Source organism: Rhinolophus ferrumequinum, chromosome 9 (assembly GCF_004115265.2).
Source record: "Rhinolophus ferrumequinum isolate MPI-CBG mRhiFer1 chromosome 9, mRhiFer1_v1.p, whole genome shotgun sequence".
Lineage (NCBI taxonomy): Eukaryota > Metazoa > Chordata > Mammalia > Chiroptera > Rhinolophidae > Rhinolophus > Rhinolophus ferrumequinum.
In genome coordinates, this window is record NC_046292.1 from 15333577 (window position 1) to 15403202 (window position 69626).

The 69626-nt window shown below is 54.0% G+C and overlaps 3 protein-coding genes across 4 annotated transcripts in view; all 3 read left to right on the top strand.

The window, feature by feature from the left end:
* Positions 1-833: 833 nt before the first annotated feature.
* Positions 834-35863, top strand: EPHA8 (EPH receptor A8). The gene is made up of 17 exons (XM_033115912.1): positions 834-946; positions 6205-6269; positions 12128-12791; positions 19841-19996; positions 22290-22625; positions 27266-27390; positions 27471-27633; positions 28093-28186; positions 29408-29475; positions 30307-30471; positions 30663-30848; positions 31147-31208; positions 31744-31953; positions 32760-32909; positions 33000-33190; positions 33486-33659; positions 33809-35863. Exons 1-17 carry the CDS (start codon positions 853-855, stop codon positions 33921-33923), a joined length of 3018 nt encoding a protein of 1005 aa, XP_032971803.1. The 5' UTR covers positions 834-852; the 3' UTR covers positions 33924-35863.
* A 26002-nt stretch (positions 35864-61865) lies between these two features.
* On the top strand, positions 61866-64912 carry C1QA (complement C1q A chain). The gene is made up of 3 exons (XM_033113212.1): positions 61866-62018; positions 62922-63091; positions 64159-64912. The coding sequence occupies exons 2-3, from the start codon at positions 62929-62931 to the stop codon at positions 64731-64733; spliced, it is 738 nt and encodes a 245-aa protein (XP_032969103.1). The 5' UTR covers positions 61866-62018; positions 62922-62928; the 3' UTR covers positions 64734-64912.
* A 3494-nt stretch (positions 64913-68406) lies between these two features.
* C1QC (complement C1q C chain) overlaps positions 68407-69626 on the top strand; it is a 4547-nt gene continuing 3327 nt past the window's right edge. Inside the window, exons 1-2 of one of the 2 annotated variants that reach the window (XM_033115952.1) lie at positions 68407-68542; positions 68822-69015. In XM_033115952.1, the coding sequence (XP_032971843.1) occupies positions 68835-69015 (181 nt within the window). In that variant the 5' untranslated portion in view covers positions 68407-68542; positions 68822-68834. The remainder of the gene's footprint in view (positions 68543-68821; positions 69016-69626) is intronic. The other variant, XM_033115953.1, reaches the window with a different exon arrangement.

The following is a 69626-nucleotide window of genomic DNA, read 5'->3' on the forward strand; positions in this document are numbered from 1 at the left end:
ACCATCATCCAAGAACAGCTGCCGTTACCAGCCACCTGGCTGTGTGCCTGGCAATATGCTGGGCGCTTTACTTGGGTCCTTGAATAAAATTCTCACAACAGCCCTGGGACATAGATACTATTATCCCTGTGTTACAGACATGGAAATTGAGGCTCAGAGAGGTTAAGAAACTTGCCCAAAGCAACACAGCCAGGATTTAACCGCTTATGACCACCCACTCTAAGGGGTGGTCCACCCTTTAACCGCTTATGACCACCCTTCACGCCCCCACCCCACTCCTTCATGCCGTCATGAGAGTGGGGGAGGGGCGAGAGTTTTTCCTAAAAGTGCTTCTAAGTTTGTCTCTGAGCGAGGCACTTTGGGTGGGCGCGTGCGTCTGAGGGTCATGAGTGTAAGAGTGAGGGTGGACTCCCCCGGTGGGTCTGCGTGTCCCGGTGTCGCGGGGTCGTCCTGACTGTGGCTCCAGGCGCGGTGGCTCTGAGTACACGTGCGGACTTAGGGTGCCGGGCGCGCACAGCTCCGGAAGGTGCGGGCGGGTGAGTGCGAGCGTGCGCACGTGCAGCGGCGCTGTCCACGGCCCCGGTGTCCGTGGTGCGGGCGCCGTGTGCCCCCCTCCCCCCGCTTCGGTGCTGATTGGCTCGGCGCCGTGACGGGCCAGCCCCCGCCCGGGGCGGCGGCGGCGACGGCGGCGGGCGCGGGTGCCCGCGTGTGCGCTGTGAGCCGGCGTGTGCGCCGGTGTGTGCGCCCGGCCTCCGGGTGTACGGGAGAGCCAGGGAGCGCGCCGACGCGCGGCCGCCGCCGCCGAGCCCGAGGGTGCGCGGCGCCCCCGCCCGCCCGCCCGGCCGGCCGGCCATGGCCCCCGTCCGGGGCCACCTGCCCCTCGCGTTCTGGGTTGTCGCGGCCGCAGCGGCGGCAGCCACCTGCGTGTCCGCGGCGCGCGGCGAAGGTGAGCGGCGGCGGGGCGGGGGCGGTGGCAGCGGCCGGGGGGCCGGGGGCGCGATGTGCGCTGCCCGAGGCTCAACTTCCTTCCCCTCGACCCTGAGTGCCAAAGGGGTTGGGATCCTTGGGCCTGGGGGGACAGGGATGGCACCGCGGGAGAGACTCGGGGTCAAGGGACTGAGCAATGGAGATGGGGACAGGACTGGAAGGCAGAGACCCGAGGGCTTGAGGAAGAGGGACAGAGGCACGGGGATTGGGGAACGGGGACAGGGCTGAGGGATTTGGAACTGGGGACAGAGAACTGAAGATCATACCCTGGGGTTGAGGGGACAGGATAAGGGACAGAAGACAAGAGAAGAGGTATAGAGGAGAGAGGAGACAGAGGGCAGGGGATAGGGTGGGGACGGAGAACAGAGTGACAGAGGGACCCAAGGATACAGGATGACATTCAGAGAGCTGAAGGAAAGAGGGGCAGGGATGGCGGCCAGAGATGGGGACCAAGAACTGAGAAATGAGAATCAGAGAGAACAGGACAGGGTTTGGGGGAAGACAGGACTGGGGGGTAGGGAGTGAGTCTTGGAAGTGGCTGGGGGTGTGGGGGAGAAGGAAGGACAGCAGTCAGGGAGTGACAACTGGTGGGGAGCCAGCTTTGGTGGGCAGGAAGGGGCAGCCTTGGGAGAAAGGGCCAGTCAGGAGAGGGCTGAGGGACTGGCAGAGGAACTGAGGCAAGCAAGGCCTAAAGAGCAGGGTCTTGTCCAGGGCCAAGATCCGGGGGAAGGAGGCAGGAGCAAGGGTTGTGAACTGAACAGTCAGGACGGAAAGAGTCTGGGAGGTGACCACCTGGTGGTGGGAGGGGGCTCTCATCAGACTCTCCAACACCCAGGGTCTCAGACCTACACACAGGACGCTGTCCTGCGTTCTGCTCCCTGCCCCAGCCCCGACCCTGGACTTTCTTGCTGCCCAGAGGAAGCCGACCTGGTGCTCTGTGCAGGGTCCCCTGCTGACGTCCTGGGTCCAGAGCTGGTCTCACCCTGGAAGAATGAACTTCCAGATAGGAGGGAGCTCCAGAGCTGGTGTTCCTCATCCACGCTCAGATATACCAGAGATCCACTCCACACACATGAACAGCTCATAGAGATACAGCTGAAGCTCACAGGCACACATGGACACTCATTGGGATTCACACACGTAGACCCAGGCCTATAGAGACTCACATGCACACACAGCCCCCCTTCCGCCCGCTGTCAGATGCACAGATATGCAGATAGTACACGTGTACACACACATACGTGTGCAGACGCATGCACTTGAAAATATGCACATCCTTGGGCAGACACCGCATATAAGGAGACCTCAAACCTGCATTCATGCCCACAGAAGTGGGTGTGCACAGAATAAACGCACATAGACATAGATAAACTCATAGTCTCCAATGAATCAAGGGCCTCACAGGGAGCAGGGACCATAGCAGGGAACCAGAGAGGTGAGATGGCACGCGTGTGGGTAATGAGGAAGTGCAGGTTCCTGGACACCAGAAGGGGGAAGAGGGAGAGTATGGGAAAGGGCACGAGAGGCCTGGGGGCTCCCGGAGCTGCTGCCTGAGAAGACAGATTTCTCAGGGTTGGAAGGAAGAGGCAGCTTCTTCCCCCAGCAGGCGTCTGAGGGCACCCACATCAAGGCTGTGGCCTTCCGGCAGAGCACCATCAATTCCTTGATGCAACTCTGTTCTCGGAGAGGAGCCAGCACCCTCCAGAATCACAAGCTGGCAAACACCAGAGCCCCCTGGGGAGGGGACTTTGGGGAGGACAGACCATTGGTCTGGGAAAGAGAACTTATCAGGATGGGCAACAGTTGGGGAAGAGGCAAGATCCACAGAGAGACAGGCGGGGAAGTCAGTGCAGGATGGAGGGAGGCACTGTCCCAGGGCCCGTCTGCACCGATCCGGTCAATGCAGCAGGGTACCTATAGCCCGGCATGGGTGACCCACGCAGGTGGGACAGCCATTGGTGGAGACCTAGGGCATGGGTTCCATGTGGGACAACTAGGAGTCCCTTCCAGCATTGACCCTGGTCTGGCGCAAAGCCAGGACCAGCCAGGGAAGACTTTTGGAACTTGAGGAGGGGCCTCTATTTATAGCTGGGGTCCTGCAAAGACGACAGTGCCCCAGGCTGGCCAGGTGCCCCTAGACCAGGTCCCTCCCAGGGGGAGGGCCCTCCAACTGCAGAGATTGCCCACCCCACCTCCCTCTCCCCACTGCAGCAGCCCCACGAGACTCGCAGCCTTTATCACTCTTTGGGGTGATCTCAGGGGCATTCACGTCCCGGCTGACATCCCCTGGCCACCCTGAATTCTCCAGCCTCACCATCATGCGCTGTGTCCTCAGGGAATGTAAATCAATTTAAGTATTAGTCTCAGCGAAATGGAATGGGGGCAGGTGATGATGCTGGAGAAAAAAAGAAATTGCACAGTGCCTTCCACAGTCGAACAGGAGAGGCTTAGGAATTATCTGTGCTGCTCAGAGCAAGAGAGGGACCCTTTTGATGCCCTAGAACAGCTGGGAGAGGTAGGCCAGAAGGGATGCCTATGGACAGCTCGCAGATGAGGAAACTGAGGCACAGAGGGTTCAAGTGATTTGCTTCATTGAAAGCCCTGAGAGACCATCTAGTCCAACCCTTACATTTGCAAGTGGGGAGACAGGCCCATAGAGGGGAATTGACGTCACAGATGTGACACAGACCCACAGTCCGGCAGTGCAAGAGGCAGGAGAGAGCCCAGCCCTGGTGACCAGAAGGTTCTGAATCTGCACAGGGACTCAGGCCCAGGCAGGACAAGCCTAATGCTGGAATTCTCTCCAGCCCTCATCAAACCTCCTGTAGGCCTGGAGTTTCCCCATGAGAGAGACACTGTCATTCCCACCCCCTCCCCCAACACACACACACACAGGAAAGGACATGAGGTAAGGAACGGGAGGGGGGGGATAGAGTGAGAGGAGAGGAAAGGAGGGACAGAGAGGGGTCTGGAAGGAATTGGAACAAGCAGCCCTGGAATCCTATAGTTCTTCCTGAATCCGATAAAATTGACTTTTGACTTATCTCTGGTTTATCTGAGCCCCCTGGCTCGCTGATCAAAAATTCACTGCAAATGTGGGGGAGCTTCCCAGGGGAGGGAAGGGCCTGGAAAGGGGGGGTCTGCAGGCGGCTGCCCCTAGAGTCAGGGTGATTCAGGGGGAGGAGTCCAAGTGGGATGTTCACCCAGATGCCCCTGGCAGAGGGGTGGGTCTGAGCTGCATGGAGAATGGGCCCTTCTGCTCTGAGACCCTGTCTGGGATGTGGGTTGGTGTGGGGGAGCCCACAGGTCCCCTTCCCCACCCTGTCCCCAAACGGGTCTGGGGGAAACCGCAGTGTGGCCCCCTCCCCCTCCCACCAGGCAGCAGGAGAGAGCTGCCTGACCCAGTTTTCTCTCCATTGCCTGAGAGGGAGGGAGGGAGGCGGGAAGGCTTCTCTGCCTGGCATGGGGCGGGCTCTGGGAGAGGAGATCCCTTTGCGGACACTGGCTCCATCCCCTGATCCTCCCTGGCCTCTGGGGACCCAGAGAGGAGCACAGAGCCCCCTCCCTGGTTCTGCAAACCCTCTCTCTAGCTGGCCTCCTCCTCCCTGACAATGGGGTGGGGACGGTGAGAGGAAGAGGAAATCAGCAAATAAGAGCATCCTCATTCCAACATTTCCTGAGGACACTTGTCTCCATCTTTGAGGGGCAGGCACAGAGCAATGCAAATCTCAGGCAGAAGGATGCCAGCCTTCCTTCTGGAAAGTTCCAGAAGGGCCCAAGCTTTAAACCTCTGTGACCTGCCCAAGCCTGCGGGTTAGTTGGAAGCCTGTGATTGCTGGCTGGGGGAGGGAGGTACATGGAAGAGAGAGTGAAATGGGAAGCTGTGGGACTATAGAGCCAAAAGCTCTCACACAACTCTCATTAGATACAGCAAAGGAAGCAGGGGACCAGAGAGGTGAAGGGACTTACCCAAGGACACACAGCAGTTAGAGACAAAGCAGGGACTGAACCTTGGATTTCTTAACAGTTTAGGGTACCTATATCACTGTAAAGTGAGTGGGTGGGTCTGAGGTACAAGGAGAGAGGCAGGAGGGGCAGGACTTAGGGAAAGGGAACTAGCCTTGGTAAGGCATTGACTCCAGGCTTTACCCTCACCCACCCTTAGATATTATTATCCCCGTTTTACAGGTGAGGAAATTGAGGTTCAGAAAAGTGAAGGTCATTTCTCTGCTAAGGAGCTGTATTGAGATATGAGCCCAGAGATGTCTGACTCCAATGGCAGGCTCTGTTTTCTACTGTGAGGGTCTGGCTTAGAATAGTCTTGCTTTCTAAGTCTCCTTCCCCACCATAGGCCCAGGCTGCCAGGGCTGGTGGCATTGTTTATTGTTGCCACAGCAGGTGCTCTGAATGCCCTCCCTGCCGGGTACAACTGTGGGACTCCGGGGGCATTCCTGAACTTCCCCAAGGCTCAGTGTTTTCATCCATAAAGTGGAGATAAGAATGAACACCTTTCGCGTTTGTTGTGCAGGTCACAGATGGGGCATCTCAAACTCTTCCTGTGGAACTCAGCACATAGTAGGTGCTCACCAAGAGGCAGCTCTTTCTCTTCTAAATCCCTCCATGCCAAATGTGCACAGAGGCCCTACTAGGTGCCAGGCATCTCCTGGGGAGGTGCATTGGTGATGGTAAAGGTGCCAGTCCTCTGCGGGGAGGTCTGACCTCCCAGTGTGAATGCCATCATGTCCCATGAGTAGGACAAGGGTCAGGTCATCTTCACAATCCCCTGTGAGACAGGAACCACTGTCACCCCCATTATTCTAGAGAGAAGGAAAGTGAGGTCAGAAGCGGATGGGACTTGCTCAGGGACACACAGCTCCTAAGTGGCAGAGCTGGGTTGTGATGCAGGCCTCCCAGACGACTGAGTGCATCTCTCTATCCCACTGCACCCGCACTCGGAGCAGCCGGGCACTCGGAGCAGCTTGTGTTCTGGGAGTTGAGGAGATGGTGTTTTGGCCAAGATGGTGGAGGATGTCTTCAGGGAAAACAGAGAAGTTGAACTGAGCTTTGATGGACAAGGGAAGTGAGAAAGGACACAAAGATCTGGAGCTCACCTGTTGGGGGCCGAGAGCTGACCAGTGTGGCTGGGTCAGGCTGCTCTTGAGCAACTAGGGAAGGCGGTCCCAGGCGTCTGATGTGCTCTTATCTCTTGTTTTGCAGTGAACTTGCTGGACACGTCAGCCATCCACGGGGACTGGGGCTGGCTCACGTATCCAGCTCACGGGGTAAGTGATGGGCAGTGGGGCCAGCGTCAGCCCTTTGTGAGCAGAGAGAGGTTGCAACTCACCGAGGAAGCAGAGGCCCAGAGAGGTGAAGGGACTTACCCAAGGACACACAGCAGTTAGAGATGCCACTGCTGATTTCTTAATAGTTGAGTGCTAACAGAGCCTTGGAATTACAGAACCAGCCCTGGAGCTGGGCTCCCAATTCTTCATGTCTGAGGCCCTAGATGTGGGACCCTCATGTCTGTGTCCTGGGCCTACGCATTCAGGATCTGCCATGGCGAGACCTAGGATAGCCTAAGACACATCAGTGTCAAGGAACAGGGCCAGGAAGGGCCACATCCAGCCTTTCACCACTTCAGGATTGGTCCCCTCCCTTACAACTGCCCTACCCTCACCAGGGGATGCCCGGAGCCGCAAAGCCCCCACTTGGTTCCCTTTTCCATCAGAACCACCTGGGTGGCGTTGCCAACGCCCACTGTGGCCAAGCCCCCAGGCCCATCTGGCCTCCGTGGTGATCCTGGGCTCAGCCCATCAGGTCCCTGTGGGTCATGTGCTCATGGGTGACAACCCCCACCCTCCTGGGGAGTGGGCGTGGCAGCTCCTGGTCCCTCCACTTCTCTTACCCAAATCACTTCTCTTACCCAAATCACGCAAGCCCGTGAGCCTAGTGGGATCCTGGCTCTGCCATCGACAAGCTGGGTGGCCCTGGGTCACCGCTTCACCTCCCTGAGTCTCAGTTTCCCGGTCTAGAAAGGGATGAACATATGACGACCTGGTGGGGTTTGCTGCGAGGGGAAGGGGAAATGACGCAGCCTTGGCACTGTGCCTGGCACACAGTCACCCTCACTAAGTGTATTATTGTCATTATTGTGGTTATTAGTGTGCGTTGTGGCTATATCTCACGTAAATTTCCTCCCACAAATGTGCTCAGAAACACACACATTCCCGCCGTCGACACGAGCACGTCATGTGCACACGACTTCTTCCATGAATCCTGCAGCTTCCGTGGCTCTGGGGACAGAGGGATAATATTAATAATGAAAATGACACTAAGTTCGTATTTGTGAAGGGAGTGTTTCTGTGCTTTGCGGGAGGGTTTTCATCCAGGCTGTTTGTGCCTGTGGCTGAGGTCAGGACAGAGCCTTGCTCTTCTCTCCAGGTAGCCTTGTCCCCAGCTAGCAGGAAGCTGAGTCCAATGTCATCAGCCCCTCGCACCAGGCTTCAGGGAACTGGAGGGGCAAGCCCTGGGGGCCTGAGAACCAGAAGGGAAGCCCTCCCCTGCCTGAGGACATCTCGGGGTGTCCCTTTACCTCTCTGGGCCTCTCCCTGTGTGTACCCCAGATGGCTACCTTGCAGGGGACGAGTATGAGTGAGAAAGCCTGCTCTGCCAGTGGGAGGGGGCTGATCCATGAGGAGGCGACTGGCAGGGTCAGCATTTCCCCTGAGACCCAGCAGCTAGGAAGGAGTGGGCCTGGCCCCACATTGGCCCTAGGTGTCTTTGTCCCTTTGTCCCACTCAGATCTTAGTACTTGGTTTCTGGGGTAACGAGGAGTGATAAGGATTGTAAGCCGGCCAGGGACATGACCAAACTTGTGTTTTGGACGATCGTCCTGGTAATCGAAGGTTCTTTTGTTTGCAGCACTCTGTAAAGCATGGCTCAGAGTTATCTCATTTCATTTGGGGGTTAGAACAAATAAAAACTTATTCTCATAGCTCTTAACAATTCATTTAATCCCCACTAGCAATCCTGCAAGTAGGTACAGCCGCCCCATTTCACAGGTGAGGAAGCTGAGGCCCAGCAGTAGGAGATAATGTGCCCACCCCAGGCAGGCTCCACGTGCTGGACTGAAACTCAGATCTCTGAGCCCAGAGCCCGCGTTGAGTCCCTTCTGCCCTCTTTGGTCTCTGTCCTCATTGTGACAGGGTGGGAGATAACCCTGCATTGTCCACTGAGCCAGGGACCACCTCCGTCTGTATGAGGCCTGGAGATCAGGCTTATCTAGAGACGGAAGAAGGCTGGGTGAGACCCCGGGTTCCCGGACTCTAGACCTTGAACCTGTGCCAGGCTAGCAGCTGAAACATGCAGCTGCTCTTATGCAAGGGTTCTGGGGAGCGGCCTGGGACTCTTTGGTTAAATAAGCTTTCCAGGGGATTCTCTCCCAGGGTGGGGAGCCTTGGGAGATAGTACTTGAGGGTCTGTCCACCTCTCTGGTCCTTGTACCCTGTATCCAAGGGTCATCCAGGGCTGTTTCCAGCATCAGCAAAGTTATCAGATTGTCAGGCAGGCTAAGAGCCTAAAGGCTAAGGTGCTGGGTCTGGATGCACCAGTGCTCTGCCATCTCTAATCTTGACTCAGGCAAGTGCCTTACCTTGCCTCGACCTCCTCGTTTATAACATGGGGACGGTCACAACCTGCTCCGTGCAGTTGTCCCCTATGAGATGATGGATGAAAAGGACAGTTTACCAGTGAGAAACTGGAAGTTCTGAGAGGTTAAGCATCTCTGCTAAGGTCCGGGGAAGTCTGGCCTCAGACCCCATGCTTTTAACCAGGCTGTGCCTGTCTCTTTGCATCCCTCCCTCCGCACACTGGTATATGCGCCACCTCTGGTGAATTAACAGCTGCCTTACATGAGAGGACACATTCCTTTCTATTGTCTCATTTGACCCTCACCACCCGCTGGTGTAGATGGAACATCAGGCTTTATCTACATGGGTTTACGTGTGAGAAGCCCAAGGCTCAAAGACGGGATGGGATACACCCAGGGCTGCACAGCTGGTTCACTGCATTCTGCTCCAGGAAGAAGACAGTTCCAGAGCAATGGTGGGGGTTGAGGGAAGAGTGTGCCAGGGGCTCGAGAGGCAGCTGGGGTGGGAGGGGTACCCGGCACGAGGTGGGTTACCCCAGGTAGAGAACAGGGCTGATTCTACCTTTGCACCAGCCTCCGGGAATTTGTGCCACTGTGGGCGTCCGCAGTAGCCCTGGGGCTGGCAGGGCTGGGTCAGGCCGTTGGCACTGGTGGGGCAGCTGGAGCAGACTCAGATAGAGCTGATTAATTTATCTCAGTGCCTGGCAGGAAACAGACCGGCAGCAGCCGGCTGGCTCTTTGGTGCTCCATTAATTGCGACAATGCCTTTAACCCCAGATGTGACACAGCACTGCCCAGAGGCCCCAGCTGCAGTGTGGGGGTGCAGGGCGGGGGTCCTCTTGGGGTGGGGTTGCAGGAGGCATGATCTCTTTCAGGTGAAGCGGGCACACCCTGCACGTCTTCCCTGGTGGTCCCAGAGGCAGGCACAGATGGGCTGGGAAGATGCTGCCAGCTCAGCATCATGTCAGTCCCGTTCCTCAGGTGCCTTCCTGTGCCAGACCCAAGCTAAGCACTTTGCAGACTCCTTCTTCCTTTATACTCGGAAGCCTTGCTGGAGTCGGCCTGTCTGAGTCCCATTTTACAGATGAGGGTGCTGAGGGTCTAGCTGACCAAGATGAGATGAGACAGGGGCTTTTGTCAGGCAGGAAACTTGAGATGCTTATGGGTCCCCACTCTAGCACTTGTGGAACAGCTCAGAACTCCATGGATTCTCAGAGCATCACAAGGAGTGGTCTTTACCGTCCTCCCACCCCTGCTTAAGTAATAGGATCTGGTTCAAGGACAATTGCACCTAGAGGCCCAAGAGAGAAGACCAAGCAAGGCGCTGCATCTCTGGTGGAGCCGGGACAGGGACCCAGAGCCTGTCCCCTCCATCTTCCCTCAGCCCCCAGCCCTTCCTCAGGGCCCTCAGGAGTCCACTGAATTCAGCCCAACAATGACTGCTCCTGGCCAACAAGCCTTCTGCAGCTGAGGAAGCTAGGGCCCAGAGAGGAGCTGCGATTCGCCCAAGGTCTCACAGCAGCGCCAGCTCATTTCTTCTAGCTCATTTCTCAACACTGCATCTTCAACATGACTCTTCTGTGTCCAAACTGGACTGTTTGGTGCTTGCTGAACATGGCTTACAGTTGCCTGTCTCTTGGGGCCCTTTCCTCCCAGCCCTGCCAGAGGTTCCTTCCTGCTTCAATTTCACAGGAAGTTTTGCCTGCGCCCTGGATGCCCGCTCCCTTTGGCATGGCACCCTGCACCACCTTGTCTGTGAGCTGGACTGTGAAGAATTTGAGGGCGGGACATATTTATGGTGTATTTCTGTCTTTAAGTTGTGGTACAATACACATAACATAAAATTTACCATCTTAACTATTAAAATTTTTCAGTGTGCAGTTTAGTGGTATTAAGTACGTTCACATTGTTGTGTGACCACCATCACCACCATCCGTCTCCAGAAACGTTTCCATTTTCCCAGATTGAAACTTCTATACCCATTAAAATGTAATTCCCCATTTTCCTCTCCCCCCAACCCCTGGCAACCACCGTTCTACTTTCTGTCTCAGTGAATTTGACTGCTCTAAGGACCTCATATGAGTGCAATCATGCCGTCTTTGTCCTTTTGTATCTGGTTTATTTCACTTTGTGTAATGTCCTCAGGGTTCATCCATGTTGTAGCATGTGTTGGTATTTCATTCTTTTTTAAGGCTGAATATTATGCTGTTGTGTGGATAGAGCACATTTTGTTTATCCATTCATCTGTTGATGGACACTTGTGTTTCCACCTTTTGGCTGCTATGCGTGTGGGTGTGCAGATATCTCTGAGTCCCTGCTTTCATTTCTTTTTTTTGAGTGTACACCCATAAGTGGAATTGCTGAACCATATGGTAATTCTATGTTTAATTTTGGAGGAGCTGCCATACTGTTTTCCACAGTGGCTGCACCATTTTACATCCCCACCAGCGGCGTGTGAAGGTCCCAGTTTCTCCACATCCTCACCAACACTTGTTTTTTTCTGTTGTTTTGATAAGAGCTAATGGTGTAAAGTGGTATCTGATTGTGCTTTTGATTTCCCTGATGATTAGTGAGGTTGATCATTTCCATGTGCTATTTAGCCATCTGTATATCTTCGGAGAAATGTCTATTCAGCCCTTTGCCCGTTTTTAAATAAGGTTGTTTGTATTTTGGTTGTTGAGTTGTAGGAGTTCTTTACATATTCTGGATATCAATCTCTTATCAGATACGTGATTAGCACATGTTTTCTTCCATTCCATCTGTTGTCATTTCCTCTGTTGATAGTATCTGGTGTATTTCTGAATCTGATACCTGGCCAGCACCTGGCACAGAAGCAAATCACATTCAACTTTCCCACATCGTGGTACTCTCTTGAATGGGACTCCAGCCCTAGGTGGAGGCCAGAGGGACCATCATGCACAGTAGGGCAGAAAGAATCCGTCTATCAACCACTGAACTAGCACCGATTCAGGGGGTGCTGCTGAAGGATGTGAGGTGGGGTGCAACAGGGTCACGTTTGTGCATTAGATTCCTCTGACTGCTGATAATGGAAACTGGACCAGTAGGCTCGCTGACTTCCCCAGTACGTCCCCCGACTCGGGGAATGACAGGAGAAGCCACATATAATAGAAACAAGGTCAGAGCTTTGTAGCTTTGGCACAAGTTCCCGTCCTGGCTCCATCACTTACTAGTTATGTGACCTCAGGCTTGTGGTTCAGATGTCTGAGCCTCTATTTGCTCATCCATAAACAGGCAAACAAATAACCCTTCCCCAGAAGGATGTGGCACTCTGTGAGAGCACATCTGTCGGGTGCCTGGCATCTGGCAGCTGTGATAATCCACTAGACGGTCAGTTCCTCCAGGCTGGAGAATGTTCCATCTTCTACCCCAGGATGCCCCCAGAACAGTGCATGTTGCATGTGGTCAGGGTAACTGGCAAAGAGGGCGTGGAGCTGCCTCTCATTTCAGCTGCCTGTGCTCTCTCTGCCGCAGTGGGACTCCATCAACGAAGTGGACGAGTCCTTCCGGCCCATCCACACGTACCAGGTGTGCAACGTCATGAGCCCCAACCAGAACAACTGGCTGCGCACCAGCTGGGTGCCCCGCGACGGCGCCCGGCGCGTCTACGCCGAGATCAAGTTCACCCTGCGTGACTGTAACAGCATGCCTGGCGTGCTGGGCACCTGTAAGGAGACCTTCAACCTCTACTACCTGGAGTCGGACCGCGACCTGGGTGCCAGCACACAGGAAAGCCAGTTCCTCAAAATTGACACCATTGCGGCCGATGAGAGCTTCACGGGCGCTGACCTGGGCGTGCGACGCCTGAAGCTCAACACGGAAGTGCGTGGTGTGGGCCCCCTCAGCAAGCGCGGCTTCTATCTGGCCTTCCAGGACATTGGGGCCTGCCTCGCCATCCTGTCCCTCCGCATCTACTACAAGAAGTGCCCCACCATGGTGCGCAACCTGGCCGCCTTCTCGGAGGCGGTGACGGGGGCCGACTCATCGTCGCTGGTGGAGGTGCGCGGCCAGTGTGTGCGGCACTCAGAGGAGCGGGACACGCCCAAGATGTACTGCAGTGCCGAGGGCGAGTGGCTGGTGCCCATTGGCAAGTGTGTGTGCAGCGCTGGCTATGAGGAGCGGCGGGATGCCTGTGTGGGTGAGCGCACCACGCGGGGGCGGGCTGGCAGGAGGGCAGGTCTGGGCAGAGCTGCCAGGCTGTGTGTGGGGCGGTGTCATCGTCGCAGGTGTCTGGGGGGTGGTGCACACAGCACCTGGGAACCTCCACTGTTCCAGTGTCAGCAAATACTCCAGGCCACCTGTGTGTGTGTGTTGGGGTGCCAGGAAGGAAACACACTACAGCCAGGTGGTACGCCCTGGGGGCATTGTGGAGAGGTACACTTACGGGCAGCTGTGCGAGTGAGTGTACTACTGGATACATACCAGTAGTGTGTTAGGGAACAACACTGTGAGCTAACTTAGGTCGGCATCGTTCTAAGCACTTCTCACATGTTAACTCATTCAATCCCCACAACTACCCTATGGAATAGAAACTGCTACTCTTCTGGTTTTATAGACCAGGAGACTGAGGCACAGAGAGGCAGAGCAACTTGCCCAAGGTCACACAGCTAGGAAGTGGCAGAGCTATGATGTGAACCCGGAAGTCTGGCTACAGAGTCCACGCTCTAAACCACTAAGCCTCTAACCTATGCATGGAGGGAAGTGGCACCAGGCCATGGGTGAGTGAACGCAGTACGGGGCCATCATGAAGGTGTGCAGGCAGGATCTGAAGCAGGCTGTGTTTGTTCAGGGGAACTTATGTAGGGACCTGTGGGAGAGGACAGCCGAAGCACCTGTTCCCATGGGTGTAATTCTAGGGTTCCCAGGTCAGAGGCCGGGAGCAGGGCCCAGACCTCAGGCTGTGTGCATGTGTGTGTGATCAGCAGACCGCCATGTGGGGCAGCGCGGCTGAGCACTGGGAGAGCTGGCGTGGACAGACAGCTGGTGCCCCAGCTGTTCCTGGTCTCAGCCTGGTTGCCCTCTGCCCTTCCTTGGCCTCCCTGGGGGCTGGATACATGGCAGCGCAGCCACTCAGCACAGTGAAGCCTGCTGTTAGGGCTGCTGGTTCTCCCGGGGGAGGAGGATGTTCCAATGCAGGGATGAGAGAGACGAGGGCCTGTCCGCTGACAGCCTTAGTGAAAACTGGGGCGGGGGCCTGTCAAGCACTCAGAATAGCCTTCTAGCCCTTTGCTGCTACCCCAGAGGCCTCAAAGCCCCAGGTAGTGGGCACATCAGGCCCCCTCAGCACCATTCCTCTGCCCCGAGCAGGCAGGAAAGGACCCTTGGTGCTTACAGGACGGAGCAGGGCACAGGCTGACAATTTCAGGTGATGCACAAGCTCATTCTCTGGGACAGGACCTTCCATCCAGCTTCTAGGCCCTTTCTGGCCCCTCTCTGAGGCTCCCTGGTTTCCTTCAGAAATCTGTCTTCACATTCCTAACTTCTATGAGTCTTTACCTCTCCTGAACCCGAAACCCCAAAGCACCTTCATTTACCTGTTTCTGGATTTGTCCTACCCTCTGTGGCCTAGTGTGCCAGGCTCCCCTGGTCTCCAGCCTCTCCTGGTTCTTATCACAGACATCCCTGTACTTCTCAGCTCCCTGCTGGGCAATAAAAATAACAGACATCCCTATTGCCTTTACGGCTTGCAAAGGGATTCCTCACATATCGGTTCATTTGCTCATTGGAGCAAGGCAGGTATTATAATTCCATTTTACAGATGGGGAAACTGAGGCTCGGGAGGTAGTGTTGCCTGCTGAGCTCTCTTAGCTGGTGAGAGGTGGAGCCGGGACCTGAGTCAGTTCTGTTTTGCTCTGAGCCAGACATAGGCTTTTAACCTATCCTTGGCCCACCCCTACTGCATTCCCTGGCCGAGCTGGCTCCTAACATCTCCTCATTCTGATGGGGATAATCAAGTGCCTTAGCGACGACTTTTCAAGTGTTTTCCATGTGCCAGGCACTTTAATAAGTGCTTCTTACGCGTCATGTTAGTTACTTGTTCTGTGTCCCAGGCACTGGGGATATAAGCCCAGGGAGTTCACATAGTTTCTCATCCTTACAATAGTCCTCTAAGCTCGGCATCATATCCCCATCTTACAGATGCAAGAAACTGAGCCCCCTCAACCGAAGTCACAGAGTAGAGATCTGACCCCAGGTTGTCTCACTCCAGAGCCCTGAACTGCTTCCTCTATTCACAAAACGCCCTGCTGCGCCCCGCTGCCCTCCTCCCTGGGTAACGTTCAGACAGTAACTGGTACACAGGCTGGTGGATATCTGCTCAAGGTCAGTTGCTGCCCCCAACTCTGGATTTAGCCAGTGAGCACAAGTGACTCACTTGCTTATCCAGAGTGCATTGAGACACTTGTCTGTAGGAGGGAGACTGGTCCTCCTGACTTCAGGGTTGGGGCTTCACTCAGGGTCTTGGGAACTGTCCCAGCCTCCTTGTTTGACAGAGGTGGGAAGTGGAGCTCAGAGAGGGAATGTGTCTTGCCCAAGGTCCCATAGCATGTCAAGGGCAGGGTTCTTGGTGGAAACGCCAACGCCTGGACGACGGAATCTCCTGGGGCTGGGCGAGAGCAAGGCTACTCCCATTTCCTGGCACTGCTGGCATATTAATAAAAAATAATAAACGCGAAAGCAGGGTTAGGGAATTGCAGCATATTTTGAATTTTATGTCTAAATCACAACATCAGTTTGCCAGTTGTAAGATAATTACAGGTTTTATAAAAAATATGAATTCGTAGTACACTGTAGGCAGGGAGGTTCAAGGACAGAATGCCAGTTTTCAGTCGCACGAGGAGAGACTTTTCTCAGCCCTGTCAGTGGGTTTCTCTGATTGTCTGTGTAACCTCCCTTGAGGAAGCAGCACAAGTCCAATACTGAAGTCCACCAATGGGAGGCCCAGGCCAGCATCCCCCATTCCCACCCACTCTTTGGGTAGCTTGAGAGTGGGGAGGATGGGGGCCAACCAGGAGCTGGGGACAGATGGGGGTGCCTTTCTTGGGCTGCTTGAGGGTGGGTCCTCTCGAAGCTGCAGCCCCCCACTACCCAACCTGAGTGGACCTCCTGGGTTCATGGAGCCCACAGCCCTCTCCGTTGGACAGTTCTCTCTGAGAAAACAGTTGAGGAGAGAAAGGGCTAGGACAGGGGTCCTGACTGACTCAGCCCTGAGCAACCCCCACCCCTCCTTCTAGTGCTAGAAGGGATCCCGGGCTTGGGCCTGCCGTGGAGGCCAGGCCCACAGTGACAGCCACCTCCCAGTCTCCTAGTTCCCTCTCACTGTTTCTGCCCTCGCAGTGCCTCTCAGAAGTGGCTGAGCAGCCCTCGATTTTACAGAGAAGACCATAGAGCCCAGGGAAAGGGACCTTCCCGGTCACAGGGCTCTTTAGAGGCCTTACTGAGACTGTCCTCAGGCCTCAGAAACCCACAGAAGAATGTCAGAGCCACGTAGAACTGGTCCAGTTTACCAGGGGGGAAATGGAGGCCCAGAGAGGTGAAGTGACTGGCCCGAGGGCACCCAGCTAGGAGTGGTTGATTGAATCCCAAATCTCTCAACTCCCGGACCAGAAGCGCCCCAGGCCTCACAGCTCCTGACCCAGTGACCTCCCCGACCCCTGGCAGCACACCCCTCTCCCCACTGCAGAGAGAATGAGGACCGCAGAACATCACCCAAGGGAGCAGTAGCCATCCTTCCTATCACCTGGACACAGAACATAAATCACCCTCCACGGCCCTAATCATCTTTCTATAAATATCGGAGCCTCACTTTGGAGGGGGAGCATGAATGGCAAGCTCTTTTGCCTCCTGACTGTGTTTAAAATCTGATTTAGAATTAATTTCCTTTGGTCGTCCACTGGCGGACACCTTATTTGTCAAACCTCAAGCTCTTCACAGGGCGAGAGGAGAGAGGTAGCTGGGGCCTCGGGCAGCTGCCGGCCTGACAGACGGCCTGGGCAAGGTGCCCTCGGCAGGGGCAGGAGCCCCTCCTGGCCCAGTGCCCGACACGGGGCCCACGCAATCTCCGGAAGCACCCTGGGTTGATAGGCAGGGCCAGGCCACAGCCCAGAGCTGCTCCATCTGTCTCGGCCATTAATTCCCGGCTCTGCCTCCAGGTCTCTGGGCTCTCCGAGGCCTGGTGATTAGTATTCTTATTAAAGATTATTTTATTTCATTGTGCGGATTAATCTGGCCTTGACACGTTGGAGCCATATGGGTATTAGTGGAGCATGTGAGAAACGCCCACGGGTGAGCGGCAGAACGGCAGGGCCATCTCGAAGCCCCAGACAGGTGTTGAGAGGCTTGTGGGGGAAAGGCCCCCCGCTCCCGAGGCTCCCCCAGCTAGGTTTGCATTCTGGCTCGGGGAACCTAGGGCAAGACACTCAAGCTCTCTGAGCCTCTGTTTCCTTTCTGTCAAACAGATGTATTAATGAAGACACATAGAATTGTAATACTAAATGCCACGCACCGTCCTGGCATGAATTCATGTATATTCACTCACACCATCCTCACAACAGCCCTAGGAGCTCCCATTTTACAGAGGAGGAAGCTGAGGCCCAGCAACTTGCTGTGTCACTCAACCGAGGTGAAGCAGTTAGACAGGAGGGACCCGTGCAGCCTGCTCCCACGGTTCTGCTCATAACTGACAGGGACGAGATGAACTCTGAACGGTGGGGGACAGGGTGAATGAGTGCTGTCATGTTGTGCTTCGTTAGTGCCACACATCACACCAGGATGTCACCTCACGTGTCCTGGTCGGCCCCTCACTGCTCTGAAAGCTCCTCTAGAGCAGGACCAGCTCCTGTTTAGCTCAGGTCTATAGAAGCTCCGTAAATTTGGGTGAAGGAATAAATGAGGGACGGAATAAGCAATCAGCCCCTGAGACGCTAACCGAGGTGGATCCGATAATTAGAGTGAGGCTTACTGTCATTCAGTTCAAGAACAGATTCATGAATATTTGCTGATAAAGTGCCAAGCTGGCTTTCCGGGGTCAGAAGGAAGCTCTTAGGCTGTGCCCAGGACGGACCTCCTGGGGGGCTTCTGGGAAAAAGAGATGAGATCACTGTGTGTCAAAAAGGAGCCCCCACAACTCCCAGCTCCTGGCCCCCAGTCAGGCCTGAGCCCTCCTGGGGTCTCCCCAGTGGGGGAGGGAAGTGTCTCAAAACCGAGGCACGTTTTCCTCGACTCCCCGACCTAGAAGCCCCTTCTGGCTCCACGGCCTCTGAGTCTCAGAAGCAATTTAAGGATTTCTCCCAGTTTTAGGTTTTCTCTCAAGTTAGAAATTTACAAATTTAACCTGATTTTAGCTATTATAATACATACAATTTAAAAAAAAATATGACAGGATGTCTTTTCTAATGAAGCGTCTCTGAAGCATTGAGTTTTCCAGAACAAGACTTTAGTGGAGAGAGACGCCAGGGAGCTTCTTGATGGTCTCCGTTGCACAGGAGTTCAGTTCCACGGGTGGGGCTGGGAGCTGCCCAGCTGGGTGGCATTTGTTCCCCCTGACCCCCTGGGGCCTCCGCCCAGAGCAGATAATGGTGGGATTAGCTCACTTTGAAAACTCCCACCTGCATTGGCAACTTCTGGGCCAGACACTAGGAACTTGGAGATGAATGTGGCAGCCCTGGGCCTTGATTAGCAAGGGTCTGCCCACAAGGACCTTCTGGTCGAGGAGGAGGGTCAGACACGCAGGGAAATAAGTACGGCCATAGTGTCACAGGGGATGAGACTGAGCAAGGACTGCGGAAGTAGGGAAGGGGGTGTTCGCTTCTGGGGGAGGAGGGTTGAGTACATGCGGAGAGATCCAGAAAAGCTTCATCGTAAGGATGGTTAACATGAATCTTAAAAAGAGTTCTACAGGTTGACCAAGGAGAAAAGGCTCCCAGGAAGAAGGCATAGCACGTGAAAAGGCCCCAAGGAGGGAACAACCTGCCGAGTATGGAATGACAAAGCCTGAGGCTGGGGAGTGGGCCGGGGTTGTGAAGAAGGCTGCAGGGAGGGCTTTGAATGCCAGGCTGCATTGTTTAGGCCACGGGGAGCCCCTGGGGATTTGAACTGACAGTGACAGAAGTGTCGCTTTAGGGAGCTCCTCAGCCTAGAGTATTCCCCACTCCCTGCACAGCTGACTTGTTCTTGTCCCTTAGGCCACAGGTCAATATCCTGTCCTCAAGGGGGAGGTAGCTCCTCCCACCATCTGCACTTTGCCAAATCATCCTCTTTGTTTCCTCCTTGGAAATGATCACAGCCTGTTACCTGTGTGTCTCTCCACCCGCACCCCCCATCCCCAAATGCCACTCCTTGAGAGCAGAGACCACGTGGGTCTTGTTTGTTGGTGGCTGTCTCTGGCACCCAGATGAGTGCCTGGCACAGAGCAGGCAGGCACTCATAGCTACAGGTGGAATGAATGGTGATCACGCAGTCAGCTGGGCTTGGGGAGGAAGGGCTGGAGGCCGGCTATGGAGGCTGCCGCGGTCATCCAGGTGAGAAATGAGGCAGAGGCTGGAGAGCGGGCCAGAGGCCAGACAAGTTAGTCCCAGCCACGGTGACGGTGGTGCGAGGTCTGGGAGGGGAGGGGCCTGCAATTCCTGGATGGTCAGTGTCGCAGGGGGAGCTTATAAAACACAGACTCCCAATCCCCACCCCCCAGCATACACACACACACACACTGTTCTTCTAACTTATCACATGAGTCTCTTTTCCAGTCACATTTCCACCCACTCTCGTTCACTGTCCAGTTTTCATGTCCCACCCAAGTGACATCCCTGGGGATGTGGCTCCCCTTTGATTCTTAGCCTCTTGGCCCCTGTCCCCAAGGCTGGTGTCTTACTCAAGACCAGTGTCCTGTGAGACAGGGCCTTGGCAGGAGGGACTGTTGGAGGAGGGGCTCTTCGACTCTGAGGCTCAGACTCAAGTGTCACAATCCCAGCCTTAGTTCTGCCCTCAACTTGCTGTGCAACCCTGAGTAAGTCACAGGTCCTCTCTGTGCTTCAGTCCCTCCCTCTGCAAATGAAGGTAGGACTAGGTGATGCTGAAGGTCTGTCCATTGGGGGATCCCCACCTCTCAGGAATCCCTGGTCAGAGTGAGAGCTGTCCCCAGGGCCCACCATGGTGGCCCAGCTGGCTTACCTACAGCCACCTTCTCTTCCACAGCTTGTGATCTGGGCTTCTACAAGTCAGCTCCTGGGGACCAGCTCTGTGCCCGCTGCCCTCCTCATAGCCACTCTGTAGCCCCTGCAGCCCAGACCTGCCGCTGTGACCCCAGCTACTACCGTGCAGCACTGGACCCACCCTCTGCAGCCTGCACCCGTGAGTACCTCCCCTGGACCCCAGAGCCTTCGAGACTAGGCCAAGATCCTGTGCTCGGTGCCACAGCTCTCTGTGGGTAAGGCAGGGACAGGTGGCTCTCTTGGGCCAAGGGCAGTCTGGGGAAGAAGGTGATTCTGAGCCCTCAGTGGTCGCCTTGACCTCCCACCTCTTGTCATATGTCACCTGCCATCTCTCCGGGGAAATGTCTCCTTCTCCCTTGGTCTTGCCTCTCTGAAGGGCAAACAGGAACTGGATTCACGCCCTTCTAAGCCCTGGGTGGCTTTGGTCATCTCATGTCCCAGTGGTGGGTGGGGCCAGTGTCCTGGGGCTGGGGTAGACAAGCCAGGAGGTTTGCCCATGAGGCAAGGGGGGTGTCAGAGGAGCACCCCCCATCACCATCATCCTTGGTGAACTGGTTGGGGGTTGGGAGTCTGTGGTTGCAGCTGCTGAATGCTGGGAACGGCTTTAGTGTGTGCTGTGTGTGTGTATGAGTGTGTATAGAGTGCGTGTGGCTGCCTGCTTCGATGACAGCACGTGTGTCTGTCTGTGTGTGCCCTGGGATGCTTAAGGCAATTGTGTGACTTGTGTGCCTGTGTCAGCAGCTGCTCCTTCAGAAGATGCCTGCATGGTGTCTGTAGGCCTGAGTGTGAGTGTGCAAGTATTAGTGCCCACATATATAAGGATTTCCGGGGCATGTGTACACGTGTGTGTGTATGTGTATGCACATCTGAGTACCTGTAGGGGACTCCTACGTCCCCGTAGAGCTTGAACGAACATGCCTTGTGAGCTCTGTGTGAGCACACCTGGCGCTGCCTGGTGTGTGCCTGGAGCAGGTGTTGTACATGCGTGCCCTGGTTACCTGAGGAGACTCCAAAGGAGTCTGCGCTGAGCCTGCAGGCCTGCGTGACTGTCTTGGCTTTCTGCTGACAATGGCTCCTCCATTGCCTCCTGTCCCCTGGCCTGAAGGGGACTTACACCCTCCCACCCCAGCTGGGGAGGGGCTGCAGCCAGCTCAGCCCACCCCCTTTGCTAACCCTTGGCTCTTGTGGTGGGGTGAGGGGTACTTCACACAGTTCTGACTGATTTTGCCCCAGAATTTACCCCAGCCGGCTCCCCATCTGCCCCTCCCCCACCTCCATCACCACCCAGCCCCAGGCGCCCTGCACACGCACCTGGCAAGTGAGGGTCCAAGTGTATTCACACACTCACACTCACACTCACACTCCCTCTCTCCCTCTACTGTTCCGCCCAGACCTGTGCATTTCCTCATGTGGGACTCGCCAGGGCAGAAAGGATAGCTGAGTGACATGTTGACAACTGTGGGCTCCTCGACACTTGCACTCAGCTGGCTGGACTCTGGTTTTTCTCCAAGTTCACAATTCAGGTTCTAGAAATCTTAAGACTGTAAAAGACTGGGCTTTTAGTATTCCATACCCGTCAGATTCTAAGATTCACTACCGTGTTTCCCCGAAAATAAGACCAAACCAGGAAAGAAGCCCTAGCATGATTTTTCAGGACATCCCCTGAACATAAGCCCTCATGTGTCTTTTGGAGCAAAACTTAGTATAAGACCCGGTCTTATTTTCGGGGAAACACGGTATGATTCTGAGATTCTACAATTCTATTTTCTTAAGATGTAAGATTGCCTCCCTGGGACTCAGAGTTGGAATTCTGAGGCCCAAGCGTCTCCACACCCCCCCTCCCCCCACCCCAGGCCCTCCTGGCTCGAATCCCCACCCCCAGGGGCCTACCCAAGTCCCATCCCTTTCTCCAAAGTCCTTGTGCTGCCCAGACTGGGGCTAACATCTGGGGGGAGGAAGGGGCTAGGGACACCCCGCTGGGCTTCCGGGTTCCTTTATTCTCCTCCACCCGGGAGCTCAATGGCATTTACATGAAAGGGGTTAGGAATAGAAGGGGTTAAGGAATAGAGTGGGGGACACAAATGACTGGGGCGTTGCCCCCCCAGAGGGGCTGCTATGGGCACCTCCCAGGGCTGTGCAGCCTCTCCCTGTCTCTGGATGAAAACGCTGGGACGCATAAACCCCAGGATCTCTGTGTCCTGCAGGAGGAAAGGGGGCTTAGCGTTCTGTGCCCAGATTCTGACACTGTGGTCCTAGTCCAGTGGCAGAGACACTTGCCTCTGCCCTTGAGGCGCTTGCAGAGGATAGAGTAGGTGTGACCTTATCCTTAGGGAGCCCCAAATATATCATGGAAGAGCCCTGGCCTGGTGAGAGGAGACTGGACCAGCCCAAATAAATACCCTCCACCCCACCTGTCATTCCCCGCTGCCCAGGGCCACCGTCAGCACCAGTGAATCTGATCTCCAGCGTGAATGGAACCTCCGTGACCCTGGAGTGGGCCCCGCCACTGGACCCGGGCGGCCGCAGCGACATCACGTACAATGCCGTGTGCCGCCGCTGCCCCTGGGCGTTGGGTCACTGCGAGTCCTGTGGGAGTGGCACCCGCTTTGTGCCCCAGCAGACGAGCCTGGTGCAGGCCAGCCTGCTGGTGGCCAACCTGCTGGCCCACATGAACTACTCCTTCTGGATCGAGGCTGTCAACGGCGTGTCAGACCTGAGCCCCGAACCCCGCCGGGTGGCAGTCGTCAACATCACCACGAACCAGGCAGGTAGGCGGAGACGCTCCGTGCCCCAGCTTCCCCTGCCCCTTGCCCTCTCGGGCTCAGAGCACTGCCGCAGGCTTGCTGGGGCCCTTTGGGCTAGTGCCTGTCTCTCTGGCCCTGCCCTCTCCACCAGGACCTAAGGCTCCCGGATCCCTTAGAAAAGTGCAACAAGACCTATGATCCGGAAAGCAAAGAGGCAGGCAGTTGTGGCCAGGATAGACCTGGGTTCCAGAACTTTCCCTCTCTGCCTCTGGGTCCTCCCGGGTGCACCAGAGTTAATAGTACCTGCCTCAGGTACTGTGATGAGGCTTAAATGAAGGAAAAGAAAATGCTTAGCCCAGCACCTGGCTCATGGTCCATACTCAATAAATGTCATTAAAAAAATGAAATCACTCTGATTATTACTTTCCAGAACAGCTGCCACTGCTGCCTGGGATGGAATTGGTCTCACTGGTTTGGGCAACAGCCAGCCATTTATCTATCTATTTCTAGCCAGTTGTTGGGCTAAATTTAGCCCTGGCACCTCTTTCTTCCCAAATTCTGGTGGGTCGGGCCTGTCGAGTGGTAGCCTGACCCAAGGGCCCTCGGAGGCAGCTCCTCTGTTAACAGCTACCCTAGTACATGCCCTGGACCCCTACATCTCCTCACCCTGTCTCCTCCCCACACCAGTGTGCCCAGCAGACACTATTCCCACCATGGCACAGAGGAGGAAACTAAGGTGCAGAGTGCCACCCAGTGTCACCACATAGGAAGTGGCAGAGTCAGAATTCGAACCCATGTCTGTCTCAATTCCAAGTGAAACAGGCCTCCCTTTTCTGAGCCCAGGGCACCCCCACCCTAATGCCACAGCTTCATCCATTCAAGAGACTCTTTCATTCGACCAGTATTTATAGAGCACCACTGTGTCAAGCTCTGTGCTCAGTGCTGGTGACGCAATGAGGAACAGACTTCTGTGCCCGGCGCTTGGGGCCCTGACTTAACCACTTGTTGCTAGGGCAACTGACACAGGTGGCTGGCTGGTCAGCGTGGAGGGTGAAGCAGAGAACCCAGCAGCATTCCAGCACCGTTCAATACGCTCCGTCATTAAAAAGGAAAACCTCCCCTGACCTCACGCTTCCTTCCAGCCCCTGGACCATCTCTCTTCACATGAGAATTTTGTGAAAGGGCTTCTGGGCGGCCTCATCTGCACCCTGTCCTCTGTGGGCCTCTTCCAGCAACTGCAGTCAGGCGTGTTGCCCCACTGGTGTACAGAAACTCAACACCCCCAGGTGGCGTGGGCACTTCTCTCTCTGTTCTTCTTTCCCCCTTCTTGGAAGGGACACTTTTCTCTTGCCTTCCATGCCCTGGCCCACCCCCCGTTTTCTGTCTCCATCTCTGCCAGCCCCTCATCTCTAAACAACCTCCAAAAGCGGGAGGACCCTGGGCTCTTGTTTACCCAGATCCATCTTTTCGGAGTGACCTTCTCAAGGCCCACAACTGGGATTCCACTTTCAGGCTGACATCCCCAAATTTATGTCACCGGCGCAGCCGTCTCCCCTGAGGTCCAGTTGCCCACTCCCATCTCCACTCAGATGTGTTTTAGACAACCCCCCCAAACCTGCACCTCCCACAGACCCTCCATTTTAGGACTTGACACCACCACTTACGGGGTTGCTCAAGCCCCAAACCCTTGATTCCCTCAGGCCACAGCGACCCATCCCCCAGCCAGTCCCCTTGGGTCTCCATTCAGCACGACTCTCTCTACACTCGGTCTCCCCACCCGCACCGTCTGTCTTGGTCTGCTCAGGCTGCCATGACAAAATACCATAGACTGGGGGCCTTAAACCACAGACATTTATTGCTCAAGTTCTAGAGGCTGGAAGTCCATGATCAAGGTGCTGGCCGATTTGGGTCGTTCCTGGTGAGAACCCTCATCCTGGTTTGTAGATAGCTGCCTTCTGGCTGTGTCCTCGCGTGGCAGGGAGGGAGGGAGAGAGACAGAGAGACAGAGAGACAGAGAGAGAGAGAGAGAGAGAGAGAGAGATCTGGTGTGTTTTCTTATAAAGGTACTAATCCCACCATGAAGGCCCCACCTTCCTGACCTCATCTAAAACTAGTCACCTCCTAAGGTCCCAGCTACAGGTACTATCATGTTGGGGTTAGGGCTTCAGTATATGAATTTGGAGGCGTGGGGGTCGGAGGACACAATTACATCCATAGCACCATCCATGTGTTGCCTGGACGACCACAGGCGCCCCGTCTTACCTTGCCCCATAATTGGTCCTCACGTCACATCCTGAATGAGCTTTAAACATGTAGGTGAGGGTTCCCTCTTCTCCACAAACTCTCCAACGCTCATTTCTTGTCTTACTGCTAATAGCCATATCGACAGGTGTGACACGGTATCTCATTGTGGTTTTCATTTGTATCGCCCTAATAACTAGTGACGTTGAGCATTTTTTCATACACCTGTTGGCCATCTGTATACCTTCCTTGGAGAAGTGTCTTCAGATCCTTTGCCCATTTTTTAATCAGATTGTTTTGTTGCGTTGTATGAGTTCTTTAAATAGATTGGATTTGAGCCCCTTGTTGGAGATATTGTTTACAAATACCTTCTCCCATTCAGTTGGCTGCCTAAATTTATATAAGGTTGTTAACCAATGTTACCCCAATACATTTAATTTAAAAAAGAAAAAAACCATAGGTGAGATCAGTTCATATGGAAGCCCTTTAATATTTCAGCCTGAGCTCACATAAAATTCAACACCCCCAGGGCCCCCGGACCCACGTGAGCCACCCTTGGCTGCCTCTCTAGCCTCGCCCCGTCCACTCTCGCCTGGCACACCCCCTTCCAGCCACACGGGCCTCCGGTCCCCATCCTTGAACACACCAAGCCCTTCCCCTCCCTGGGCCTGGGCCTGGCATCTACATCACAGTGACATGCTCCTGTCTGGGATGTTCCCGTGGCGGGTACCTTCCATCCCCAGCTCAAATGGCATCCCCGCCTCAGGGAGGCCCACCCCGGCCGCCCCAGCTAACATGGCCCAGGTCCTTCCGGCCCTTGTGGCGGGGCCTCTCCATTACAGCGCCCCCTTCATGTCTTTCACGGTACTTCACCAACCTGTAATTACACATTGATTTGTTGTCTCATGTACTTTCTGCCTTCCTAAACTATCAGCTCCTGGAGAGCTGTCTTGGTCACTGCAGTGTCCCCAGGTCCTAGCCCGGTGCCTGGCCTGTGGTAGGCATTCAGGAATCCCTAGGGGCATGATTGAGTGGACGCCCACAGCGCTGGGGTGGGGGTCTGGGACGGACAAGAGCCCCAAACCAATGGTCAAGCTTTGCCCTCAAAGACCACTTGCCCCTCCCCCTCCCTCCACTTCTCCACAACCCCCCCCTTTCCCTGGAGCCCCCACTGATTCCCCAGTCGATTTCCCTCCCACCTCGGAACCTCTGTGCCTGTCCCACGCATGCCTGTTATTCTGGCTCCCTGTGTGTCCCTTGCATCTGAGCCTCACCTCCTCCTGGCAGGCGGTGCCTGCTGGCTGAGCTGCCCTCTGGATGCGGAAGCTGCAGCCACGAGACAGTCAGGGTCCCAGCCAGCAAGAGTCCCCGGCTGTGGTGTCTCCCCTGTGTCACACCCTCCCACTTGACTCTGGAATTGCTTCTTCATGTTTTTATCTCAGAGTCATCCACAACATTTTGGGGGCACTGCTATGTGTGGTCCCTGCTTTCATGGAGCTCCCAGGAGAGCTGAGAAGATAGGATGTCCAGCTATGAGACAAGAGCTGGCCGTGGGGCAGGTGGGGGCCACGCGAGGTGCGGGGTGGGGGGTGAGCAGAGGGCAAGGAGGAGGCCTTCAGTGGAGGCAGGGAGGAGAGGGCTGCAGTCCTGCGGGGGGGGGGGGGCCCTGTTTGGCCGCGGCTGAGTCTCTGATACTTCCCAGCAGGGCCACCTCTGGGCTAAGTGCGCTGAGCACAGGAGGGAGGGAGGGAAAGTGGGGGTGAAGGAATGGGTGAATCTGTCGATGAGAAGGGCAAATGGGTGACCTCGTGTGACTGGGAATCCTTGAGCTGAATGGGCCAGGCTCAGGTCATGCACCTTCCTATAGTCTCCAGAGCTACCCCAGTTACACCTCCACGCCCCGCAGTGAAGGTGCAGGTTCCTTCCACTCATCCCCTTCCTTCCTCTCCTTTCCTTTCCTCCAAGCACTCCTTCGAGCGGCTCCATAGCAGGCTGGGGCGGGAGACGTGGAGATAAGAGACATTGGGTCATGGGGCCCCAGGGTGGACAAGAGTGGCCGCTTGCTGGGCTGGGGGGTCCTGCATTCACAGTGGAGGGGCCGGCCAGAGAGGAGGAAAAGGAGGCAGTGAGGCCTGGGGCCATCAGGCCTTGTCTGGGTTAAGCCCACCCCGGCCTCCCAGACCAGAGGCAGGCAGTGCAGACGCCGGATGACTGACCAGGGCTGCAGCCTGTGATTTGCCAGGAGGATCAGAGGGGCTGGCTCTCCTGAGGCAGAGGCAGGACAGCGGGGACTCCCAGGCAAGCCGGAGAGATAGGATGTCTCCAAGCTGAGCATGGCGCAAGCAGGGCCTGGGAAGGGGTGGGACAGAGGCCGGATTATCACCCATCCGCCCGTCTGACAGCGGCCGGCCTCCCTCCCCTAGCCCCATCCCAGGTGCTGGTGATCCGCCAGGAGCGGGCAGGGCAGACGAGCGTCTCGCTGCTGTGGCAGGAGCCTGAACAGCCCAATGGCATCATCCTGGAGTACGAGATCAAATACTACGAGAAGGTACCACACCTCAAGCAGGGAGGCAGGGGTAGGGGAACCAGGCAGGGGTGCCCTAGGCTGACTGCCCTTCCTGTGGACAGGACAAGGAGATGCAGAGCTACTCCACCCTCAAGGCTGTCACCACCAGGGCCACCGTCTCGGGCCTCAAGCCGGGCACCCGCTATGTGTTCCAGGTCCGAGCCCGCACCTCGGCAGGCTGCGGCCGATTCAGCCAGGCCATGGAGGTGGAGACTGGGAAACCCCGTGAGTGCAGGGAGCGGGGAGGGCAAGGGAGCCGGGCCAGGCCCTGGTGGTCAGTGGAAGGGCACTAGCGTGTGCTGAGCTGGTGCCTGTGCTGGGTCGGTATCTTTACAGCTGACCGAAACGCGAGGCTCAGAGAAGGAAAGTGACTTGCCCAAGGAGACTGAGCTCATAACAGCCCATAAACACTGACTTTTACTGAACACCAGTGTCACTTGCAGGTGTCCTGAGGCCCTTTGTTAGCAGGATAATTTGATTGTTTTCCCAGAGACCCTCTAGTGAGTCAGCATTATCCACACCCCCGCTTTACAGACAGGGACGACGAGCGTCAGAGCAGTCAGGTGAATTGCCCAAGGTTACCCAGGAAAGCAGGAGTCATTCTGTGCCCTGTCCCCAGTATCATCCTGCCCCCAGCCTCAGGACACTGGTTCTCACAGTGTAGTCCCTGCTGTCCCCCTGCAGGGCCCCGCTATGACACGCGGACCATCGTCTGGATCTGCCTGACACTCATCACCGGACTGGTCATGCTTCTCCTTCTGCTCATCTGCAAGAAGAGGTGGGTGGCATGGCCCCAGCCACCTAAGCCGCTCTCTGGCACGCTGGGCCTCCTGCCTGGCCCAGCCCTGTGCTTGGGGCTGGGCTCACTTACAGATGCACCTGTTCTTCTTTACTCCTCCTCGGAAGGGACACTTTTCTGTTGCCTTCCATGCCTCGGCCTGCCCCCCATTTTCCATCCACCTGTCTGGATTGTCCTCCATCTCTGGCAGCCCCTCCTCTCTGAACAATTTCTAAAGGCTGGGGGACCCTGGGCTCGTCCTAGACCCTCCTCTCTTTCCTGTTTACCCAGGTCCATCTTTTTGAGTGACCTTCTCAAGGCCCATGGCTTTGAATTCCACTTTCATGCTGACATCCCCAAACTTATGCCACCAGCGCAGACGTCTCCCCTGAGGTCTAGCTTCCCACTCTTATCTCCACTCTCCGCATGTCTTTTAGACAACACCCCCAAACCTGCACCTCTCACAGGTCCCCATCTTAAGACATGACACCATCATTCATGGGGTTACTCAAGCCTCAAACCCAAGCTGTCACCTTTGACTCTCTCATGCCACATGCATGCACCAGCCAGTCCCACTGGGTCTGTCTGCAACACACCACCTCCATCTCATTTCATCCTAACGACACCCCGGTGACATAGCGATCCCGCCCTCATTTTGCAGGTGAGTAAATTGGTGATCAGAGAGGCTAGGCCACTTGCCAAATAGATGCCAGAACTGGGACTCGAACCCAGGTCTGTCAAAGCGAAACACCATGTTCTTAGTCACTCTCCCCTCTCCCACTCCATTTCAGAGGACGTGGAAATGGGACACTGTGCTTACGTGGACTTAGGATCCCAGACAGCAAGAACCAGAAAGATCATCCAATAGATGGAGAAACTGAGGCCCAGGGAAGGGTAGGGGCTTACCAAGGTCACACAGCAGAGGCGTCAGAAGCCTCACCTCTCAACCCTTCCCCCAGGGGCAGTTTCATATAAAATGGGGCTAATAACCCATAGACTTTGCTGTGAGGGCCAAGGGACTCAGGTGTGTAAATTGTAAAGTATTTCTGAATGTTAAGGATGTCACAGTTCAGCTGGGTCCAGAGCCTGAGGGGGGCAGAGGCTGACTTGACAGGGAGGGGAAGAGGAGTACAGGGGAGCAGTCCTTACTTGTCCCTGAATGGAGTCAGAGCTGGAGCAGGGAGGTCTGGCCTCAGGCAGAGCCTTGCCCGTCTTCCACAGGCACTGTGGCTACAGCAAGGCCTTCCAGGACTCAGACGAGGAGAAGATGCACTATCAGAATGGACAGGGTGAGTGCAGGGCCCCAGGGGTCTGAGGGCAAAAACGGGGAGGTCATGGTGGGACCCAGTGCTGGTCTGGGGGTGGCACGAGTAGGAAGGAGAAAGGTGCCCGCAGAAAAGACCAGAGCCCCAGAGAGAGACAGCAGGGTGTCACAGAGATCCCCAAAGGCACAGAAAGGCTATTTACCTTTCTTGGGTCACAGATCCCACGGAACATGCTGGAGACTTTCTCCAGGGAAATGCACAGATGTGTGCCCTCGTACACAATTTTGCATGTAATTTCAGGAGCGGTTATATGCTCTTAGACAAGAACCCCTGTTACAGAGAGCTTTTTCAGGACCCTGAAGAGACCCCAGAAAACAAGGCAAAACTGAGAATGCCCACCTCCACGCCCCATTTCTGTGCCCGTTTAGACCTTCATATCAATCATGGTACTGATTCCCCTTGAGTCTGAATGCAGCCTCAGAATCCTTCTTAACACAGTCATCTAGAGAACCACTTTCAAAGTTGGCATTTACGGTGAAATCTTTTTTTTGTCACATTCGTACCCCAGAACAATTGAGAAAGATCTTAGGGACTCTAGAAGTGACCCCAGAAAATGACAGACATGCTCCAAACTCACTGGAGACCCCAAAGCCCCCTAGAGACTCCAGAGCTACTCCATAGACACCATGCTTTCATTTGGCGAGCACTTACTGGGCGCCTACTGTTTGCCACTACATCCTGAGACTCCCAGAGACACTCCACACCCCACCCCCCAGACCCGCCCCAGGTCCAGGGAATGCTGGGAGGGACAGTCCTCCTGGACCCCACTGAAGGCCCTTCTGCCCTGGCCCTTAGCGCCTCCACCTGTCTTCCTGCCCCTGCATCACCCCCTGGGGAAGATCCCGGAGCCCCAGTTCTATGCAGAACCCCACACCTATGAGGAGCCAGGCCGGGCGGGCCGCAGTTTCACCCGAGAGATTGAGGCTTCCAGGATCCACATCGAGAAAATCATCGGCTCCGGTGAGCCTTACGGGGTTGTGAGGGTGGGGACAGCGTGGGCAGACGCCCACGGGAGGAGGTACCCAGGGCAGACGGAGAGGGGCATCGAGGAGCCTGGTATAGCCGGGCCCACGGGGGCACTCGGGGGAGTCACGGGTTGGGGGAGGAGGGTCCCACTGCCCTCCTCCTGCCTACCCCACTCGGGTCCACAGGAGAGTCAGGGGAAGTCTGCTATGGGCGACTGCGGGTGCCGGGGCAGCAGGACGTGCCTGTAGCCATCAAAGCCCTCAAAGCTGGCTACACGGAGAGACAGCGGCGAGACTTTCTGAGTGAGGCGTCCATCATGGGTCAGTTCGACCACCCCAATATCATCCGCCTTGAAGGTGTCATCACCCGTGGTAGGTGGCAGCCTCACCCGACAGGGCCCCTGTTGCCAGGGACAGGGCTCTGGGTCTCTCCCCACACCACCCTGCTCTGTCCCTGCCCTGCCCCTGTCCCCCTGGCTCAGGGCCCTGGCTGACTTGGTTGGGAGGGGGCCCAGAGCCTGGAACCCCAATGGGAACCCTAGGCCCCCTGGGGCCTTCAGTGCTGGCCCAGCTCCTGGTGGCCCAGGGTGGGGGACATGTTCCTAGGGTCTCTGATCAGCAGTCCTGACCCCCCCACCAAGAGCCGCCGCCTCCCCACTCCCCTCCCCAGGCCACCTGGCGATGATTGTGACCGAGTACATGGAGAACGGCTCTCTGGATGCCTTCCTGCGGGTGTGTGCCCCCGCCCTGCCTGGGGCTGGGGGAGGGGAGTTCAGTGTGGGTGTTAATGTGAGGCCTCCCAGACGCCCTCGGGAGCTGGGACCCAACAACCCTGGGGAAGGGGGGGACCAGGTACAGGGTCTTAAGGGACAGCCAGTCAAACCGCCTTTCAGCCCCATCACGTGACAGTCCCTGTGCTGCACAGGTCCTGTGGCCCTGCCACCACCTAAAAGGGACGCCTCTGTGGGGACCCAGGGCCCCACCCAGCTGGGAGGCACGGTGGGTGTGGTGGAAATCTCGAGAGTCCCAGCCCATGCCCTGCCGTTTATTTGCTGGGTGCTCTTAGGCACAGGGCTTAACCTCTCTGGGCCTCCATTGCTTCCACAAAAGGAATGCACAGCCCTTGCCGCCCCATGCATCTCAGGGTTGCTGTGAGTGCAAATGAGACCACGGGAACAAACCGTAACCCGTCACAGGCTTCCTCAGCAGTGAAGCACTTTGCCATCTGCAAAGAGCCTTCCTGCAGCCGAAGCCGTGTCCTCTGCAGACTCACGACGGGCAGTTCACCATCACGCAGCTGGTGGGCATGCTGAGGGGGGTGGGTGCTGGCATGCGGTACCTCTCAGACCTGGGCTACGTGCACCGCGACCTGGCCGCCCGCAACGTCCTGGTCGACAGCAACCTGGTCTGCAAGGTGGCTGACTTCGGGCTCTCGCGGGTGCTGGAGGATGATCCAGATGCCGCCTACACCACCACGGTGCGTAGCCCGCTCCCCTTTCCAAGAGGCCCAGGGAGGGGAAAGGTGGCACAGAGGGCCCCGCCACCTGTCATTCCGTGAAGCTGGACATTTCTGGGTTGCCTTCTATCTGGGGCAAGTCCTGCCTCTTCTTTGCACCTCAGTTTGCCCCCTCTGGGAAATGGGAATAACCTTGCTCCTCTTTCTTCTAACACTGGGTGGCTCTGGACCCCAGGGCTCTTCCCCAGCGTCATTCACTGGGAGAGTTGGTGTCTCTCTGAAACAGACATCCACTCCGTATCTGTCTCTAAAGTTTGGCTAAAACCCAGCATTTTCAAAATGCATTTCATGGAGACTTGGGCTTCCGTAGGGTGCCTTAAAGTCAGGAGGCCGAGTGGCGGGGGCCCTGGCCCCCCACCCCTGCCCTAATCAGAACCTCCCTTTTGCATCTTACCCACTGAACCTCTGAATAAGGTTTCATTTAGAGAAAAAAATCTGTGACCAATAAAAAGAGGAAGAAGCGGGGAGGAGGGAGAGGAGTAGGAGCTAGGCCACGTTCTCTGAGCTTTCTCCTTTGTTCAGGCACCGACCCCTTGGCTGGTTTTTACTGAGTAACTGCTTGCCAGGCACTCGCACACTTTCTTCGTTCAGTCTTCACCACAGCTCTATGTGCGTGCTTCCCCCATCAGAACAGGTGCTCTTGGAAGGTGGAGGCCATGTCTCCCCCAGTGGGCTGACAGTTTCCCAGCGTGGGAAATAGGACCCCAGGGTTCAGCTCCCTGGCTGAGGCTGGAGGGGCGCCCTCAACACTCCTGTGTCCATCACAGGGAGGGAAGATCCCCATCCGCTGGACGGCCCCCGAGGCCATCACCTTCCGGACCTTCTCCTCTGCCAGTGACGTGTGGAGTTTTGGTGTGGTCATGTGGGAGGTGCTGGCCTATGGGGAGCGGCCGTACTGGAACATGACCAACCGTGACGTGAGTACCGGATCCTGGCTAGGTAGAGGTGTTGTGGGCCCTTGGACGGCAGGACAGCCTCCAGCCCAGCACTGTGCTCGCCCTCCCCAGGTCATCAGCTCGGTGGAGGAGGGGTACCGCCTGCCGGCGCCCATGGGCTGCCCCCGCGCCCTGCACCAGCTCATGCTTGACTGTTGGCACAAGGACCGGGCCCAGCGGCCTCGCTTTGCCCAGATTGTCAGTGTCCTTGATGTGCTGATCTGCAACCCTGAGAGTCTCAGGGCCACGGCCACTGTCAGCAGGTGTCTGGCTCCCACCCCAGCCCCAGCCCAGCCCGGCTGCCCTCACAGCATTGCCCTGACTTAGTCCTGGCCCCGGGACAGCTCTGCCCTGACCCCTGGGTCAGACCCAGCCTGGGACCCAGCCCCTGTTCTGCCTGGGCCTGCCTCAGTCCTCTCCTTGCAAACCTGGGGTCTAGCCTGTCAGACCCCTTTCCCACTGCTGAGCCTAGAAGGAGGCTGAGGGTAGCTAGTGCCAGGGTCCCCGAGGAAGGCAGAGGCCCTGGCATGCCACTTACCAACGGCCTCCGTGCTTCAGGTGCCCGGCCCCAGCCTTCGCCCAGAGCTGCTTTGACCTCCGTGGGGGCGGGAATGGCAGTGGGGGCCTCACCGTGGGGGACTGGCTGGACTCCATCCGCATGGGGCGCTACCGGGACCACTTCGCCGCTGGTGGTTACTCCTCTCTGGGCATGGTGCTACGAATGAACGCCCAGTAAGTGGTGGTCCTGTGGGGGAGGGGCAGGGGGCAAGGTGCAGACACACTGAGGAGGCTGGCAGCTCCGGGGATGAGTGTGTCCCTGTTTTCATGGCTCCCAGCCTCCCAGGCCAACCTGGTCAACACTACCCTTCCTTCCTCCATAGGGACGTGCGTGCCCTGGGCATCACTCTCATGGGCCACCAGAAGAGGATCCTGGGCAGCATCCAGACCATGAGGGCCCAGCTAACCAGTACCCAGGGGCCCCGCCGGCACCTCTGACCAGACCAAGCCAGCCCCAGGTCATGCCAGCTGTCAGGACTTGCAGGGTTGGCTGGCAGTCAGGGCAGCCCCAGGTTTCTGCCCTTCCTCCTTGGCTACCTTTCTGTCAGGTGCCAGGGAGGCCAAAGACTCCACTGCAGGACCTGGAGTGATCAGGGGTCGGGCCACCTGGGAAGGGACCTCAGGGCAGAGGGTCTGCTCTTTCCTAGAAGCTAGGGACTCAATGCCACTGAGCCCAACAGAGATGTCGCTCACCTGCCTCTGTGTGTGTGTGTGTGTGTGTGTGTGTGTGTGTGTGTGTCTGCGCGTGCGCACGTGCATTCTTGTGCTATGTGGGGTGTGTTCTCACAAGGTCATGGGACTACATGTGTGTGTGTCCACCCTCCAGGTCCCAGCATGGATGTGTGCCAGTTAGGGTACACGTGTTTATTCATTAAGACTGGGAGCACATGTACATAAGTGTGGGTGATGTGATGAATGATGGTTAATGTTGCAGGCCTGTGAGCAGGGAACTCGGTGTGATGCTGCCCATCAAAAGTGGGCCCAGGTCCCAGCACCCACCCGGACCAGAGGGAGGCTCACGGCCGCCGTCCCCCCGCCTGGAGGCCGGAGCCAGGGGGCACTTCTGATCCCCACCAGCACCAGGCCCACCCTTATCTCCGCCCGGGTGAGCTCACCCCCGGCTCTATCTCAGGTCTGAGCCCTCCCTCTAGCTGGTGGGGGACCATGTGGCCTCTATGTGGCTCTACTGCTGCTTCAACAGGAAAACAGGGTTCCCGGCCAGCCCTTCTGGCCGCCTCTGTATAGATAATCACCACAGGGTACAGGGGCTGCTCTCAGCTGGGCTTGGCTGCCTGGCCAGAGGCCACCAAGTTCCCTCGAGTCTCTGAAGCCCCTCCACCGCCCAGGCCCCCTCACTTGGAAGTCCCTCCACCAACCTCACTGCCCCCAGCCCCATGCCTGGGATCAGGGACCAGAAGATCCTAGCTTTTCAACCCCAAGTCCACCACTCCTGTGCCATCTGGGCAGACCAAGGGCATGTGCCTGTCCAAGGTCACACAGCAGCCAAATTTCTGCGCTGAGCCTCCTTCCTCCCAGAGCTCTTCCCCCCCCACATTAACCCACACAGACAGCTATGAGTGGGAGGGGGCCTGGGACGCCCCCACACACACTCAGACTGACCCTCTCCCTTACGGCCCACCAGGGTATGTAAATATCTTTTTTCTACCATGTCAGAATATTTTTTTCTCACTCCTGACAATGCAAAAATGGTCTCCAAAGCACATAAAAAGCACCCAGGGTGAGAAAGCTCCAGGAACCTGGAAGCCGTGGGGGCCCAAGGAACCCCACTGGGCAGGATGCTGGGTACCCCCTGCTGGTCCCCAGGGAGGGGCAGGCCCAGCCCCCAGCCCTCCCATAGCCAGCACAGCTGTTCCAGGGAGACACCAGCACTGAGAGCCCCCTCTCCCTCCTGCAATAATTAGGGGAATCTCAGCCCCGCCCGGGTGCCGCGGCCAGCTCTCTACACCTCTATCTATATACTTATATTACTATATAGCCAAGCTGTTCTTCCTATGGAAGTCGGAAACATGGTCAGCACACGATCCGTGGAGGACCCTGTCTTCCTCCCACCCCCACCCCACTCTCACCCAGCCCTGGGCTCTGGATCCTCATAGTCGGGGGAACACAGTGGGGCTGACACTTGCAAAAGTGGGGCCCTGCTCCTGGTATGAGGTGCCCCTCGATCCCAGGGACCTGCCTCTCTGTGGTCTCCATTGTGAGTCTTGAACTTGCCCACAATGAGAATAAATTCTGCCTCATCTTTGCCTGTGTCCCCCATTTTTTCCATTCCTACAACCCTTGACATCTGGTCAGGAAGAAGCTCCCTCATGCTGTGCACCTACTGTATCCAGCCCATGCGTTTCTTCCCGTCTCTCCCAGGAGTTAGGATTCATGTACCCATTTTATATATGGGGAGGACTGAGTCTTGCAATGGTCACCTTGCCTGACATCAAGTTTGTGGGGGGCTGAATCAGAACCAGAGTTGTCCAACTCCAGAGTCCATTGCCCCCAGCAGGAAGCACCCCCATCGGCCCCATATTCCCTCCTTCCAAGATGTGCAGATGGCGCTTCACACTGGAACACACTCCCTTGCAGCTGAACACTGCCCTTGCCTCTGGTTCTCCTGGGAAAGAAAGATGCCCCAAGGAGGCGGCACCCACGAGGAAGGAGCACTTCATGGGTAGAACTTCCTGGGGACCAAGGGGTCCATTGAGGAACGTGGGTGCTATGGGGCAGGAAAGGGAAGATGGAGTGCAAACATCTTCCATGGTTACATTAGGGGGCTGAGGACCCCCCTCTACTCCAGGAGAGAGGGGACCGCGGCGGGAGCCACCTGTGATGGCGTCACAGGCTGGCAGGGTTCGGGCAGAGCAGAGCCCACTGCGTCCACTGAGTCAATGGCTCAGACGTTTGGGAAGATGCCCCTGGGGTCTTACAACTGATGAACAAGAAAGTGATCTCCAGCAGCCTCTCAGGCTGAGGGAAGGTCTTCATTCATGCACCTCCCTCAAATTGGAAAGTGGGACCAGGGAGAAAACACCTTTAGTGGGTTTCCTGAATCTCACTAATAATCGCAACAGCCCTATGAGATTGGTGATGCTTACAGATGGGCACGGGCATGCTCAGAGAGGCCCCCACCCGGCACCGCACAACCACCACAGAGCTAGAGCTGCCTGATACCAAGCCAGGTGTGTTTCCAAACTCCATTCCAGGCCCCCTCCACGTGGCACCAGCAGTTTCCTCTGTTACTTACACACTTCCCTAAAGACCAATCCTCAGAGCCTGTTGAGCTCCTACTATGTACTGGGTGGCACTGGGGATACAAAGATAAAGGTGGTGCAGCCCCTTCAGAAGCTGAGACGAGGTGAGGTACAGAGTGCACAAAAAGTGACTCCCTCAGTCAGATCCAGTGCTAAGTGTCCAGGACACGGAGATTACAGCGGCGTTAGAGGAAGTCAGAGGAGAGACAGCCTGGACTCTCCAAGGACTTCCTGGAGGAGGAGGCATTCAGCTGGGCATGAAGAATGAGATAGGATTGGAGGTTCACTTCCCTGTGTGAGGATGAAATACAGAGGGGAGGAAGAATACCGCCAGAGGAGAAACAAACCATGCTTGTGGGTGGGAAACCTCACTATCATAAGATGGCTAATCCCCTTCAATGGAATCTGTACATTTTATTTCCAATAAAATTTGTCAATGGGGGTTTTTCCTGCAACTTGATAAGGTCACCCTGAAATGTCTATGGACTAGTAACCTAAAATAGTCAAGACAATTTGAAGAAGAAAGAGAAGGAAGAGGAAGGGAACCTCATCCTGCCAGATATCAATAATTACTATAAAGCTCCAATAGATAAAATTAGTTTGGTCCCAGAAAAGAGAAAGAGATAAAAAAAAAAAAAAGAACAGATAATAATGCCTAGGAAAAGATCTAAATACATATGAGAGTTTGAAACATGACAAAGGGTAAAGGATGGTGTAGTTCTAATGAATAATTTTAGGACAGTTAAGTACCCTCCCTGGAAAAGATAAAATTGGATCTCTGTTCACACCACTCACAAAATAAGTTCTGTGTGATTAAAGTCCTAAATGTAAAAGCAGACTATAAAACTTTTAAATCAGGAAAATAACTATGACCTTACAGTAGAAAAATAAGCACAAATGATAAGGGAAAACCATGACAAACCTTATTTCATTAAAATGAAAAACTTCTACGTGGCAAAAATAAATTTGTTAAAGCCACATGTGGGGACAGCGTCCCAGAGAGCAGTTTCCAGGCTCTTGGCCTCACGTGGAAAGGTGCTGGCTTGGATAGTAAATGGCCATCAACTGTGATTGGATGGCCATCAGTTGTAACTGGTTAGCCATTAGCCACTGATATAACTGCCGTGGCTAAGCTAGCAAGAATGGATTGCAGTTAGCAAGTGAGGTGGGTTGGTTGGCAGAGAAGCGGTCGGCAGATTGCGGATCCTGTGGATCTTGCTTCCTGTGTCTCCAACCCAACCGCCAGAGAGAAGATAGCAGTCTGACTCCCCTATCTATGGCTCCATTAGTGTTCCTTTTTGGCCTCACTGTAGGTTGCGTGCTTGTGCGGGGAGCCGAGCTGAGACCCCGCATGACACCCTGCATGACACCCACAGCTGGGAGAAGATATTTGCAATCTATATAACCAACCAAGAGAGAATTAGTTTCCAAAATAAAATTGCTTTAAAACTTCAAAGAATCAATTTACCCAAACATTCCAAAACAGTGGGAAAATGGGCAAAAGATAAGAACAGACAAATAATAGAGGAAGAAATTTGAATGGCCAATAAAGATATAAAAAGATTCTCAACAGCACTAGTAAACATGGAAATGCACATTAAAACAATGAGATAGCGTATCACACCAATCTGACTGGCAAAGTTAGTCTATAACGCTAGTATTGATGAAAGTGTGGGAGGGGAGAGCAACGTTTATAAACTGCCAGTGGGGATATAAATTGGCACAACTACTTTGGAGAGCAAAGGAAACACTTAGTTAATTTTAAGATGAGCAAATCTAAGACTCAGCAGCTCCACTTTGGTGTGTGCCTGTCTTCAGTTAGGTTACTCAGCAGTGCCTGAGATCCTTGCACAGGTGATTTATTGAAGGAGAGTTCTCAGGTGAGAGAGAAGGCAGACAGGGTGGGAGGAAATGCTAAGCAATGATGTGTTCTCAGCTGGGATTAGCTTCAATCTGATGCCACAGGGAGGTCTAAAGTATTAATAAAACCGCAGAGTTGATCGGCTTTGGGGCAAGGGGGCCAGACTTTGATACCCTCCATGTTCATTCGTCATTGCCTGTGTGCTGCTCCGTGGTGCAGGGGAGGTCGTGTAACTTTCTGGGTGCGGAGGTTCCCGAGAAGAAAGCAGCTATGAGTCCTTAGCAGCCACCACACGGCAGCTGGGGGATAGCTGCAGCTATAGGTCAAAGAAATCCAGGAGTGGCAGTGTTTCCTATGCATCTTCTTTCGTACTCATATGCAAAAGGATACGTGTGCAAAGATAATCACGACAGCTTAGTATGTAATAGAAATAGGAGGAGCAGCCTAACTGCCTCTCAGCAGGAGAACAGAAAAATAAGTTGCTTTATAAGTTCTATTGCAGTTCAAATGAATGAACTAGTGAACATGTACCGATATGAATAAGTCTCCAGAAGAAAATATGGAGTGAAAAAAATAAATGACAAAGGAATATATACAATATTATACTATTTATGTAAACTTTTAAAATATATGTAACAATAGAATTATAGGTTTTGAATGCATAACTAGATAATTATAGTGCATGCCTTCAACAAATAAACCCCAGCTTCAGCTCGGTTACCTCTGGGGAGAGAAGGGTAATGAGGGGAGGGGTGTTGAGATGTATTTACAGTGTTTCGTTGATTTATTTTTTTTAAGAAAGAGAGGGCGCTGAAGCAAATATGGCAAAAATGTTGTGGGGACAGAGCCAGGAGTGCAGTTTCCAGGCTCTCGCCCTCACGGGGAAAGGTGCTGGCTCGGGTAGTAAACAGCCATCAGCTGTGATCGGATGGCCATCAGTTGTGGCTAGTCAGCCGTCAGCTGTAACCAGTGAGCTATTGGCCACTAATATAACTGCTGTGGCTACGCTAGCAGCAAATGGGGGCTAGCAAGTGCGGATTGCAGTTAACACGGCGGATTGCAGCTAGCAAGTAGGGTTGGTTGGTTGGCAGAGAGAAGCTGACAGCAGGTTGCAGATCGCGTGGCTCCTGTTTCCTGTGTCTCCAACCCAGCCGCCAGCGAGAATATAGTGGTGTGACTCCCCTCTCTATGGCTCCGGGGGTGTTCCTTTTTGGCCTCACCATATCCTGCGTCCTTATGTGGGGAACAGGAGCTGAGACCCCGCATGACACCCTGCATGACACATGGCGCAGCAAGCAGGGTACGGTGCCGGCCAAAGCTCCCCGAAGGGCGGTGGAGCAGTTTATACGTATGAACATTCAGTCTCAGGAAGACCAGGAGGAGCAGCTGCCGGAGAGCTGGACCCCCATGGAGGGGTGGGAAGACGTGGACAGTTCCCCAACAAGCATAGGCCGGAGAAAGCAAAGGTCATTGCAGCCTTGTGGTCTGGGAGGTGCTTGCTGAGGCCCTCACCCCCAGGTTGAGGAGGACTTGGAGCCCTCAGCCTGCGGAAAGGGCGCACATTGTGAGGCTAACGTACAGCCCTCGCGAATGACTGTGGACTATGGGGAATGGGCTCCATTCCTAATTTGATGGACCGCGTGACTGTTTGCTTGGGGACGTACCACCATGTAGAGGAACTGGCGGATATTTGCTTTTGTGTCTCAACCGGCTGGCATGGCCACCATCAAGAATATGTAAGTACCTTGACTGTGAGCCACTGCTGTTCCAGCACAGTGCCTTGAGAACCCTGGCTGAGCCCAGGAAGTCGGGTTGTGCCCAGAGACAGTGGCAGTGCCCTGAGAGGCCCTGGCTGTGTCCAGGAAGTTTGGCTGTGCCCAGAGTGGCAGTGCCCTGAGAGGTCCTGGCTATGCCCAGGGAGACTGGTGGTACCCTAAGAAGCCCAGGAAGTCTGGCTGTGCCCAGAAGTACTGGTGGTGCCCTGAGAAACCCTGGCTGTGTCCAGAGAGGCTGGCTATGTCCAGGATATTGCATGCACCTCTAGGCTCCTTCCACAGGGCCCCTCACAGAAGACACTTGTAGCGTAGATTATGAAGCAAAACCCTGTAGGGGTGGAGTGTGGGGACAGAGCCGGGAGTGCAGTTTCCAGGCTCTCGGCCTCACGTGGAAAGGTGCTCACTCAGGTAGTAAATGGCCATCAACTGTGATTGGATGGCCATCAGCTGTAACCAGTAAGCCACTGGCCACTAATATAACTGCCGTGGCTACGCTAGCAGCAAAAAAAATGGGGGCTAGCAAGAGGATGGTGGCTGAGCTAGCAAGCACGGATTGCAGTTAGCACGGCGGACTGCAACTAGCAAGTAGGGTTGATTGGTTGGCAGAGAGAAGTGGATGGCAGGTTGTGGATAGTGTGGCTCCTGCTTCCTGTGTCTGCAAACTAGCCGCGCCAGCAAGAATATAGTGGTGTGACTCCCCTATCTATGGCTCCGTGGGTGTTCCTTTTTGGCCTCACCATGTCCTGCATTTTTATGTGGGGAGCGGGAGCTGAGATCCTGCATGACACCTTGCATGACAAATGTTAACATCCATTTAATCTCGGTGGGGACATACGTGTCTGTTACATTATTTTCTGATTTTTCTACATGTTGAAATACTTACAAATAAAAATAAAAATGTTTAAAAACCACAAGGGAGGGGTTCTGAGGTCTGCCCTCAGGAATCTCGGTGTCTCCTGAGAAGCGGTACCTGGCCCTCTGGGAAACAAGCTGGCGTGCTGTCCAGGGTGCTGGACCCCAATGGCAGGGCCTGGTTGTGTTGCAACCAATCAGCAGGGTCCCGTTCGCTCTCTCCAAATTGCATCCTAAATCTAACAGTTTATCTCCACCTGCCCCTTATCCAAGCCGCCGCCAGCACCTCTCCCCTGGATGTCTGCTGCAGCCTCCTCACTGGTCTCCCTTCTTTCGCCCCAGGTAATCTATTCTCCTCAAGCAGCTAGAGGGATCTTTTGAAAACATAAACGGAATCATGCCACTTTCCTAGTTTCAACCCTCTGAAAGCTTCTCATCCCGTTTATAATGACTTCTGAAATCCTCACCTGACCTAAAACAGCCTACGTGATCTGCTCTTGCTGGCCTCTCCAACCTGCCTCCAGCCATCCTCCTTCTCCCTCACTCACTCTCTTCCCTTTGCCTGGCTAATCGTTCATGTCTGCAAAACTCCAGTCTGTGACCCTCCCTATCTGAGTCGTTCTACCATGTTACCCAATGTTACTGTATTCATAGCACTTAGCACAGTTGAAGTATCTCATTTATTGTGTGTTTATTGGTTTATCTTATGCCCCCATCATTCAGTATCGTCTGAACAATCAGGGACCTCATCTAATTTACTCAGGGCTTTAACCCTGACACACAGCACATTGATGGCCCTCATTTGTGTAGAGCAGATATTTGTTGAATGAATGACTGTATATTTATGGAGCACCTCTTCTGTGACGGGCCCTGTTCTTGGCTCTGTGGATTCTAGAATAAATGAATAAATAAGGAAATTCTTGCCCTAAGATACCCACAGGCTGGAGATAACAGAGAAGCCAACTCACGGGAGCGTCGAATGTTGGAATAGGTCCCTTTGCTCTTATTATAGAATAGAGGACTTTAAGGGAAAGAGATTTTTTGCACTCCACACTTTCCTTGTTTCTTAAATAAGAAATCCAGCCTTACCCAGAGGGGGAAAAGGACTCAGCCAAGTTTACACAGCTTCAGAGGCATAGTCTGGGTCTGAACCCAGGCCACCTGATGCCTCGTAATTTGCATTAAAGGAAAGTCCCCCAAAGCAACTTTGGACCCTCTTCTACCTCCTGGCTGCTGTGTGCCATTCTAGGCACCACCTGCAGAAAAGAAAGCAGATTTCCCAGAGGAGCAGAAGGAAATCCTCAGGCAGAAGAATTCCTTAGCCTTTAATGAGACACATACCTGAATTTCTGCCAGTCGGACCTCATCTCTCTGGAGTGCGCCTTGTCTTTTGGGACTCCCCTAAGCATCCTGGAAGAGTGACTGTGGGTGAGGCTTTGGAAGAAGGTGGGGGCAACACAACTAGTCTAGGGTCCGAGCCTCAGGGCAGCCTCCTCGCAGTTGGACTCTATCTCTCATTCTACCTGGGGAGTGATGGCCTAGGCCCATGGCTGTCACTGTCACACTCCTTCCCCTGAGGACCAAGCGCCTCATTAGGACACCTCCACCTCCCCTACCTTAGGTGGCTGGGGAAGGGTCATCTGCTGGTGTGAAATTCACAGTCCTTGGAGGGTTTGCATTTCCATGTCTCCTGTGCTGGGGCTGGTGGTAGCTGATGACTAAAAGATGGCAATGGGGGGAGAGCCTGTGGCTTTAGGAGAAATGTGATGAGCATTTAGAGTGAGGAGGTTAGTGCAAGAGCATCTCTCTGAATACCAAAAATGAGGGGTCTAGCATGAAATGTAAAATAAACCAAAATAAACCAGAAAAACCACCTTCTTGCTTTGAGGTGGCAAGAACCCCGGGGAATAAAAGGGTCTGGGGGCCTTGGCTGGGAAAAGGGCAGGGTAAGGTGATGCAGACTCAGGTGAGGAAACCAGGAACCATCAAGAGAGAAGTTCACGTGAACGCATGGCCCAGGTGACGCAGGGCTCTACCAGGGCGGGAAGGGAGGAGCGTCAGATGCAACCCCCTTCCTCCCAATGCTGACATCGTCGTTGGATGGGAAAAGTAATCACCACCCCCTCGCTACACGCTCATGTGAAGGGACTGAACAGAAGGCTGTGAGTAGGGCATGTACTGGGAACTACGTAGGGTGGCTTATTGTTATACTGATGATGAGTCACCATTTACGACACTTTCATCATGTGCTAGACACCAAAGACAAATGCTTTCCACACATTACACTTTCCAGTTCACGGCAGCTTTGTGAGTGTAACTGTTACTATCCCCTTTCACCAGTAAGGAAACCAAGGCACCAGGAGGTGACATAACTTGTTCCATGTTATGCAGCTGGTGAGTGGTGAACCAGTATTGGAACCCAGGTCAGCCTGACTCCCTGGGGAGAGGCAATGGTGGGGTGTCTAGAGAGGGTGGCTAAGGATGTGGGACCTGTCCTAAGCTCAGGAATCACCCGGCCAGCCAGCAGGTCACCACTAAATCCATCTTCCAGACGGTTTCTCCTGGGGAAAACCATCAAGGCTCAGGGCCACAGAGGGTGAGTGATGAAGCAGAGGGATGGGGCCCCTTTTTTTGGATTTGTGCTTCGATGTTAGTGTGGGACGATGAAGAGTCATGTGGAAATTTTTGTGCATGTGGTGGCATGTGAGTGTGCAAAAGGATATGTGTGGCATTATCTCCAAGTGTGTGTGTGACTGTTGGTATATGGTTGTGTGTGCATGTGTCTGTGAGTATGACTGTGATGGAAAAGGATATGCCACGAAGGTGAGAGTGGCTGAGGTTGACGGACTGTATGAGTGGTGTGCCCGTGCACAGAGGGAGGGAGGAGGGCAGGCGTATGTGCACGCCAAGCCCAGATGGTCACCTCTGATTCCCTCCCGCCCCCATTCTCTCCTCCAGTGCAAGAATGGCATGTCTGCTGAGATGCTGAGAATAGGAGTCATTCTGCCTTAGTGTAAGGATCTTCACAGGGACAGCTTGAACGTGGAATGTCCAATTGCAGATGCACCACAGAGCCCCAGAGTCCTGCTTCACACAAGCATTTGGTTTCTCCCCTGAGATCCTCTTAGCATCCCTCTGAGGCAGATACCCCTGGCTCTATCCTCAAGAAATACCAAATATCAAAAGAATTATGTACAAGGGCCCTTCATATATACACATGCTCTCCATCCTTCTTCCCACCCTTTCACAATGGGAGAAACTGAGCTTCAGACAAGTTAAGACTCCTGACTCCAACTTCAGGTCCAAGTTGCTTTCCCCCAAGCTCTCCTAATTTTCTGAGCTTTTGCTCCATAATTTCCCCTAACTGTCGTCCTGGCTGAAAGCAAGACAATCAATCAATCAATCATCCATTCAACATTTATTCAGCACTTCTATCCTGTGGCCAGACGACCAGGTCTGCCAGCCTGTAATGAACTGCAAGGACGCGGGCAGTCACCTTTCCTGAGCCTCAAACCCAGTAGGACACTTGCAGCCTCACGAGGCTTTTGGAGCTGTCCGTGGTGCTGAAGCAGTATCTGCAGCCGCTTAACTCCAGTGCCTGGGCTGGGGCCATCTCTGGATTTGGGGAGGACCTGGAAGCACGGAGTCATGGTCAAGGGAGGTGATTTTCCTGCCCTACTCCATACTGGCCTGGCATGTCTGGAGCCTTGCCTCCTTTCTTGCCTGAACACTTTTTATGAAGCTTCTCGCGCGCTGGTGAGGCTGATGTAGCTTAAGTCCTGTTTCGGTAATATTTGCTGGACTGAGCTGAAGAAGAAAAGCAGGCCTTTGAGTATGTGCCGGGGAGAATACCATGGTGGAGGACAGGTCTGGGAGCCAGGACAAGGGGAGATTGTGGCAAGACCCTGGTGAAGACACGGGAGCATCCCCAGTAGTTGTCTTCAGATCCTAAAGGGTCTGTCCTGGGAAAGGACTCAAGCTGTTTCTTCCCAGAACCAGGCAGTGGAGGTTCAAGAAGACAGATTTCAACTCTACTAGAGAAACCCTTATTACAGAGTCTCCCCCAGTAAGGGATCCTTTTGCCTCGGGAAGAGATGAGCTTTCTGATAGTGAGAAAGACAAATACACCACTTTTCTAGGGTCCTCATGAAGCACACCAGCCCTTGGCACAACAGCTGCCACGTATTGAACAACCTTTTATGTGCCTGCCACAGCCATGGGTATATAGCTCATTAGTCCCGTGTTACAGATGAGGAAACTAAGGTCCGGAGGGGGGGAGGTGACTTGTTCAAGGTCACATGGCTAATAAGAAATTGGGCTGAAATCACACGCAGGTATATGATTCCAAGCCTGAGCTTTAACCCGCTGTATTATAAAGGCTCCTGGACCAATCCAGAAGATGTAGAATTCCTACCTTCTCCCCATTGTCCAGTCCCACCCCCTCCACCAAACAGCCTTCTCTCAGCTCCCCGTGGGCTGAGTTTAAGGAGAAATAAATTTAAAATGGATGAGGCATCCAGCCCAGGGTGGGAGGCCTGATCTGATTAGCACTGATGTTTCTTTCATAAGGGGTGGCACAGTGTTTCTCATCTGCAAAAGCCCAGGGCATTGGAGGAAGCTGCCTGTAAGTCACTGAGGCCACCTGCCTCCTGGCTCTGTGGGTTCTCCGACCTGCGCTGCTCCACCATCTGCCACCACCTTGCCCTCCTCCCATGCTCCCCATGGCCCAGGCATGGCTCTCAGAAACCCCACCAAGCTCCAGCTGCACCTCCCAGAGAGCTGGGGCAGCAGAATGGGCCCAGGCTTTGAATCAGACAAGAGTCTAGAGCCTGGCTCTGCCTCTTACTATGAGATTTGGAGAAGCCAGGTAAGCTTTGGCTTCCTCTCCAGTAAAATGGGGAAGATGGCCTGCCTCACAGAGTCACTGTGAGGTGTGAGTTAACCGATCTAGGGCTTGGAGCACAGTTCATCTTCTCTTGGTCAACACTCAGTTAATGGCCATTACGGCTACGACTGCTGCTGCTCCTACCAGTATCACTGCTATTGCTGCTGCTATCACTGCTGCTACTAATACTGCTGCTGCTGCTATTGCTACGCTAGTGGTAATACTACTGCTACTGTGATTACTGTCGTTATCGTAATGAATGGCAGCCTTGCTTGATGAGCAAAAGAGAAATGGATGAAAATCAAGGTGGGTGGGAATTTAGGCCCCGTTCCCGGGGGAGCAGGGCACTCCTAGGAAACCAGACATGTTCCCAGGCAGGGGGAACCAGGAACGTGGACTCAGACTGACGAGGGCCCCGGTTGTTGGGATTTACCCACCTGACTTTGCAACTAACTGAAAGACAGACGGGAGTCCCTCAGATGGAGAGCAGAGGCAGTTTGATCACTAGAAAAGCTGATGCCGGGCGATGTGGCCTGTATCTGGGGGCCAGTAGGTTTGCTATGGTGAACCCCACGGTCCGACAGGCTCACTGCCCATCCACAAGGGCCCTGCGTCTGGCAGCCCGTCAACTGCAGAGGAGCAGAACATACATGGGCTTCTTGTGGGCAGCCTGGGTCCCAGAAGAAAAGAGTCCACTACCCTTAAGCTGAGGCTTTTTGGCCTGAGTGCTTCCCCTCTACGAGCCCCAGTTTGCTACTCTGTAAATGGGGGTAAAAACAGAGCAATACAGAGTTGTGGCCAAGATCAGAGGGTGCAAATGAGGCAGCCAGCCAGAAAGCTCCCTCCAGGGCTTCCTGACCTCCCACGCACCCAGCGCTGGGACCCTTCCCTAGCTCTGAGCCCCCCCAGACACCTGGGTCCAGGTGGCCCAAAGAGAAGTACAGGCACTGCCCACACTCCCCACCATGGAGCAGACCTCAGTGGCAGCTCTGAGCCTCCTTGCCTTGCCTGCCAGACAGTGCACGTGGCTGTGAGATGGAGAAGGAGGGGAAGGCTTGGGCCCCGGGGAGCTCCCTGCACGCATGCCAGCTTCCCTCACGCTAGGGGCCTGACACGCGATGTGAAGCCATCCACCAGGCCTCCTCCACCCACTCCCTCCCTGCTCCCTAACTCCCTCCCTCCCATCTAGGGAGGGTCAGCAGCCCCAGCCTCTGCTCCCACTCCAGCCTCCAGTCCCTGCGGCCCGTCAGTCCATCCGTCCGTCTGCCCTCTCGGTGGGCACACTGGCTGCCACCTCTCCCTCGGTCTGCTTCCTGAACTGTGCCTGTCTGTCTGCCCGTGGGTTGTCAGGCTTCTTGTGGGTCGGACTGAATGTTCATCTGTCTGTCAATCTGTAGGTCTTCCCCTGTGTTTTCCCATTAAGTCTATCTGTCTGTCCTTCCAATGGTCGGACCAGCTGTAGTCTGTCCTCACCACCTTCTGTCAGTCTGTCTGCTTATCCTCTCGTTGCTCAGGCTGGTTGCCCATCTGTCTTTCAGTCTGTCTGTGTGTTTTCCTGTCTACCTGGCAGTTGGTCAGTCCTGCCTTCCTGTCTGTCTGCCTGTCCATCTACCTTGTTATTCCCTGCCCTCATTTCTCTCAATGTGTGGAGCTGGGTTTACTCATCACCAAGGACCTTTCTCTGCCATGAGCAGGGCTGGCTGCCCCCCAGTGAAGCAGAGCACACAGGCCAGCCCGCCCAGGAGCCCCCTCCAGCTCTCCAGCCCCAGTTTACCTCCCCGAACCCCAGGCTCCCAGGCACAACATCCCCCTTCTTTCAGCCCCACCATCCTCTCTCTAGCCCTGGAGTGTTAGAGGAAGATTCAGCAAATAGTATTTAGTGGAAACTAGGTTCAAATTAATGGTGAAAATAAGGTTTTATGATTCCATTTCAGTTTTATTCCTCAACCAATTTTCCCCATTACCACTGAGCACCAATTGGAAATGGCTGTTCTCTGCAGTATTTATGGTAATGTAGGTTAATGTCTGAGTTCGAGGAGCTCAATTAGCAAATTCATGGACAAGGAGGCCTGTTCATGCTTCTCTTGTGAAGCCCAGTGATTCATTAGCCACAGGGAGACACTGGGTTTCATGTCTGCATACAAAACGCCAGCCATTGTTCTCCCAGGCATGTGGTGCCTGGCTCAGAGTTGGTGCTCAGGGATCTGGTGGGTCCGTGCTCCCTGCAGCTGTCCTACTGCTTGACAGAGAGTAGGGCCTCAATATTTGCATGGCACTCAGCACAGGGCACATGGCGGGTGCCTGTAAACATTGAATAAACCAATTAATCACTTTGTCTCCAGTGCCAGGCACAGAGCCTGAAACAGAGGAGGTGCTTAATATTTGCTAAAGAAATTGACACACTCTGATCTCCTGTGCCTAACATGGGGTTGCCACACGGTAAATGGTGGATGAGTGTTTGTTGACTGACCAAATGATTGATAACGAATGAATGAATGAACGAACAAATGTCACTGGTCTTCTCCAACAGCAAGGCTATCTAGATTCCCAGAATCTCACCCCAAGGATGGCTAGAAAAAACAGGATTTCAAGCAGGGGGGTCCTAGTCTGGAGGTTCTAGGGCTAGAGGAGACGTACAGGGTTCCCACCCCCACATTAGGGCCAGACTTCAAAAGGCAGAGCAGCCATTTCCAGGTTTGTATTATAGCTTTGGGGTATGCTGGGCTGGAGCCACCAGGCTGAATAGAAGTGCAGCAGTGGCACCCACTTGTCCTCTGCTAGTTGCCCAGCCCTGATCTCAGGGGAGCGAAGCTGCACAGAGAAAAGAACCCCATTTGCCTAGTGCCTTCCCAAGACCGACCTCACTAGAGACTCATCTCTTGGTGATGCAAGACTGGGTGACTAGTCCCATTTTGCAAATGTGAAAACTAAAGCCCAGAGAGGGAAGTGTTCTGTCCAAGGGCACACAGCAAGTTAGTGGCTGAACCAGGATTTGAACACAGGCCTCCAATGTTCTTTCCTTTACTGCCTCCTGCTGCCCAGTCCCCTCCTTTCTTCTCTCTGAGCCTCTGATTTGCCACCCCTCTTCTACTAGCATGTCACCTCCATGAGGATAAGGATCTTTTTTCTATGTTCACTGATATCTCCCCAGTGCCTGGAACTGGGATGGCAAATTAGAGGATGGATGCCATAAAGCCTTATCTTATTTTATGAAGTTTTCAGTTGGAGAACCTGAGTTTAGAGAGGCAATTTGACTTGCCGCAGGTTGCACAGCTATTGAGTGGTGAAGTGAGGGTCAGGATTCCAACCCAGGCCGTTCTGTGCCCAATCCCTGAGCCCACGGCTACTGCACTCCCACCCTCTGCAGCCCTGTTTAAAGCTGAACCCACCCAGCTGCCCATCCACCAGCTCCATTTAATGCCAGACCCTGAGAGGACAACTCCCCAGCCCCAGGCAACCTTCGGGGTCACCTCCTAGAGCTGAAGCCAGAGGTGTGACATGGAGACCAAGAAAGGCCGGGCCCAGAGGGAGTGAGGCCAGACTCTGGCCTGCTCCCTGCCCGCTCCACTAGCTAGAGGTCTCGTCAGTGTCAGCAGAGGCCTCTCAGTGAGATGAGGTTGACATTTCCTGCACAGCCTGCCATGGGCTGCCAGGAAGGGGCTCTGGCGGGAGGCGGGTGTGGCTTGAAAGGCAGATGTGACAGCCAGGCCCAAGAGACTGGCCTGGTGTGCCCTCCTTCTCCAAGAACTTGATGAAGAAAACAGTGCGGCTCCAGCCCCATGCTAAAGGCTTGCAGGAGTAGCTGGCAGCATTTCAGGAGGGCTCACACATGCCAGACACCAGGCTGAGGGCTTCGCATGCATCCTATCCATTGCCCTCACAGCTAGGCATGAAGGAGGCACAAGAAACGGCCCTATTTTACAGTTAGGAAAACTGAGACTCAGAGGCATGAAATTGATTGCCTAAGGTCACACGAATGGTGCAGCGGATGCAGGACCAAGTTCTATCTGACCCAAGGCCCTCACCCTTAAACTCCACTCTGAAGAGCCTCAGTTGAAAAATGTACAGCACTTAAATGTGGTCCCTGCTCACTGGGAACATTCTCCGGCAGCTTAATGAGGCAGGATAAAAAGCCCCTGGCTGGGGAGCAAAAGACACAGATTTAATCCTGCTTCTACCACGTACTCCCTTGCTGTGTGACCTTGGGCAAGTCACTTAACCCTTCTGATCCCAGCTGTGACATCCTCAAAATGGAGATTTTATGCACCTATGTCTGAAAGGGATCATCTGCTCTTCTGATGCCTGGAGGCCCCTCTGCCTCTCTTTCTCTGGTTTCCTGGACTGAGGAATACTTTCATATTCAAAAGGAGGATTTGGCCTGTGGCAGGATTCTCAGGAGAAACAAACAGCACAAGAAGGTCCCCAAACGTGGAGTGGGACAGAGCTAGTCAGACCCTCATTAGGGATCTGACGACCAGAGAGAAGTGACTTGCCCAAGGTCACACGGCACATTAACATCCATGAAAGGAGTCACAGCCTAGCACCTTCCCCCACGCAGCTGCCACAGCAGTAAAACATGTTCAAAGAAATTTAAAAGCATTACCTTTGGCCCTTGTTTTTCTTTTTTAATCTTTATTCCTTTTTCTTTGAAGAAAATAGCACATTGGGGTTCTTGGAAACTCTTTTTTTCCCTTTTAAACAAAAAACAAGCAAACTCAGTCTAGAAGACCCTGAAGACAGAAATGGCATCTCAGCTTCCTCTCGCTAACCCCCCCAGAGACCCAGTGGCTGTCTCTTCGAGTCCCTGGCGGCTGGCACCGTCATGGAAAGGCCCAGCGGGGGGACTTGCCGGACCAGCTGCTGCATAAACAGCAAGCGACTTCAGACAGACTGGAAAATCAGGCACCACTTCAAAGGCGCAATGACAGGCGGTAACGGTGGTGGGAGCATGGAGGTGGCGTCCCCTGACGACCAGCCATGAGCGGGAGGCTGGACACGCTGCTGTGTTCTCACTGAGAAACAGCTGACAGAAGGATAGGTACCGCCTCTCCCCACCAGCAAGGAAGCTCTTCCAATATTTGTCAACCCCTGAGCTCCAAAAGGGTGGATGAGCCCACTAAGGCGGGTGGAGGGAAAACAAAACACTGGCCCATGGGCTGGGTCAGCTGGCCCTGACTCACCTGCAGAGCTGCAGGCAGAGGGCTAGGTGACCGGGAGCCAGCATACCCCTGGCCAGTGAGATGGAGGAGGAAGATGAAGCCCTGCCCCTCGCCAAGCCCCCTGTGTGCCAGGCAGTGTGCAGGGAACAGCAAACCTTGGGGCCACACAGTTCCTCTCCCCCTGTACAGATGAGGGAAAGCTGGATTCACGGACCCTAGAGAGGCAGCAAGAAGCCCGCCAGAAAGGGTGGAGTGGAGCAAAAGTAGTGGGGTGTGTGCAGGTGCATGCATGCCCCTGGGTGCCTGTGTGTGTGCATACCCACATGTGTCTTTAGCACCCCCTCTTTCATGCTCACACCTTGCTAGGAGTACTCCCCAATTCACCCATCCCATCTCACGCCCCCTCACCCTCACCTCTCTCTGTCCTCGCTCTCTGTCCTCTGAGTCTCCCCCGCAGAGAGATGTTAGAATGAGACAACCCAGTTTCTAGACCCAGCCCATCACTCCCAGGCAGTGCGACTTCAGACAAGGGATCCCACCTCTCTGAGCCTCAGCTTCCCTGTCTGTAAAAAGGGGCGGCCGCTTCACCTTCATGGACAGGTGGAGGTGTGTGAAGCCCTGAGATTGTGCCTGGCACACACAAGCTCCTGATGTATATCGGTCCCTCCCTTACCCACTTTGCCCTCCACCCTCCATCCTCTTCTCCCCTCTCCTCTGTGTCTCTGTTTCCACATCCGTAAAATGGGGATAATGTTACCTATCTCGAAGGCTATGGGGGATTAAGGGGAGGATTAGGAAAGATACGTTAAATCAGGGCCATGTTCCCCATCATCCTAATGACTCAATGCCTGGCACAGAAATGTACATTGTTATTACTGAGTGGGGGAGGGGCATCGGTCTTTGTCTGTATGCTCAACTGTTTGCACTAATCCTCAGTGTACAACAAAATGGCTTAGTACCGTGGTGCACTTCCAGGAAACCACCACCCAAATAAAAACGTAGAGACTGTCCAGCATCTCTCAGGCAATACCCATCCCCCACCAGAGGTAACCACTATTTTGGATACAGCCAAAGTTTTAGCCTAGACTGAAGGGAGGAGACTGGATTGGACAAGCAAGGGTGAGGCAGGGGGCCAGGGTAAGGGTATCTGGGTAAAAATAGGGCGGAGATTGCATTTGGGGTGAGGTGGCAGGAAAATCCTGGCTGTCAGAGAAGGTCTCTGAGCCCGGGTCTCAGGGAATTCCTTCTCCAGGAGCCTCTGGCTGCCTGAGGGAGAGGCAGGAAGCATGCGCGGTAGCTTGTGGTCCCATGCATCTGGGGGCTGTGGTCTGGGCCAGCCCAGCAGAGCCAGAACGTGGACAGCTGCCACCCTCAGGCCTTTGATGTGACAAAGATGGAGACACACACAAGCCCGACAATTAATTAATTGTGACTTTCGCCGCACAGCGGCCACTTCCTATTGATCTCTGCCTGTCTGGTGTGAGAGAGACAATTAGTAGGGAGGGCAGAGGCAGCAGCTAATTACCCACAGACTGAAAACCGTGCCTTTCAATTTATTAAACTTTTATCACAAAAATAACCTGGCCACCCCCTCCTGCTGAGAAGCAAAGGGGAGGTACTCTGGAGTGGCACCCCCAGTTAGCCATTCCCAGATGCCAAAAGCCCTAGGACGTCACAACTACCTCCTGGCCACAGAACACCCCCACACGCCTGGGCTCTGGGAAGTAGAGCTGGGAGAGCGGGGACCCCCCATGTCATCAAAACTGGCCCTGGAGTCTAAGGCTGGCCTTCTGAGTAAAATCAGGCAGCAGACCAAATGAAATCAAGCAGAGGCCTTCAAGGAATCTGGAGGCTTAAATGAAGTCCTGGAAATGTCCAAGCCAAGCTTCCAAGGCTCTTGGAGATCACCCAGTCCCACCCTCAGGGTGGTTGCCCTGGTCCCCGCCCACTCCCATGCCTTCACTCCAGGCAGCCAGGTGTGCAAGCAGAGCCAAAGGGTCATGCAGCCCCTAGGTCAAACCTCAGCCAGGCCTCCTAGGATTGTTACTGCCCACTGTTGTTTAGCGCCTGCATGAGAAAGACTGCCGTTCCCATTTTACAGATTTGAAAACCGAATCTCAGAGAGGCAAAGGTGCTTGCTCAAGGCCACACAGCTGTATGCTAAAGCACAGTTTGAAGCTCTGCTCTCTTAGTCTCTTAGTGCATGGCCTGGTGTGAATGACATTACCTTTCAGGGGCCCGTTCCTTATCTGTAAATTGGGAATGATATTTCTACCCTAAGGGAAGTTGGGAACATAAATATAATTTAAAAAAAAAAAAAAAACCTGCCTGCCCTGCAGCATGGTAACTGCTATTGCCGCCCACAATAGGGAAACTGAGGCTTCGAGATGGGGTCACTGACGAGACCAGCACGCAAGATGCAGGGGGAGCAGAGGATTCCCAGCCAGCCTTCTTTCTGCTCCATAAACACCTCTAAGTTCAGACCCGGGTCTGCCTCTTGCTGGATGTCTGTGGGGACCCCTGAGTGTGTCAGCCACAGGCGGGGACTTTGATGACCTTAGGTCTGCCTGGCTTTGGGAACACTCCTTCATGAGCGCCATCCGTGGAGTCTGAGCACAGCCTCATGAGGCAGGCAGGACAGGACATGTTAGAAATGAAGATACTAACACCTTAGAAGGAAGGGAGGACGCCAAAGCAGGACAGACAGAGCTGGGCTGGGCACGCAGTCTCCAGGCTCTCAAGCCAGGGCCTGTCCCAGGTGCCTGGGCAGAACTAGTGCCCTCGGCCGGCCCTAACAGCAGCTTGGAACCACACCCCAGGCTGGCACCAGAGGCCGACCCACAAGCCTTTGCTTCCTCTCCTCCCTGCCAGGTCAAGCCAGCCTTCAGAAAGCCCCCAGCAGCTTTGGTTCCTGCAGGAGATGGTAAGAATGGAGAGAGGGGTGCTTATCCCAGTATGTGCCAACTCCCAGCAGTGGCTCCCAGCAACTGCCTGTCGGCCTGGAGCCAAGGGGCTGGAGAAATCAAATGGGGGGCCCCCCGGAGAGGGCTGCCTGGAAGTCCCTTTCCCAGGGAAAGAAACAGCTGAGCCAAGGGGATTTGCCCTGGTCCCTGCCCACTCCCGTGCCTTCACTCCAAGCTCCCAGAGGCACCTGCTGACTCTGAAACCACGCTCCTTCTTCAGGCTTACCCTTCCCATTAATTTGGCCAAGATTCCCTGAGCAAGCACTATACAGTTCTCGAATAGATGATATTTGGTATTTTGTGAGGAGGGCCTGGGCAAGGATGAGGTGGGTGAGGTGCCCAGGGAGTGCAAATGTTAAGGAGGTGCTCAGTCTTGGGGTCAGTCCTGCACCCGCACAATCCTGAGAGGGAGTGCCTCGCTCTCCTTATTCTCGTCCAGGTCCAGAATTTCAGGCAAGGCAGAAGAGCAAACGTGCCTGGGAGCAGGAGGGCCATTCCTGAAGGCTTTCCAATCAGGAATCACAAGGCTGCCCGCACCTCTGAAAGGCGAGCCAGGTGAAGATGAGCCCCGAGGGGGCTGGGCTTTGACGGGGCAGCACATGGGTCACAGGGGGTGCTGCGCACATACCTCAATGCTTTCTGATATGAGTTCCCAGTGACTGAACACCTGCTCAGTGCCAGCCCATCTTAGACACTGTATTGGCCAACTCTCAGCACAGCCTGAAAAGGATGCATTATGTCCATCTTTCAGTGAGAAACCTGAGGCTCAGGAAATGACTTGCCAACGTCATAGAGGTAAGGACCAGTGGTGTTCAGATTCAAAGCCAGTCCTGTCTGAACCCCCAGCCTATTTCTCCCTCTCCCTCCCTCCAGTGCCCGGGACACAAGAACTACAGGTGTTCTGAGGAACCCTGAAGGTTAGCCCCGCACTCCTACTCTGACACCTCCAGCCCCCTAAACCTGAGGGACGGGCCCCTGCAGTCAGGGCCACCATTCCCAGAGCCTGTCCCTCCTCAGCAGCCAGGGCTTGTGGCTCTGACAGCCTTTCCCAGGAGCCCGAAAGGGGATGATTTGCATACTACAGTTTCATTTGCATAATACTTAGGAGAGCCTTTGCTTTTCCCACCTGCAGCAAACTCCTGGCTGATTAGTTCTCCCCACATTGGAGAGTTAATTATTCTCCTGCGTTGACTGGGTGTTTATTTGTTATCAGCACAAGGCTGGGAGGAGGGGGAAGAAACAGGGCAGAGCAGCTGTCATTAGCCCAAATTCTGAGCAGCTCTGCAGGTAGAAAATGAGTGCAAGCTGGAGCGAGCACCACAGGCCCAGCCCAAATCCCAGCTCTAGCCTGGTACACTGTGTGACCCTGGGCATGCCCTGCTCAGGGCAAGGAGGAGGGGTGACTGGACCCGAGGTTGGGGGAGTGTGGGATGTGGCCCGCAGTGAGCTGCTGGCATGCCAGGACAGACATGGAGGCTTAGAGCATCCCAATGAGGAGAGGAGCTCCCAGAACCCAGGAGCCCGGGAAGGGAAAGGGCTGGGACATCCTCCAGGACTACCCTAGCGTGGGACTGGTGGGCAGGGCTGGTGGGTGGAGTCCTGGCCCCATAGACTGCAGACTGGACCAGCTCTGCTGTGTGACACTGGGGAATGACTGCCCTCTCTGAACCTTGGATGTCCCATCAGTGCATTGGGGATGACAACAGTAGTCTCACCAGTCCCCTCATAGAGACTCACGTGAGCCAGGCAGGGGCTGTGGAAAACACTGGTCTCTACTCAGATGTAAGAAATATTTCTAATTCCCATGTTGGAAATGGTCTCAGCCCCAGGAGAGAGTTAGTGATCTTCCCTCCTTCCTACCCTCACCCAACAAAATTTCCTCCATCAAGGCATGTAAACCCTTGTGGGGTCAGAGCCAGGAGACCAGTTTCCAGGCTCTTGGCCTCACGTGGAAAGGTGCTGGCTTGGTTATTTGATGGCCATCCACTGTGGCTGCGTGGCCATCAGCTGTTACCGGTTAGCCATTAGCCACTAATACAACTGCCGTGGCTACGCGAGGGGGTGGGCTGGTTGGTTGGCAAAGAAGTGGATAGTGGATCACGTGGATCTTACTTCCTGTGTCTCATCAGGCCACCAGTGAGACTGGGGTGCAGGAAGACACCCTGTTGGGGTACTGATGGATATTTGCTTTTGTGTCTAGACCAGCCACCAGCGAGAATATAGTGGTATGAACCCCCTACCTCTGGCTCCGTGGGTGTTCCTTTTTGGCCTCACCGTACCTTGCGTTCTTGTGCGGGTAGTGGGAGCTGAGACCCTGCATTACAACCCTTCAGCAATTGCCCAATTGTCAGATGCTACAAGGTCACGTCCAACGGTTCAGGGCGGGCCCAGACAATATGTCAAGGTTGGAAAGACCCCCAGTTGCTGTCAGAACTTCAGAAAGATGCCTGCCTCAGATCACTCAGGGCAACTGTGAAAATTGTGGAAGCCCCACCCCAGAGATTCTGATGCCGTAGGTAGGGGTACAGGTCAGGCTCTGGTATTCTTAAGCAGCTCCCCCAGAAGACTCGACTCGGGGAACCACTCTTTTGCTTCAACCCCTCCCTACTTGTACAGATGGGGAGACTGAGGCCCAGAAGGGTGATGTTCAAGGACACACAACAGAGCTGGGAACAGAGTCCAAGTCCCCTGCCTCTGGCCCACAGTGGCCTCTCCTGATGGAAGTCTGGGTCAGGGAGAGATACCTAGAGGGCCGCTTGCCTGCGTAGAAATGATGGGGGTCATGGGGGGGAAGCCACCTGGCGCTGGTGGCTAATCCCCAGGTGCAATGACCTTGGCCCCTATGTGGGGAGTAAGCTCACATTCCCCTGGGAGGCAGAGAGGAGCAGTCCTTCAGCCCACCCTACCAAGGTAGACTTTCCAGTGAGCCAGAGAGAGAGGGGAAAGCCACTGCTTACTGGCTGTGAAACCTCTGTAGGTTGCCAGATGAAATGTAGAAGGAAGCATTCTTTTTAGTGTAAGTATATCCCATGCATAGTGCTGTTTATCTGAAATTAGAACTGAACTGGGCATTCTGTATTTTTATTTGTTAAATCTGGCAACCCTGGACCCAGGAGCAAGTCACTTCACTTCTCTGAGCCTGAGTGTCTTCAGCTTTGAAAATGAGCCAAAATACTACCCTGTAAAGGATACTGTGTGAATTAAGTGAGATGATATGTGTAAAATACCTGGCACAGGGGAGGTAAATTTGTGGGAAGCTGGCAAATTTTGCCTTCAGGGTCCCCATACCCAATACGTTTATCTCCTCTATTCTCCTCTCTTTCAGAGTTCCTGTTTTATGTTTTAGGCCCCTGCATGGGGAGCTTTCCCCTGGCTGCTCACCTGCGATCCTCTCATCTGTGTGAACTAGCATTATCCTGGCCTCCCGGTGCCCCCAGGACCCAGGGCCCGGCCCCCACAAGGCAGAGGCCATGCCTCCTTGCTGGCTCCCACAGCCTGCTCTGTTTGTTTTCCAAACTCTCCCCTAATCCTCTTAATCTTTTTACATCTCACCTGCCCGCACCCCTGGTGGCTTCCATTAGCACCTTTCCAGATCGAGCTGTGTGTTGGGAACTTCCAGAATAGCTCCACCTGGCCCTGGCAGGCTTGGCCACTTCCCTCTGGGCAGCCAGGATGCTGGCCTCTAGCTGGGACTGAGGGTTGGGGTGGGAAGTCTTCTCAACTGGTCACCTTATCCTGGCCCACTGAGTGGCAGGAGGAGAACGAAGGAGGAGATGGGACTTTTGCTAAAGTGCCTGCCTTGTGCCACAAGATCTGAAGCCTGGTCACAGTTTGAAGGGTCATCGTCATCCCCAGATACAGGAGTTCTCTCCTGCAAGAGCACATGGCAAAAGGGTGGCAGCCATTGAATTTGCCTCTGTCTCCTCCACAAGTTATTCTTTGTTTATAATCCTCTCTGGTTTTCATAAAACGGTCCCCAAGAGCGCTTTTATCTGCCGAGGGTCCAGAAGGTTTTTTTTTTTTTTAAGAAAGTGGTTGTTGAAGAGGGCACAGTGGATGGGAGAGGAAGGGGTGTTAACGTAACGTCTGCCCCTTCTTGGTGCTCAGACGGTACAGCAGGGCATTGAGCACGTCTGCTCACAGGGTGATGCAGGGAGGACTTGCTCAAGAATGTTCTCGGCAGCTTTATTCCTCATGACCAAATACCTCCTGTGAACAGGCGAAGGGCTAAAGAAAGGGTGATACCTGCATACAATGGACTCAGCAATAGACACTGAATCCACACGTGATGAATCTCACAAACATGTGAAGCGAAGGAAGCCAGACACGAAAGACACAAACTGAATGATTCTATTTACATGAAGTTCAAGAACAGGCAGAAGTAACCAATGGTGACAGAAGACAGAACACACTGGTCCCTTTGGGGGTGTCGGGTGGGGGGTGTAATACGGCCATGAGGCAACTTGCTGGGGTGATGAAAATGTGCTGTATTTTGATCTGGGTGTTGGCACAGGATGTATTTGTGGACATGAAAAGCCACTAAACACTTAAGACTTGTGCATGTACGTAACTTAGACCTCAATTTTTTTAATTAAAAAAAGAAATACAAGAACTTCAGAGTTACATTATATACACATTTGACTCTCTGCATTTTGCCTAATTAGACTCAGAGAGAGAAAGAGCTAAAGATACCCATTTAAATAAGGTAGGGAGTGCTGCCATCTCTCCAGACCCTCAAGGAGCTCATTTCTGGAGTGAGCATGGATGGGGAGACCTGAATGGACCTGTGTCCCCAAGTCTGCCTCAGATCCTGGGAGCTTCTCATGGTAAATATTTCACCACTGAGTATGACTCCAGTCTTTAAAGGTTCAACTTCTTCCCCCGCCGCCCCAAAAAAGGGGGAATAAGCCAGCTGATACTCAACGAAAGAAACGTAACTCTGTTCTAATATCAAAGCCAACCACGTGACAGCATAGAACTATTGCGAAATGGTACTATGGTCTTGTCAGATGGTCATCAACATAGTGCTTTCCTAACATGGACCATGTACAATTTTTGCCTAATATGCTAATTTTGGAACCGAACCTTTAAGTGATATGTGACTCTATCATAAAGCATTTGAGTCCTTTAGCGGTTCGGGGTTTGTTGTGGTTTGGTTTTGTGTTTTTCCTTAGATCCCTGACTCTACCCTGAGACTGGTCTCATGGATCAGGGCTGTATAAGCATTACCAGCGGTTTCTTTTCACCCCTCCATCTCCTGCCTCCCCTGCATGAGCCTGACTCTGGAGAAATGGAAGAATAACCCATCCCATCCGACTGAAGATGCCCTTTTTGTGACATTCACAGTCCTCGCTGACCCATTTCCTTTTCACACTAATGATACGTTCATTACTATCGATGCCTTTTATTTCTTGGGAAGTGGTTAGACTCTTGCAACAACCTGATAAGTAAAAATCATCCAACACTTGGAAATAAGGCAAAGAGATAACTGGTGTCCTTTCAAAGTAAAATTAGAGCAGTGTCTGACAAGCCCTCCTAAGGGTCATCTGACACTCTAGGGGAATGTCACTTTGCTTAACTTATTGTGTACTATTGATTGGGACCTAGGCTCTGTAAAGATAGCTGTTAGCTGGTAGAAAACTGATAAGTTGCAAATTATTTTTGTCTGGTAGAAATGCAAATGATTTTTCAATAGAGAAGATAACCCCAACAGTTATGATTTATTGCCCTGTAGAACATTAACCACCTTTGTATCTAACTTAGCAATCTTATGAAGATTCCAGGGTTCTTTTTTTTTTTTTTGGTTGTTATTTTTTTGTTTCTACTGAATCTCTCTCTTCTCTCTCTCCATATGTAGGTATACATAAATATTTTTTTTCTCAGATTCTTCTTTAAACTAACTACCTTTGTCATCCTGCTGGTTCCTTCATTAATAAGCTATACATAACATTGACGTGTGCTCACTATATGTTTCTATAAGAATTGTGTATTTAATATTTTGAAAACTATACTTTGAGAAGCCTTTCACAGCATTTGGCTTTTCCCCCTGCCAACTCAGCCACTCTCTGTGGGGGCAAGTCCTTCTGTCTTTGGTTGTTAGTTTCTTTATCTATAAAATGGGAGTAGTAGGGGTGATCATTCTGACTCTGAGGTGACATTTCTAACTCCCTCTCGCAGGTAAGCAAGACTGACACGATGCAATCAAAGAAGACGGATGCTGGAAGGGATGTTACAAACTATTTGGGGCAAACCTTCTTGCCTCCCACCGATTCCTTCATCTTGACAGATGGAGAAAATGAGGCTCAGAGAGGTTAGGTAACATGCCAAAGGTCACACAGTTTGACCTTTGTAATTCACAAATTACAAATTTGTAATTCACAAATTACAGTTGTAATTCACAGTGGTGACTTATTTTAATGTGGTATAAAGTTCTGCATAAATTCACGTAATCCCTCAGCAGCCCAGTGAGGAGGCTCTTTGTCTCATTTTACAGATAAAGAAACTGAGGTCCAGAGAAGTTATGTGGCTTGCCCAAGGTCACACTGATTTTCTCCTAACTTCCTGAATCCCAGGGAGCAAGCGAGAGGCTGGCGTGAATAGCTCTGGTTCCCCCTTTCTTAAACCAAAACATCCTCATTTGTATCTGTTGGATATCTGTTGGGTGCCATATAAGATTGCAAATGAAAAAGGAGTCCCAAAAGCTTGAAAACCCCTGCCCTAGGCCATCTTCATCTGCCCATGTACAACAGCCCTCCTTTTTCTCCTCTTTTTCCTCTCCTCCTCCCTCCTGTGAAAATCTCAGAAGAAAATAAAACCCACAGTCATGGGAAGAAGCAGAAAGACACCGTCAGCCCAAACATGAACACATCAGTCTCTAGTCTGGAAGAGACAGAGTCGCTCAGACTAAAGAAAAGTGTTCTCAGAGTCAAAGCTGGCAACGACGAAGGGAGCTGTGCTGACAGGTAGTGAGCACCCCGTCAGGGAGAGTGAGTAAGGCTAGACGCTCCATGCAATTGTTAACAGCAATTCTCCAGATTCTCCAGTAGAATTTATATGCTTTTTTCAGTTTTTTAAATGCCGATAAAAGCTAATTATTAAGCGTTTGCCATGAGCCCACTGTTTCGTATGTGTATTATGTCATTAAAACTTTAACCCAAAGAGGGTTGTTCTTAGTTCACAAATAAGAAAACCAAGGCCCTAGATCCCCTGTAAATGTTCATTGAATGAATGAATTTCAAAACTGGTTACTTGATTACGTTTTCTAAGCCATAATGTTAATCAAATAACATGAACAAAGGTAAACAATTGCTAGAAAATCCATCCTCAATTATATTTCTTTAATTGTGAAAAAGAAAAAAAAAAAGAAAACCAAGGCCCCAGGAGGTTAAGTGTCCAAGGACGGGTAGCTAGGAAGTGGCAGGTCTAGAAAGCTGACTACTGAGCTTCTCACTACTATTGCACCCTTCTTCTTTCTTTGTGCTTTTCCGTATTTAAGTTTTTCACAATGAATGCATGTTGTTTTCACAATCCTGAAAAACTCCTGCCTTGTGTCCCTGCCCCCACATCAGCATGTCCCAGTCTTGCTGAGGTCTGCTCAAAATGTCCCTGGCGGGCCTCTGACCCCGGGGGCAATGCCAGGGGCAGGTCCACAGAAGGAAAAGGGGAAGTAGGAAGGGATGTGAAACTTGGCTGCTGGCGGTCACCGCCCTGCTGAGTGTCCCACAGGGGTCCCTGGGTGGACGGCAGGAGCGTCCAGTCGAGTTGACCACGGGAGCCAGGTGAGGCTAGCGCCTGAGTGGGAGGGGGCTGGAAATTCAAAGAACCAGGGAGCAGAGCTAGGAGGCTGGACGACTGAGGCAGGAAGGGAGGGAGGGCACGGCTAACTAGTCTGTGCCACAACGGGGTTAGGTGGGGCACTGATCCAGGACTCAAAATCAGTGAGTGGGGGGACACTAAGTCCTTGGACTTTGGGGGAAGGTAGGAGGATAGCGACACAGACTCATCAGCTCTAAGCAGAGTTCCAGAGTTCCTGGGTCCTGGCCCCACAAAACACAGGAAGTTGGGAAAAGACTGGGAGGTTCAGAGCCCAGCAGAGCGGTCCCACAGAAAGGACAGTCAGCCTGAAAGGAGCAAAGTGTGTAAGGAGTGAGTAGATGTGTTGTGTCAGGTGTTCGTGTGTATGCAGAGCTCTGCCGTCTGGGTGAGAGAGTGTTAAGTAAGGAGCAGGCTCAATAAATATGTGCTCGATGGAATTGATCATCTATGGGAGGAAATGACCAGTTTAAGGGATGGAGTCTATCTGGGTGTCAGCTAGTTTGCCCAGGAGTGTGGGTGAGAGGCCATTTGTGTGTCTGACGGTGTGACTACAGGGGTGTTCTCAGCTGCATGTATGTATCTGTGAGTTTGTGGTGCTATTAGGTTGGCGCAAAAGTAACTGTGGTTTAAAAGGTTAAAAATAATTGCAAAAACCGCAATTACTTTTATACCAACCTAATATACATACATGTGGGATCCCTGGAGTTGGATGGAGCGTGAACACTGAAGTCCCAGGAGAAGGGAGGGGCGCACTGGTAGTGGGGGTGTGTGTATATATCACTGTACGTGCAGGACTCGAGCGTGTGAGTTGGACGTGCATGTCTGTGTGATGTCCAGCCTGCCGAAGTGCTGCCATGTCTCCACAGTGGCATCATGGAAACCCTATGGGGCTGGCTGGTGTTCGGTGCACTGGCCTTGTCCCTGGCCTCGGCAGCGACCCAGGACGTGTGCCGAGCACCAGATGGGAGAGGAGGGGCTGCAGGAACACCTGGCCGACCTGGGAGACCAGGCCTCAAGGGGGAGCGAGGGGACCCAGGTAAGCACCTCCCCCTGGACCCAGCCCCTCAGCCCTTGGCCTGGCCTCCAAGGTGGAGGCTTGAGGGTGACACTGAGAAGCAGGAGTCCACCTGGGCCCTTGCATAAAGCCCCTCCGGTCTGCACTTGGTCCCAGGGGCTGAGGGGAGCCTAGACTTTTCGCTGGGTCACGTTCCCAGGCAACCAGGTCTCTCCATATCCCCTTTACTGCCTGGGTCCTTTTTCTTTGGCCACCTCCCTCCTCTGGAGAATAGGTCTCTGTGAGCAATGAATGATAATGATCCTGAAGTACTGCCCAGTCCTTGGGCATTGTTTAGTTGTCAGAACAATGAATGCCTTAGGCTTTAGACTCAGGAGCCCTTGTCTTGCTGTGTGACCTTGAGTAAGTTACTGACCCTCTCGGAAACTCAGTTTCCTCATCTATAAAATAGAGAAATAACCCCAGCTGGCACATATCGGGGGATCAATTAATGGCAACTATTTTTTTTTTTTGCTTCTTTCCACCAACCCCAACTCTATCCCTGCTTCCTTCTTCCCAGCCCCTTCAGGCTTCAGAAACTCTCACATTCAAGAAAAGAAGCTTGGGGGTGAAGGGAAAGAAAGGAGGAGATAACCAGAGTGGGAAAGGAAAGTCTCATGTAGTCCCCCCAAGCGCCCCAGTCCACAACAGACCAGAAAGATCCGCAGAGACATTTGCAACGATTTGTGTTCGGGCATCCTATGTGTAGTTCCCAAAAGTGAAGAGGTCAGGGTCAGTGGCCTGGTGGAGTGTGAAGGGCACAGCCATCAGCAGGAGCACAGTAGAGGAGGGTGTCCTGCTTTTCACAGAATCTGACTCGTTCACAAGTAAGTGCCTGTTCACACTTGTCTCCATGATATAGCTAGAGAAGCTGAGACTCAGAGAGGTTGAGACACTTGCCCAAGGTCACACAGTTAGCCAGAATCAAGGTCTCAAAGGCCCAGGCACTTCCCCATCCTCTATCCCACAGCATTCCAGGGTCCCAGCCATCTCCCTGAGGATGGGCAGACACTAGACTCTCACTCCCAACCTGTCCTTTCTCCCCACAGGGGCCCCTGGCATCCGGACAGGCATCCGAGGCATTAAAGGAGACGAGGGGGACCCTGGGCCCCCTGGAAACCCTGGTAAAATGGGCTACCCAGGGCCCACTGGCCCCATGGGTGCCCCTGGTATCCCAGGATTGAAGGGCACCAAAGGCAACCCGGGAGACATCAATAACCAACCGCGGCCAGCCTTTTCGGCTGTGAGGCGGAACCCACCCACGGGCGGCAATGTGGTCATCTTCGACCTGGTCATCACCAACGAGGAAGGCCGGTACCAGAGCAACTCAGGTCGATTCGTCTGCGCTGTGCCAGGCTACTACTACTTCACCTTCCAGGTGGTGTCCAAGTGGGACATCTGCCTGTCCATCATGTCCTCTAGGAAGGGCCATTTGCCATTCTCCTTGGGCTTCTGTGACCTCAACAGCAAAGGAACCTTCCAGGTGTTATCTGGGAGCACAGTGCTCCAGCTCCAGCAAGGAGACCAGGTGTGGATCGAAAAAGACCCCGCGAAGGGCCGCATTTACCAGGGTTCAGAGGCGGACAGTGTCTTCAGCGGCTTCCTCATCTTTCCGTCCACCTGAACCAGGGAAGGACCCCCTCCCAGCCGTAGCCCCCTCTGCTTCCTGCCGAGTGATACGGCCCCACTCACACCGCCTCTCTGTGTCTATGCTCTGCTCTGTCAAGTGGGGCAGCTGTTGTTTTAGCTGAAGGGAGACCGTTTGTTAGAACTCTTCCTGAAATAAATACCTGAGTCCATGTCTGCTGGCTAGAGGTTCAGTCGCCATCCTGGGCAGGGGGAAGGAGGCATAAGAACGACAACTGTTGAGTGCTTACAAGGCAGGCCTGTATTCAGTATTTTACAATATGTGTTTGGCAGGTCCTGGGAGGCTCATCGACCTGGGTTCAAAGCCTGGGGCTACCATTTACTAGTTGTGCAATTGTGTTCCTGCTCTATAACTTCAGTAAACCTCACTTTCCTAGTCCGTAAAGTAGGAATAATAATGGCACTTACCTCACAGCGTTATTGGGAGGGTTAAATAACTTATGAAAATTGCAGAGCCGTGCCTGGTTTATCGTAAGGCCTACATAAGTTTTAGCTATTATTATATTTTGTATAATCTTACAATTGAGCTCTGAGGTTGGTATTATGACTCATTATTTACAGATAATGAAATTGAAGCTGGGGGTTGAGACCACCATAAAGCCCAGGTCAGTGTTTAAGGGGAGGAGCTAGGATTCGACTCCAAGTCTTACGAACGCTCAAGCCTGTGTTACCCTTCCCAGCTTCCAGAGCCACACATCTGAAAAATGGCACACATGATTTCCAACCCGAACCAGAAAGGCAAGGGCAGGGCTCAGAGAGGGGGAGCAATTGGCCGAAGGGCACCCAGCAGTTGTCCCCAAAAGCAGTTTCCTGAGTCCAGCCCCAGGCTTCCACCCTGGCAGGCATGGAGGCTGGGGCTGCTGCCTGCTGGGCATCCTGTCTGAGCCGGGGACTGAATGTTCGTGGCACGTAACTGTGGGGACAGAGTCCCAGAGAGCAGTTTCCAGGCTCTCGGCCTCATGTGGAAAGATGCTGGCTCGGGTAGTAGATGGCCATCAGCTGTGACTAGTTGGCCGTCAGCTGTTACCGGTTAGCCATTAGCCACTAATATAACTGCCATGGCTACACTAGGGGGTCGGTTGCTTGGCAGAGAAGCGGACGGCAGGTTGCGGATTGTGTGGCTCCTGCTTCCTGTGTCTCCCACCCAGCCTCCAGCGAGATTATAATGGTATGACTCCCCTATCTATGGCTCCGTGGGTGTTCCTTTTTGGCCTCACCATATCCTGCGTTCTTGTGCGGGGAGCGGGACTAGAGACCCTGCATGACACCTCCTTAAGATGTACGTGGACTCATATTCCTGGACCAAAACGCATCCAGGGCTCACCGACACATGGGCACATGAGCTCCCCCCTTGGCTCACACCCACTCCCTTAGACACTTCTGCACACCCCTGGACACAACCACGTGAGTTATGCCTTCAAGCCCACAAGACACACCTGGGGATATACGTGCCGTCGTACACACCCCTGCCTCAGGTGCCCGAGTGCCCCCTGTAAACCATCACAAGTGCTCTTACACACACACCTCAACACACGTGCCCCAGACACTCCACTGACACACAGGTATACACACCTGCCTCTCCTTCCCACATGTACATGCCTGAGAAATGCCCGTGTCGTCTCACACATTGACCTCCACGTGTGCTGACACTCCCGCGGGACTGTCTCCCATCCGTAACTGACACACGAGCAGCCTCAGCGTCCTCAACATACACACCGCCCCCTACACCCATCCCCCGTCACGCCCCCAGACCCCTCTCCTGGGGCTGCCCCACCAGCAGCCTTTGGGGGTCAGGAAGAAGAGCGTGATCCCTCTGTAGCCCTGGGGACATGCTGGGCTACGCACAGTCCCTCAGTCCCCATTGGGCTTCCAGTCTGCTACAGAGGTCCCCCGTTCCCCAGAACACACACCCCCATGGACTGGGAAAAGAAACAGATCTTTAAGCACCTACTAAGTGCAGGACATTTCATAGCCATTGATGCATCTAATCCCAGCAACATTGATGAGTACACTGAGGCTCAGACAAAGGAGACATCTACCCAGGGTCATGCTGCTAGAAAGCGGCAGGGCCTAGATTTGAACCGGCTCTACCTGACCCCAAAGTGGAGGGCGTCTTTCATTGCAGTGGGACTCAAAGAAAATGTCAGGGGTGAAGGCCCCACAAGTGGCAGGAGAGACCAGGCTATAGAAATGGTGGGGGCTGCTCCTTACCCTAAATCCCACCCATACCTACCCACCTCTGTAGGGGCAAATCACTGGCCCCTCTGGGAGGAAGGGACCTAACTGGACCTGGCAGGTGGGGCAGGGAAGGGCTGAGTACAGGCCGAGGCTGCCATCTGCTGGACAAACTAGACCCAGGCGCAAAGGCGGCGAGGAAGACGAGCTCAGGTGCCATCCAGCCTGTCAGTCCCCCTGCCCCGACTCCCACCCCTGGCGACTCCCAGGGCCAAGTGCATTTATGTCCTTGCTCTCCTTCCACACTCTGCAGCCCCGTGCCAGAGGGGAGAGGGATAGCTGGGGAGACTGAGGCCCTGCGGGTCACTCGCAGGGCATGGGCAGGGCTCTGAAGCGCTCAGGCCTAGCATGGGGCTAAGCATCGCAGGACACAGAATCCTCTCCACTGCCCTGCAGGAAACAATTGGAACCGCTCATGTACAGAGGAGGATTCTAGAATCCTCAGGGGTTCAGGGGCGTCAAACCACTCACCCCGAATGGCATGGGTGGCGGGGCTCAGGGCTGGACTCCTCTACAGCCTAATACCTCCTTCCTCCCATGAATCTCATATGAGGAGAAGAGGAAAGGGGGCCTCTCTCAGCTCTGCCAGCCCAGCCCTGACTGGCAACCACTCACAGGCCACAACAGACTCCAAGACCAGAGGCAGGGGCACTGGAGGTGAGGGAGGCTGTGCTGTCAGGGAAGGTGAGGTCTTCAGGGGCCCTGGCAAAGGAAGAGGTGCCAACATGCAAAGCCTCCCCACCACCCAGTATACAGATGGGAAGACTGAGGCCTAGAGGGGTCAGTGGTTTGCTAAAGGCCTCAGGACAAGGGGGTGGCAGGGCTGGGAGACCCTGAGGCTGCTGACTCTGTAGCCAAGGGAGTCTGTCCACTACAACAGGCTCCTGTCATCAAAGCTTGCCCATCCCGGGTGCCCACCCCCACGTATGGCAAATGGGAGGGGGCGTATGGAAGTTTCTAGAATAAGGCCTGCCACTCGAAAAGTATGTATGAGGCTTTTTCCTGGGAGCAGCTAAGCAGAGCAAGGCTTTGAACCTCAAGAAACCACTCATTATGTGACTTTGGGCAAAGGCTTTCAGCTCCCTGAGCCTCAGTTTCCTCATCTGTTAGGGAGTTTATAACTTCCTCCTAGCAATGTTATGAAACAACTGAGTCTCCAGCACAGTAAATGCCAACAAACTTGACTCTAGGGGAAGTCTGCTCAGAAGGCTTATGTTTACACACCCACCCCCACACACACACACTCTACCCTTCACCAGATCTGGGGTAGTGGACATTTCCTCATTTTAGACACTCATGACCCAGGGTTGGGGGCACACAGGGGTGTCATTGTGGTCAGCCTGGCTTAGCATGCAAAAGAAAGTGTCGAGTCAGGAAAAATTATGGGAAAGGGGATGTGGGATTGGGGGGGGTAGGGAGAGGAGGGGGCCGCCCAGTCTGCTCTGGGCCCTCCTTGCTGGATCTACTCTGACACGGTGTTCTTCTGCCTGGGAGAGGGGACGCAGATTTGAGGACATCTCTGCGACCAGACCAGAAACCTCCCATCCCCAGGTGAGGCCAGGACCCCTGTCCAGGCAAGAGCAATGGCAGGTTTCCCCCACCAGCTTCCTGAATCATGGCCCCAGGGACAGCCTGATATGTGAGAGGAAGGAGGGTCCCATCCCTGCTGAGCTAGGTGCCTATGCTCAAAGAAGAGACCCCACTCTCCATCCATTATGTGGTCCCAAGGGCTGAGGGGCCTGTGGAAGGGAGGCAGGCAGAGAGGGAGGAGCCCTGGGGAATGAGATGGTAAGGGGCCAAGCAGGCCAACTCAGCTCTCCCCCCATCAAGATCCTTCCCCAGGATGGACAGGGGATCCAGCTCCTGGCCCCTCCTTGGACTAAACCTGCTGCTGCTTCTGCTGATACTGCCATTTGGGGGCCAGGCCAACGCAGAATGTTACGGGATCCCCGGAATGCCAGGCCTGCCTGGGGCCCCAGGGAAGGATGGGCACGACGGACTGCAAGGGCCCAAGGGTGAACCAGGTGAGTCTGCTGGCCTGGTGGGGCGGGCGTCACCTATGGCCTGGGGGCAGCGGTCCGCGTGTAGGTCTAGGGCTGACCTGGGGGAAGGGGGACAGCAGCTTGACGGCAAGGAGTGCAGTCCCTCCTGCCACACCTGCTCCCAGGGCAGAGTCCAACTCTCACGGCAGGTGTAGCCCCTCTATCCTCAGAGCCCAGGCCTCAGGTCTCCCCAGTTGCCTCCCCTAATGGCAGGGAGAGAACACAAGCACCTGACCCCAAAGGCGGCAGGGAGGATCACAGGATGTGACCCATGTGAAACCTTTGGCAAACTCTAAAATGCGAGGCTACTGTTTTATTACAATCCTTTTCCTACTTGCCCAACAACATGGACCCCTGGGGGAAGGTGGGGCCCACACAGGGAATGTATACACTGCACATACCGCCAGGGTTCAAATCCCAGCCCCACCACTTCCCACCCTGTGACCTTGTGGAAGTTACTTAACCCTGCATTGCCTCTGTTTCCTCATCTGTAAAATGGAAACATGGGAGTCTCCAAGGATCCTGTGATGATTAAATACGTTTCAGTACAACACAGTTATCGAGCACATGGTATTTACCGGGTGAGTGTAGGC

What these genes read in the sequence shown, in the direction of transcription:
- EPHA8 (XM_033115912.1), top strand. Translation starts at nt 853, where the DNA reads ATGGCCCCCGTCCGGGGCCACCTGCCCCTCGCGTTCTGGGTTGTCGCG. An exon ending in CATCACCACGAACCAGGCAG is followed by an intron (nt 22,626 to 27,265) that starts GTAGGCGGAGAC and finishes TCCCTCCCCTAG; the next exon opens with CCCCATCCCAGGTGCTGGTG. An exon ending in CTCTGGATGCCTTCCTGCGG is followed by an intron (nt 31,209 to 31,743) that starts GTGTGTGCCCCC and finishes TGTCCTCTGCAG; the next exon opens with ACTCACGACGGGCAGTTCAC.
- C1QA (XM_033113212.1), top strand. Translation starts at nt 62,929, where the DNA reads ATGGAAACCCTATGGGGCTGGCTGGTGTTCGGTGCACTGGCCTTGTCC. An exon ending in GGGGGAGCGAGGGGACCCAG is followed by an intron (nt 63,092 to 64,158) that starts GTAAGCACCTCC and finishes TTCTCCCCACAG; the next exon opens with GGGCCCCTGGCATCCGGACA.